At 44.2% G+C, this 72089-nt stretch overlaps 1 protein-coding gene across 1 annotated transcript; it reads left to right on the forward strand.

Annotated features, from left to right (window-relative positions):
* The first annotated feature begins 4139 nt into the window (after window positions 1-4139).
* Window positions 4140-35723, forward strand: LOC119943864 (fatty acid desaturase 2-like protein FADS2B). The gene is made up of 12 exons (XM_038765049.1): window positions 4140-4562; window positions 20778-20888; window positions 21919-22116; window positions 22707-22808; window positions 23219-23344; window positions 24540-24600; window positions 25518-25594; window positions 26229-26326; window positions 29357-29453; window positions 32539-32618; window positions 35019-35144; window positions 35672-35723. Exons 1-12 carry the CDS (start codon window positions 4140-4142, stop codon window positions 35721-35723), a joined length of 1551 nt encoding a protein of 516 aa, XP_038620977.1.
* The last annotated feature ends 36366 nt before the right edge of the window (window positions 35724-72089 follow it).

Genomic DNA, 72089 nt, shown 5'->3' on the forward strand with positions numbered 1-72089 from the left:
ATATGTACAAGTAAAATAAATAGAGTAATAAATCTGTACAAACATATATACATATATACAGGTGCTGTGGGGAGGGGAAGGAGGTAAGGTGGGGGGGGGATGGAGAGGGGGAGGAGGGGGAGAGGAAAGAGGGGGCTCAGTGTGGGAAGGCCTCCTGGAGGAGGTGAGCTCTCAATGGGACTTTGAAGGGAGGAAGAGAGCTAGCTTGGCAGATGTGCGGAGGGAGGGCATTCCGGCCAGGGGGAGGACGAGGGCCGGGGGTCAATGGCGGGACAGGCGAGAACGAGGCACGGTGAGGAGATTAGCAGCAGAGGAGCGGAGGGTGCAGGCTGGGCTGGAGAAGGAGAGAAAGGGGGTGAGGTGGGAGGGGGCAAGGTGATGGACAGCCTTGAAGCTGAGGGTGAGGAGTTTTTGCCTGATGCGTAGGTTGATTGGTAGCCACTGGAATTTTTGAGGAGGGGAGTAACATGCCCAGAGCATTTCTGTACAAAGACGATCTGGGCAGCAGCGTGAAGTATGGATTGAAATGGGGAGAGACAGGAGGATGGGAGATAGGAGAGGAGGCTGATGCAGTAATCCAGTCGGGGTAGGATGAGAGATTGAACAAGTAGGGTAGTGGTTTGGATGGAGAGGAAAGGGCAGACCTTGTCCATGTTGCGGAGGTGAGACTGGCAGGATTTGGTGATGGATTGGATGTGAGACGTGAACGAGAGAGCGGAGTGGAGGATGACACCAAGGTTGCAGGCTTGTGAGACAGGAAGGATGGTAGTGCCGTCAACAGTGATGGGAAAGTCAGGGAGAGGGCAGGGTTTGGGAGGGAAGATAAAGAGTTCAGTCTTGGAGTTGTTGAGTTTTAGATGCCGGGTAGACATCCAGATGGAGATGTCCTGAAGGCAGGAGGAGATGCGAGCCTGGAGGGAGGGAGAGAGAGCAGGGGCAGAGATGTAGATTTGGGTGTCATCAGTGTAGAGATGATAGTTGAAGCCGTGGGAGCAAATGAGGTCACCAAGGGAGTGAGTGTAAATAGAGAACAAAAGGGGACCGAGAATGACCCTTGAGGAACCCCTACAGTAAGGGGATGGGAGGGGTTGGAGGAGCCCGCGAAAGAGACTGAGAATGAACGGCAGAGTTTGAATTGTATGTGTATTTGAATGGTATTATCAAATACCATTATCAGTGTTTAGAACAGTGCTTGGCACATGGCTCAGTGGAAAGAGCCCAGGCTTTGGAGTCAGAGGTCTTTGGTTCAAATTCCTGCTCTGCCACTTGTCAGCTGTGTGACTCTGGGCAAGTCACTTCACTTCTCTGGGCCTCAGTTACCTCATCTGTAAAATGGGGATTAAGACTGTGAGCCCCTTGTGGGACAACCTGATCACCTTGTAACCTCCCCAGTGCTTAGAACAGTGCTTTGCACATAAGAAGTGCTTAATAAATGCCATTATAATTATTATCATTATAGTAAGCACTTATCAATACCATTATTATCATTATTATTATTAAGTGCTTACTACGTGCCAAGCAGTGTTCTAAGCACTGGGGTAGATACAAGGTAATCAGGTTGTCCCACACAGGGCTAACCATCTTAATCCCCATTTTACAGGTGAGGTAACTGAGGCACAGAGAAGTTAAGCAACTTGCCCAAGATCACACAGCTGACAAGTGACGGAGTTGGGATTAGAATTTACAACCTCTGACTCCCAAGACCGTGCCCTTTCCACTAAGCCATGCTGCTTTTCACTAAGCCACACTGCTTCTCACTAAACCAAGTTCATATGATTCAAAGGTGGAATCATTTAGACATGGCAAAGGAGAGGACTCTTCCTTAAGGAAGAAAAAGTGATCTCTTTCCGTGGCCTTCCTCCTGTCAAGCATAAGTCACCTTAGGGTTCCCCAATACTGCAAAAACGGTCAGTTCCCCTACTCTTGTGTTCTCCTTTCACTAACCTTTATGAGCGGGCCTATCTTCAGAGGTGGAGGACAGAGCAAGGTCTTAAACAGAAAAATGACTAGCAGTATATTTCTCCTTCCTCTTCCTCTTTTTTTCCACAGAAAGAAGACCCTGGAGTCATTGGTGGTGGGTTTCAGAGCATTGCCCCAATCAATCCATCAATCACTCAGTGGTATTTACTGAGCACTTACCATGTGCAGAGCACTCTACTAAGTGCTTGGGAATTTACAATTCAACAGAGTTGTTCTACAGGATCCCTGCCCACAAGGAGCATACGGCCCACAAGGAGAGGCAGATATGAAAATAAACTTGGGATAGAGGAAATTGTAGAGTAGAAGAATACTTACGTAAGTGTGGTGGGGCTGAGGGGAGTATCAAAATGCTTAATAATAATAATAATAATAATAATAATAATAATAATGATGGTATTTTTTAAGTGCTTACTATGTGCAAAGCACTGTTCTAAGCTCCTAAGGGGTACACAGCCAGTTGCAGAGTCATTGTAGAGGACAGGGAGGCTAGCATTGGCCTAGGGAAGGTCCTACCTTTGAGGTTGCCCAAAAGATTTAGGGAGAAGGTGGGGTAACCCTACATTGCTCACAACATTTGAGAAACAAAGAATTGGATCTCCTGAAGCCCCAGGGCATCTATGGGCTACAAGGGATAGGACAATGACCCTCTCGGGTTCTGTGTACTTAGAACTGTAGGAAATTTTCTTCACCCCCACATTTTGGATGTAGCAGATTGCCTGCTTCACAATATCATCGCCTCCCCACTAAAACATAGCTTTCATCTTCTTTTTGAGTATAATTTAATAACCGGCCATTTAACGACAACCCAAACAAACCCAACTTCCCCAAGTTCTACTCCATCTCTCTCCCAAGTTCAAGGATACAGAAGCCACCTTCCTGCAATTAACTTTCTAGGAGGAACAGAAAGTCAAGTACAGAAATAAAAATGTACGGGCCTCATCATACTCTGGTGGAAACACACAAACCAAGAAAGCTCACGGTGTTGTGAAAAGGGGATTATGGTTTGATTTTCAAATAAGATGGAATTCTAGAATTTTTGTCTGAGAAGACACTTTTATTCAAGGTGGAAATAAAAGAAGGGGTAATGGGAGAACAACAAAAATTGGCTGAGGGGGTTGATACACTAAGAAGCTGCAAGCCTGGGTCCTGAGCCCTACATCCTCCCCCTCGTCCCCCTCTCCATCCCCCCATCTTACCTCCTTCCCTTCCCCACAGCACCTGTATATATGTATATATGTTTGTACATAGTTATTACTCCATTTATTTATTTATTTATCTTACTTGTACATATCTATTCTATTTATTTTATTTTGTCAGTATGTTTGGTTTTGTTCTCTGTCTCGCCCTTCTAGACTGTGAGCCCGCTGTTGGGTAGGGACTGTCTCTATGTGTTGCCGACTTGTACTTCCCAAGCGCTTAGTACAGTGCTCTGCACACAGTAAGCGCTCAATAAATACGATTGATTGATTGATTGATCCTACAGTTAAAACTAAAGTCCTCCTTCCATATTTATTTATATTAATGTCCGTCTCCTCTCACTCTAGACTGTAAGCTCATTGTGGGCAGGGAGTGTGTCTGTTTATTGCTGCATTGTACTCTCCCAAGCGCTCAGTACAGTGCTCTGCGCAGAGTAAGTGCTTGATAAAAACGACTGAATGAATGAATGAATATGCACCTTGGAAAGTCCAGATTGTCCAGCCTGCTGAGAACTAGGCCAGAAAAATCTGCGGGCTTTAGCAGAAACAAATCCCTAAATTACATCCATAATTCAGCCCCACCCATCAGGGGCAGGGAGCCCTGCAGCCGTGACCTGCTATTGGTTGCTAGGTTTGCTCCTTACGATGGACAATCGGTGAGGAAAGAGGAGGAGGTTACTAAGGCACAGTGAGAGACAGAAACACCTTGAGACAGGTGATCTTTAGACTGGGAAAGTACAGTGGTCAGGAAAGGGGCTTTAGATCGCTTGAGAGGAGGAAGGAGAGAGGAGGACAGGACGGACAGGAAGAGAAATAAGGGGAAAGAGTCTCAATGCAGACTAGGATAGAGGACTTTCCCTTGGAATGAACTAAAGATAGAGAGCAAAGATTATTTTCTTTCCAAGGAGAGCGGTGAAGGCAAAGACTTGAACCAGACAATCCAGTTTATGTGCTTAGCTGAGAATGAAGAAAGGGGAAGAAGTAGTCAAGGCAAATGGAAGATGGGAACTAAATGGGAAATGGGAGCTTAATGGGAAGTGGGAGCTAAAAGAGACACAGAGAATAAATGGTCAATATCAAGGAACTAGAAAACAGGAATGTGGCAGCCCGCGTGAAGTAAATGGCAGACCACCGTTCAACGGCACTCCCCTGGAAAATGGCAAGCCCGTGGCTAATGGGACAGAGACGCTACAAGCGGCAAATGGGAGGCAAGAAGCAAACGGTAAGCCGCTCTCAACGTTCAGCTGGCAGGAGGTCCAGAAACACAACACGTCGTCGGACCGGTGGCTAGTGATAAACCGGAAGGTCTACGACATCACCAGCTGGGCAGAGAGACATCCAGGCGGCACCCGTGTTATCAGCCACTACGCTGGGGAAGACGCCACGGTAAGGAGATCAAAAATGAGCGGCTTAGACTACCCGGGACGTAGATTGGCTGGCAGATAGTTTCTCCCCCTAAAATAATGGAGAGGCAGAGCTGAAGGTCTGAGCTGTCCAATGCACACCCATACTGATGTTTCAGGATTCCTCTGTGGCAGAAAACTGCAAATTACAGGTGGGCCCAGAGAGAAATTTAGTTGGGTTGGAGTGGAGATTGGCAATGCGCTCAAGTATCCCGCGTGGTCTTTTCTCCTTTATTTTCTCCTGGAAAGGTGACCCAGAGAAATCCTGAGAAAGGTGAGGGTAATGTGTGTACCAGCTGCTGCAATATTCAGGGTAAAAATAACAAAATGAAAGAATTTGTTTTATTCATTCATTCATTCAATTGTATTTATTGAGTGCTTACTGTGCTGTTTCTGTACTAAGCGGTTGGAAAGTGCAATTCGGCAACAGATAGAGATAATCCCTACCCAACAATGAACTCGCAGTCTAGAAGGGGGAGACAGACAACAAAACAAGTAGACAGCCCTCCCCCTCTCCCAACTCAATTGAAATTCACCTGGATTTTTCTACAGTAGGTTCTTAAAAAAACTTGGCCTAGCGGAAAGAGCATTGGCCTAGGAGTCAAAGGACCTGGGTTCTAATCTCGGCTCTGCATTTGTCTCTTGTGTGACCTTGGGCAAGTCACTTAACTTCTCTGTGACTCAGTTACCTCATGTATAAAATGGGGATTAGGACTGTGAGTCCCATGTAGGACATGGACTGTGTCCAATCTGACTAGCTTGTATCTAACCCAGCACTTAGTAATAATAATAATTATTATTACTATGGCATTTATTAAGCATTTACTATGTGCAAAGCACTGTTCTAAGCGCTGGGGAGGTTAAAAGGTGATCAGGTTTTCCCACAGGGAGCTCACAGTCTTCATCCCCATTTTACAGATGAGGTAACTGAGGCCCAGAGAAGTGAAGTGACAAGCCCAAAGTCACACAGCTGATTATTGGTGGAGCCGGGATTTGAACCCATGACCTCTGACTCCAAAGACCGTGCTCTTTTCCACTGAGCCACGCTGCTTCTCTGTGTACAGTGCCTGACACGAAGGAAGCAGTAGATGGGCTTGGAAGTCAGAGGACCTGGGTTCTAATTCCAGGTCCTCCACTTGTCTGCTGTGTGACTTTGGGCAAGTTACTAAACTTCTCTGTGCCTCAGTTCCCTCATCGGCAAAATGGAGATTAAGACTATGAGTCCTATGTGGGACAGGGACTGTGTCCAACCCGATTATCTTATATCTACCACAGCAATTAGAACAGTGCCTGGCACATAGTAAGCGCTTAACAAATACCATTTAAAAAATGGAAAGACCCTATCCCTTCTAGACTCTCCATCCTGCTCAACTAGGAGCAGTGGGAATGCCTAGAAGTAGAAGGCAATACGGTTGTACTTCTTACAATCTGGCTGAACCGTGATCAATCAATCAGTCAATCAATCAGTTAATCAGTGGTAGTTATTCATCATTTCCTGCATGCAAAGAACTGTACTAAGTGCTTGGGAGAGTACAATAAGAGTTAGTTCACGGTGATCCTTGCCCACAAGGAGCTCCCAGTCTAGTGAGGGAGACAGACGTGAAAATAAATTTTAGCTAGGAGAAGCAACAGAGTATAAGCATACACCCATAAATGCTGTAGGGTGGGGTGAATACCAATGGTTAAGGGGGGCAGACCCAAAGACATAAGTGAAACAGATGGGAAGGAGAGTATGGTAGGAAGATGAGAGATTAATCAGGGAAGACTTCCTGGAGGAGATGTGATTTTAGTGGGGCTTTGAAGTAGGGGAGAGATCAATCAATCAATCAATCAATCGTATTTATTGAGCGCTTACTGTGTGCAGAGCACTGTACTAAGTGCTTGGGAAGTACAAGTTGGCAACATATAGAGACAGTCCCTACTCAGCAGTGGGCTCATAGTCTAAAAGGGAGTGACAGAGAACAAAACCAAACATACTAACAAAATAAAATAAATAGAATAGATATGTACAAGTAAAGTAAATAAATAAATAGAGTAATAAATATATGCAAACGTATATACATATATCTGTCAGATTTGAAAGGGGAGGGACGTGGGCCAGGGCTTGATGACAAGAGAGATGAGACAGAGAAATAATGAGCAAGTTGGTGTTAGAGGATCAATTAATTGATCAATCCATGGTATTTATTGAGCACTCAGTGTGTGCAGAGCACTGTGTGTACTAAGCACCTGGGAGAGTACACTATAACAGAATTGGTAGATGCATTCCCTGTCCACAGTGAGCTTTGAGTCTAGAGGGGATCTTTCTGAAGAACTATCTCAGAGCCCTTCCCAGTCACTAGCTACTCCCTGCTCAGGTGACTGGCGTGTGAGTAGAGCATGTGAGAAGCATCGTGGCTCAGTGGAAAGAGCCCGGGCTTTGGAGTCAGAGATCATGGGTTCAAATCCCGGCTCTGCCAATTGTCAACTGTGTGACTTTGGACAAGTGACTTAACTTCTCTGTGCCTCAGTTACCTCATCTGTAAATTGGAGATTAAGACTGTGAGCCCCCTGTGGTACAACCTGATCATCTTGTAACCTCCCCAGCACTTAGAACAGTCCTTTGCACATAGTAAGCACTTAATAAATGCCATCATTATTATTATTATTATTACTGCAGAATCCCCTTGCACGCTCGCTGTTGTTCCAGCATTAGAACAACCCTTTCATGACATAGGCTGAGCAATCATCTCCTTAGAGAAGCAGTGTGGCTCAATGGAAAGAGCCCAGGCTTTGGAGTCAGACGTCATGGGTTCAAATCCCCGCTCTGCCAACTGTCAGCTGTGTGACTTTGGGTAAGTCACTTCACTTCTCTGTGCCTCAGTTCCCTCATCTGCAAAATGGGGATTAAGACTGTAAGCCCCCCGTGGGACAACCTGATCACCTTGTATCCTCCCCAGCTCTTAGAACAGTGCTTTGCACATAGTAAGTGCTTAAAAAATGCTATTATCATTATTATTATTATCTGACCCCCACCCCCCTGCATAGTGACCAATGGATATTTTCAAGAAACGTCTTAGTTTAGCCCGCACCTTGGTCTGATTTCAGGAAACTCTCATTTTCATTTAGATGTATAGATCTCTGTTAGTAACAGTATTAGTAATTGTAATAATAATAATAATAATAATGGTATTTGTTAAGCACTTGCTGTTCTAAGTGCTGGGGAGGCTACAGGACGATCAGGTTGTCCCGGGGTGGGCTCACAGTTTTAATCCCCATTTTACAGATGAGGTAACTGAGGCACAGAGAAGTTAAGTGACTAATTGTACTAGCAATGACATTTATTAAGTGCTTACTATGTGCACAGCACTGCATTAAGTGCTGGGAAAGAACTTGCCCCTCAAGGATCCCTCCAAGGAGCTCACAATCTAAGAATAAAGAGGGGTCGAAGTTGGAGAAAATACATAAAGAAAGGTGAAGAAAAATACAAACATACGACAACAGACATGAAATGAGCACTTTCCTCATCTGTAAAATGGGGATTCAATACCCTGCTTAAATGGTGAGCCTCATGTGTGAAACTTTGTCTGACCGTATTGTAAATACCCCAGCACTTAGTACATTGCTTGGCACATGTGAAGCATTTAACCAGTGCCACAATTATTATTATTACTAGCTCAGACCAACAGTCACAGACATCCTACCTGCAGTGACAGCATTTTTATTTTATTTTGTTTAATGGTATTAAGCACTTACTAGGGCCAGGCCTCTCCTACGAAGCAACGCCTTGTTTTGGCAAGAGTTTGCAGAAGCCAATCAAGCTAAGAGCTATGCCACTGAGGGATATTCTCTCGGCAGGGTTACCCATAATGGAAAGGTCTAAGTCACAGCATCAGACAAAGTTGATTCACCTGTTCTACGCAGCAGCGGCATGGAAAAGAGTCAAATGACAGCTTGTACTGCCCAAGTGCTTAGTACAGTGCTCTGCACACAGTAAGCGCTCAATAAATATGATTGATTGATTGATTGATTGATGTCGACCAAAGACAACAGCAGAGATTTAAGTTTTTACTGTGCAGAGGACAATGGTGAACCACTGTGGTATTTTTTTTAAACAAGAAAACTCTACAGATAAAGACGCCTATAAAGTCTCTGTGAGTTATGACTCGATGACATTTGATCATCATCATGTGCCGGGCACTGGGGTAATAATAATAATGATGGCATTTATTAAGTGCTTACCATGTGCAAAGGACTGTTCTAAGTACTGGGCACTGTTCTAAGCAGTGGCCACTGTTCTAAGCACTGGAGTAGATACACAGTAATCAGATTGGACACAATCCCATCCCACGTAGGACTCAAAGTCTTAATCCCCATGCAACAGATGAGGGAACTGAGGCACAGAGCAGTTAAGTGACTTGTCTAAGGTCACACAACAAGCACTTGGAGCTGGTATTAGAACCCAGGTCCTCTGACTCTTGCTCTTCTCTTTACTTCTGAACTGTCCTTTCCACGTGCTTAGTACAGTGCTCTGCACACAGTAAGTGCTCAATAAATGCCACTGAAGGACTGAAGGAATGACTGAATGAATGCTCTTTCAATTAGGCCACGATGCTCTTCAAATTGTTGACTGTAACCCATCTTTTCTGTCTATGGTGTGAAGCCAGGCTCAGGAAAACACCACACCCTCTCAGTAAGCACTAAGTATTGTTTGGAGGATAATCTTTCCAACCTAGAAAAAAAGCTCATCTTTGTATTCAGACTTTGCTCTGAGTCACTACGTGATGACCAGAGACTGAATTTTCTATCTATGTGGATTGCAGGTCTTGTTCACTAACTGACTGTTAAAGAACCTAACCATTACTTTTGTCAAAGTAGATAAGGTCCAATAGATGGTGGGGGCAATGATAATTTATAATAATTGTGGGATTTGTTAAGCACTTATGATGTACCAAGCAATTCACTAGATCCTGGGGCAGATACAAAAAAATCAGCTCCAACTCAGTCCCTGTCCCATGTGGGGCTCACAGTCTCCAGGTGAAGGAGAGCAGCTATTTAATCCGCACTTTACAGACCAGGAAACTGATGCACGGGGAAGTTAATTGACTTGTCTAAGGTTACACAACAGGAATTGGTATTACCATTATTAGAACCCAGGCTTCCTGACTTCCAGGCTTGTCATTTAAGAAAAACAATAGGTGAAAAGACCTTTCAATAGGCCAGTGGGGTGGGGAGGTAGAGACAGGCTCTATGTTGTTGAAAGGAACCACAACAATCTACAAGAGTGTTAACAACTGCAGCTTTTAGATTCATTAAATGAGCATGGAATTCCCTCCTTTATGTATTCATTCATTCATTCAATCGTATTTATTGAGCGCTTACTGTGTGGAGAGCACTGGACTAAGCGCTTGGGAAGTACAAGTTATGTGTACCTGTGCCACAGCTATCACGAGGTGGGCCCCAGGTGGCCCTCACAAAACGCAGAAGGAGTCATATGTTGCCAACTTGTACTTCCCAAGCGCTTAGTACAGTGCTCTGCACACAGTAAGCGCTCAATAAATACGATTGATTGATTGATTGATATGTGACATCACATGTGTCATGCCAGGCACACAGGGTAATGTGATATCAAACATGTCATTTTGCATACCCAAGTCGATCTGCACCCAAAGCATTTCGCCAAGGGAACCTTGAATAATAATATTTGTTAAGCACTTACTATGTGCAAAGCACTGTTCTAAGCGCTGGGGGGATAAAAGGTGATCAAGTTGTCCCACGTGGGGCTCACAGTCTTAATCCCCATTCTACAGATGAGGGAACTGAGGCACAGAGAAGTTAAGTGACTAGCCCAAAGTCACACAGCTGACAAATGGCAGAGGCAGGATTTGAACCCCTGACCTCTGACTCCAAAGCCCGGGCTCTTTCCATTGAGCCAGGCTGCTTCTCGAATCCCTCATGCCTCCTTTTTTATGGAATTTGTTAAGTGCTTACTGTATGCCAGGCACTGTACAAAATGCTGAGATAAATACAAGATAAACTGAGATTTTTTTGTTTTGTTTTTTGTTGTTGTTGTTTGTTTTTGGTATTTGTTAAGCACTTACTATGTGCCAAGCACTGTTCTAAGCTCTGGGGTAGATACAAGGTAATCCGGTTGTCCCACCTGGGGCTCACAGTCTTATTCCCCATTTTCCAGATGAGGTAACTGAGGCACAGAGAAGTGAAGTGACTTGCCCAAAGTCACACAGCTGATAAGTGGCGGAGTGGGGCTTAGAACCCATGACCTCTGACTCCCAAGCCACGCTGCTTTGAGTCCGTGTCCCACATGGGGCTCACAATATTAAACCCCGTTTTACAGATGAGGTAACTGAAGCACAGAGAAGTTAAGTGATTGCCCTAGGTCACACAGCAGACAAGTGGCAGGGCCAGGATTAGAACCCAGGTCCTTCCGACTCTGAGGCTCGGGCTTAATCCATTAGGCCTTGCTGCTTCTCCTCTAACTCCACTTGTTCCCAAGCCACTTCATTCCTTTCCCAGGTTCCAGATTCGGCCTCTGAGTTGCCGAACTAGCAATTGGAGCCAAGATGGAGGCGCTCAATAAATACGATTGATTGATTGATTGATTAAAATTAAAAAAATGAAACGTTTAGGGCTCTGGTTTCCTGGCCGTACCAAACAAGAGAAGCCAGGCAAAGAGACTGCCTGGTATAAAACCAGATGACTGGCCACCCTATTTGCCATACTAGCCAGAGATTACAGCCTTTTCCAGGCTAGGAGACTTGAGAAAGTGAGTTGGGAGGCCACTCTATACAGATCAATGTCAACAAAGTATCTGGCTCACCTCTGCAGAGCTCTCCTGGGAAGAAATTGATCAAGGATGCTTGTATCCAAAATAATAATAATAATAATTATGGTACTTGTTAAGCATTTACTATGTGCCAAGCACTGTTCTGAGTACTGGGATAAATACAAGTTAATCAGATTGAACACAGTCCTTGTCCCACATGGGGCTCACACTCTTAACCCCACTTTACAGATGAGATAACTAAGCCCCAGAAAAGTGAAGTGACTTACCCAAGGTCACACAGCAGACATATGGTGGAGTCAGGATTAGAACCCAGGTCCTTCTGACTCCCAGGCAATACACGCAGTGTGTTCTGTGGCTCATATTGCTAAAACCGTGACAGAGAAAAGCGCAGTAGGGTTGCCTTAAAGAATAACATTGTCTGCTAAAATTGCTACTGGCCCTAAATAACCAACTATTCTACAGTTGGCCCTAAATGATCCCCAACTTCACTGAGAATGGAAGCTGATCAAAATGCCTAAGAAGAGTTGCTGATCAGGAAAAAAAAGAGGCAGAGGCAGTCTTGTTTCAGGCAGTCAAAAAGGGAAAGCCATTTCTTCCTCATTAACCAATCAAATTAACTGGTGTAAAATGCCAGAAACAGTTTCAGAAAAGAGTTTCATGTTTTTCTTTTGGCTAATGGACATATTTCAACCTTGAAACATGATTTTCTCTACCACCATCTTTTCCAGTAGTAACAAATAAAGAGCTGGAAAAGAATGTACCAATAATACAAACAATTTTTCCAACTATACCTCTTTTAAAAATGATGCTGTGTTCAAAATAAATTAATCTAGATTGTAAGCCCATTGTGGGCAGGGATTGTGCCTTCCTATTCCAATACATATTCTATGTATATATGTTTGTACTTATTTATTACTCTGTTTATTTATTTATTTATTTATTTATTTATTTATTTTACCTGCACCTATCTATTCTATTTATTTTATTTTGTTAGTATGTTTGGTTTTGTTCTCTGTCTCCCCCTTTTAGACTGTGAGCCCACTGTTGGGTAGGGACTGTCTCTATATGTTGCCAACTTGTACTTCCCAAGAGCTTAGTACAGTGCTCTGCACACAGTAAGCGCTCAATAAATATGATTGATTGATTGATTGATTCCAATTGTATTGTTCTCCCCCACTTAGTTCAGTGCTCTGGACTCATTAAATGCTTATTTAATACAATACATCTTATAAGTGAGAGAGACTGATGAAGACAAACCATTACTTGTCCATTGTCCATCCATGGAACTGAAAAGCGTAGGCATGATTTCATGTTAAGGTTAACTTATTCCTTCATTTGGCTCTGACTGAGGTTACCATGAGTCCTGGGCCTTAGGTTACTTGGGTCATTTGCTTTCGACCTAATTCTAATGTCAAAGACAGAACAATGGGTTTGTCCTCCCTGCCCACTGAATGAGTTACAGGCTTCATCGCCACCCAGATACCATTATGCAACCATGGAAGACCGACAGAGAACACAAATTCGTAAAATCAAAAGATGGGAAAGGGTATTTACAGGTCATCTAGGCCATCCCCCTGCCCAATGCACCCCCACTCTCCTTTTTCATTCTCTCCCTCCCCTCTCACTCTGTTTTTTTCTTTTTACTCTTTCCCTTCCTCTTCCTTTCCCAATATCCTTTTTCATCTACCTCCTTTTCTCTCCCTCTCCTCCCTTATCCTTCCCTCTATCTGACCCCTTTTGGCAATGATTTTCTTTGGCCACGTCTTCACCCCAACTTGTCGGCCATCTTGCAATTTATTTCTCAGAAAACTCTCCTCCTTGTCCTTACATCCTTTCTTTTTGGTTGAGGTGCTTCATTCGGCATTCTGTCCAAGTTTCTAGGCATTCTTTCTCTACGATGTGGAATGTAATGGCACTCAGAGCATTTTAATGAGACACAACCTTTGGGTAGCACAACCCAAAATTTTAAGTCTCTAGATGGTACATGCTGGGGGAGGAGAAGGGTGTGTGTGTGTATGTATCAAGTATATTATATAAGTGAGTTCAGAGGAGGGGTGGGTCAACAATTGTAGGAACAAGTTGAGGACAAGGATTGTGTCTCTCGGGTCTATTTGTATTGTACTCTCCCAAATGCTTACTACAGCGCTCTGCATACAGTAAGTGCTCGAGAAATATTCCTGATTAATAGTTGAAAAGGGGGCAGGGATAGTATGAGAAAGCTTCCTGAAAGAGAGAATCTTCAAGCTGTGATTTAAAGGATGGAAAAGAAGCAGGAGCCGGAAGGCTGATCCACATAGAAACAGTTTGGACAGGTAGGAGAGCTGGGAGCTCTCTCCTAGACACCTAGGAGAAGAAATCTGGGGGCAGAGGGATGCAAGAATGCTAGCTTGAGTCAGAAAAAGCCATCAGTATCTAGTTTTTATTCTAGCACTTGGATCTCTACTCTCTATTCACCCCACCCTCATTCATTCATTCGATCGCATTTATTGAGCACTTACTGTGTGCAGAACACTGTACTAAGTGCTTGGGAAGTACAAGTTGGCTACATATAGAGATGGTCCCTACCCAACAGTGGGCTCACAGTCTAGAAGTGCAGCCCCACTGCACTTACGTCCACATTCAAAATTTATTTTAATATCTGTCTCCACCTCAAGACTGAAAGCTCCTTGTGGACAGGAAACAAATCTACCAAATCTGTTGTAAATAATAATAATGCTGGTATTTGTTAAGTGCTTTCTCTGTGCCAAGCACTGTTCCAAGCGCTGGGGGTGGGGGGATACAAGGTAATCAGGTTGTCCCATGTGGGGCTCACAGTCTTAATTCCCATTTTACAGATGAGGTAACTGAGGCACAGAGAAGTGAAGTGACTTGCCCAAAGTCGCACAGCTGGCAAGTGGTGGAGCCAGGATTAGAACCCATGACTTCTGACTCCCAAGCCCGGGTTCTTTCCACTGAGCTATGCTGCTCCTCTAATTTAAGAAAAACTCCTAAGTGCTTAAGAGAGTGCTCTGCATGCAGTTAGCACTCAATAAATACGATTGATTGATTGATATTGACCCAGGGTTTCCATTCTTAATGAACCTTATTAAGGAAAAATCCATATTTCAATATGCAGACAAAGAACTGTTTACTCCAACATGGCATTGCGCTGAATCCAGATACATATGTGTTGTCAAGGGAATGTTCCCTAAATTCCCAACAGTGCTTCACCCAAAATGCACAATAAAAACACTTATTATGGGAGACTGCAGTAGCCCAGATTGAGATATAGTGAAAGAATAAATTTCAGGGTGGAACTTCCCCCGGAGAATTTGGTGTATTTTGCCAGTGGTTTGGGGAATAATCTGATATATTGAACATTTTTAGGGGGTGGTGGGGGCAGAGGACTAGCAACACCTCTGGCCAGCTCCTAACCCCACCTCCTAAAGGCCTCATCAATCAATAATTCATTGTATTTATTGAGCACTTGCTGTATGCAGAACATCGTTCTAAGCAGTGCTCTGCACACAGTAAGCGCTCAATAAATACAATTGAATGAATGAGAGTACAGAGTTGGTAAATATGTTCCCTACCCTTATTGAGCTTACAGTCTCATGGCATGTCACAGTCCCTGGAAGCCTCAACCATGGGACTACCTACGTGGCCTGGCATGCCCAACCCTTACCCTGGCTTCTGAGTGAAGATAGTCTTACCCTGGTTGAGTTTTTTTATTTCAGGAGGACAATGAGGAGAGACCGAAAGACTGAAATAAGCAAAATACTGAACAGGTTCCTGAGAAATTATCAGTCTTCCCTGAAAGGAAGTTCTTTCTTGCTTCTAACCGGCTGGCAGCCGCTTTAGTTGATCTTGAATCCAGAAAGATACAAATTCTGTTAATCACTGTCCTGAATTGACATCGCACAAGCAACAGATCAATAGCCCTGAGTATCAATCAGTATTCCAGCTCAAGGAAATACTGAGCTTTCAAAAAGCAGTGTGGCTTAATTGAAAGAGCCTGGACCAAGAGTCAGAGGACCTGAGTTTTAATCCCAGCTCCATTACATGTCTATTGTGTGATCTTGGGCGAGTCACTTAGGTTCTCTGTGCCTCAGTTCCCCCATCTGTAAAATGAGGATTAAGACTGTGAGCCTTATGTGGGACATGGACTGCGTCCAACCTGGTTAGCTTGTATCATTCATTCAATCATATTTATTGAGCGCTTACTGTGTGTAGAGCACTGTACTAAGCGCTTGGGAACTACAAGTTGGCAACATATAGAGATGGTCCCTACCCCACAACGGGCTCACAGTCTAGTGGGGGAAGAATAATGTTGGTTTTTGTTAAGCACTTACTATGCGCCAAGCACTGTATTAAGGGTTGGGGTAGATACAGGGTAATCAGGTTGTCCCACATGGGGCTCACACTTTTAATCCCCATTTTACAGATGAGGGAACTGAGGCACAGAGAAGTGTAGTGACTTGCCCAAGGTCACACAGCAGACAAGTGGTGGAGATGGGATTAGAACGAACCCATGTTTTCTGACTCCCAAGCCCCCACTCTTTCCGCTAAGCCACGCTGCTTCTCCTACTCCATCTTAAGAGAAGCAGCATGGCTCAGTGGAAAGAGCGCGGGCTTGGGAGTCACAAGTCATGGGTTCGAATGCCGCCTCCCCCACATGTCTGCTGTGTGACCTTGGGCAAGTCACTTCACTTCTCTGGGCCTCAGTTCCCTCATCTGTAAAATGGGGATTAAGACTTTGAGCCCCACATGGGACAACCTCATCTCCTTGTATTCCCCCCAGTGCTTAGAACAGTGCTTTGCACATAGTAAGCACTTAACAAATACCAACATTAATATTATTATTATTATTATCGACTCCAGTACATAGTAAACACGAAACAAATACCATAAAAAATGGGATAATGGAGCCTCAGTATTAGAGGCGAAGCACTATATTTTTAGCTTTCTTTCTGTGATACCATGGAGGTAAGGGGAAATTTTACCTGACAATGATATGATTTAATGTCTAATTGTTTCAGGATTCCATTTTGAAAATCTGACCAGAGTCAGATTTCTTCGGTGCCTGTTCTTGGTAAATTGCATTATAATGTCAAAAATTTGCCATCATTTCTCCTGATTCATGGATGAAGATGCACTTTGCAGTGTTTCCATGACATCCAGATATCATTTCATCACATTACTCTGATATTGTCTAGGTCAGCTGAAGTCCTCACTGGCTCCTGTTAGTAGCAGTGGTAGTAATAGTAATTACCTGCAAAGCACTCTATAAGTTCTGGGAAAAGAAATCTATGGATTAGGTAGAGACACGGTTTCTGACTCCTGAGGAGCTCACAGACTAAGAATAATGTGGGGAGGGGCGCTTTGGCAATAGACCTGAAAGAAAAGGCAAACAGGAATACGTGCCTCGTTCTCGCCTGTCCTGTCGTCGATCCCCGGCCCACGTCATCCCCCTGGCCTGGAATGCCCTCCCTCCTCACATCTGCCAAGCTCTCTTCCTCCCTTCAAGGCCCTACTGAGAGCTCACCTCCTCCAGGAGGCCTTCCCAGACTGAGCCCCCTCCTTCCTCTCCCCCTCCTCTCCCTCTCCATCCCCCCTGCCTTACCTCCTTCCCCTCCCCACAGCACCTGTATCTATGTATATATGTTTGTATGTATTTATTACTCTATTTATTTTATTTGTACATATCTATTCTATTTATTTCATTTTGTTAATATGTTTTGTTTTGTCGTCTGTCTCCCCCTTCTAGACTGTGAGCCCGCTGTTGGGTAGGGACCGTCTCTCTATGTTGCCAACGTGTACTTCCCAAGTGCTTAGTACAGTGCTCTGCACACAGTAAGCACTCAATAAATACGATTGAATGAATGAATGAATGAATGAATGAATATGAAAGACAAAGTCAACGACAAACATGAAAGGAGAAGGAGGATTTCAGGCTCCTCACAGCTCAGAAAAACAGTTCTAGAAGTCCCTGTTGTGGTTTACAGTAGTGATCTCTTTGACAGTCTAAAAGTTGAGGTCACATTCTGCCACTGCTCAAGTCCTGCCCCTGCTGGAGCAAGGATGGACGGGAGTTCTGGTATCACTGGATAATAATAATAATAATAATAATAATAATAATGGCATTTATTAAGTGCTTACTATGTGCAAAGCACTGTTCTAAGCGCTTGGGGGATACAAGGTGATCAGGTTGTCCCACGTGGGGCTCACAGTCTTAATCCCCATTTTACAGATGAGGTAACTGAGGCCCCGAGAAGTGAAGTGACTTGCCCAAGGTCACACAGCTGACAGGTGGCAGAGCCGGAATTTGAACCCATGACCTCTGACTCCAAAGCCCAGGCTCTTTCCACTGAGCCACGCTGCTTCTCTACTGGATCAGAGCTGCGACCCTCCAGTGGGTTGTGTCCACCTATCTGTTCATTCAATCATATTTATTGAGCTCTTACTGTGTGCAAAGCACTGTACTAAGCACTTGGGCGAGTACAATATGTCAACAGACACATTCCCTGCCCACAAGGAGCTCACAGTCTACAGACAAGAAGTACACATTTCTTTACGGCATATATTCATTCATTCAATCGTATTTACTGAGCGCTTACTGTGTGAAGAGCACTGTACCAAGTGCTTGGGAAGAAGCAGCGTGGCTCAGTGGAAAGAGCCCGGGCTTTGGAGTCAGAGGTCATGGGTTCAAATCCCGGCTCCGTCACTTCAATCAATCAATCAATCAATCAATCATATTTATTGAGCACTTACTGTGTGCAGAGCACTGTACGAAGTGCTTGGGAAGTACAAGTTGGCAACATATAGAGACTTGTCAGCTGTGTGACTTTGGGCAAATCACTTCACTTCTCTGGGCCTCAGTTACCTCATCTGGAAAATGGGGATTAAGTCTGTGAGCCCCACGTGGTACAACTTGATTACCTTGTATCTACCCCAGCGCTTAGAACAGTGCTTTGCACATAGTAAGCGCTTAATAAATGCCATCATTATGATTATTATTATTACAAGTTGGCAACATATAGAGACAGTCCCTACCCAACAGTGGGCTCACAGTCTAGAAGGGGGAGACAGAGAACAAAACAAAACGTATTAACAAAATAAAATAAATAGAATAAATATGTACAAATAAAATAAATAAATAAATAGAGTGATAAATACATACAAAACACATATACATTTATACAGGTGCTGTGGGGAGGGGAAGGAGGTAAAGCGGGGGGATGGAGAGGGGGAGGAGGGGGAGAGGAAGGAGCCGTTACAGGCTATACAGCATTGTCCATTAGACAGAGAATGCCGGTTGGATTTGATTCCCCCTCTAGACTGTAAGCTCCTGGTGGGCAGGGATCATATCTACAAGCTCTAATGTATCATACTCTCCCAAAATCTGATAGACGATTACTCTCTCCTCCTTCAAAGCCTTATCGAAGTCACATCTTCTCCAGGAGGCCTTCCCTGACTAGGATCCCACTTTCCTCTTCTCCCATTCCCTTCTGTGTCACCCTGATTTGCTCCCTTGATTCTGCCCCCTTTCTAGCCCCACAACATTTAGGTATGTATCTGTAATTTATTTATATTAATGTCTGTCTCCCCCTCTAGATTGCAAGCTCATTAAGGGCAGGGAATGCGTCTGTTTATTATTATATTGTACTCTCCCAAGTGCTTAGTACAGTTCTCTGCACACAGTAAGTGCTCAATAAATATGATTGAATGAATGAATGAATGAATGAATGATGCTCTATACACAGTCAGAACTCAATAAATATTCATTCATTCATTCAATCAATCGCATTTATTGAGCACTTACTGTGTGCAGAGCACTGTACTAAGCACTTGAAAAGTACAGTACAGCAACAAATAGAGACAATCCCTGCCCACACCGGGCTCCTTGGCTAACTGACCGCAGCCTGAGTTTGTCACCACATTTTAGCACAATAGGGCTCTAAAGCTTTAAGATTGAGTTGATGGAGATTTTTTTTTCTGTGAGATTCCATCTTCATTGACTGGGATTTCCAAATCAATCAATCATTCAATCAATGGTATTTATTGAGCACTTACTATGTGCAGAGCATTGTACTAGACGCTTGGGAGTTCAAGACAACAGAATTAGCAATCACGATGCCTGTCCATAAGGAGCTTACGGTCTACATAATAATTATGGTATTTGTTAAGTGCTTACTATGTGCCAGGCACTTTACTAAGCACTGGGGTAGATACAAGAAAATCGGTTTGGACACAATCCCTGTCCTGCACGGGGCTCACATTCTTAATGCCCATTTTACAGATGAGGTAGATGAGGTAGCTGAGGCATAGAGAAGTGAAGTGACTTGCCCAAGGCCACAGAGCAGATGAGCGGTAGATCCAGGTTTAGAACCCAAGACCCATGCTCTATCCACTATGGCCCATGCTCTATCCACTATGCCATACTTCCTCCCCTAATGATTGAAAGCTGCTACCTGGAGGTTGTAGCAGTTCTCCTTATGTTCTCTCACCCTTGACACCAATCTATCACTGTCCTGAGCCACCCTCTCCTTCCTCCACAACGGGAATGGAAAAGTCGATAGTACAGTTTGGCAATAAGATGGCCATGTTGGTGTTTGACTTTCCAAAGTCGATGAGGAAACAGGATAAATGCTACATAGCTCTAAAGCATTTATCCTGTTTACACGGTGAGATTCCTACACTGCGGCGTATGTTGAACATGAGCAGTTTGGGGCACAAATCTGAATTTTCCACAGGAAAATTCTTTTAAAAATTCTAGACCCCTCCACCCCCCATTCAGACCCAGCTTGTGTTTCCCCAGGGAACTGGCAATATGGAATACTGGAATGGCTGAACTACACTAGGATTTACATATGGAATTATGTTCTCAAGGCAGGAACATTCTCTCCAGTGGTCTTTGGAGAAACAGAAAAATCAGACACGGTGTGCAGAGCATTGTACTCAGCACTTTGGAGAGTACAATATAAGAGAGTTGGTAGATACATTCCCTGACCTCGAGGGGTTTACAGTCTAGAGGATGTGCATCTTTTCTGTTTGCACTGTGTTATCCATTCTGAGCACTAGCAGACAATCCCTAGCCTTGAAAGAGGTGTGGTGATAATCAGGGGACTGTATGGCCTAGTGGATAGAGCATGTGCCTAGCAGAAGAACCTGGGTTCTAATCCCGGCTCTAACACTTTGCTTCATGACCGTGGGCAAGTCACTCAATTTCTCTGTGCTTCAGTTACCTCATCTGCAAAATGCGGATTAAGACTATGAGCCCCATGTCAGACACGGACTGCGTCCAACCTGATAAACTTGTATCTACCCCTGTGCTTGACAAGCACTTAACAGATGCCATCATTATTAGTAGTAGTAGGAGAGATTCTGTTTAATTCATCTCTGTCTAATTTGTGTCCAAATTTCCCCCGACACTAGGATGTTTTCTGGGCCATGCACATTGACCAAAATCTTGTGCAGAAGTACCTTAAGCCGCTGCTGATTGGACAGCTCTCCCCAGAAGAACCCAGCTTTGAAAAACACAAGAACGTGAGTCTGGCCAAAGCCCAAATGTTGGCATCGCTTGATGTTTCAGGTTTCGCACTATGAAGCCGCAGCTGAGCTCCTTATGACCGATCATAAACAACTTCAAGGAGGAGCCCAAAACTGGCAAGGAAAGCACTTTCACTTCCATGTTTCTCTGGCCCTGACAGTGTGTTCAGCATTGGTGGGCATAAAGGGAAGCTCTAATACAAGAAGAATCTGGCAAAATTGCCAAGGTCCAGCCAAAGTGTGGGAAATAGTTTAGACTCACTGGGGTGTTATCTGGAAGGGTCTGGGTGTATTGGGGTGAATGGGAACCCAAGAGCCATGGATAAAGAGACTTATGAGGGATGGCAAGTGCTAGCAATTGGGCCATGTTGGGAAAATTGGAATTCTGCGGCTCTGTGGTGGGAGTGGGGATTAAAGGAGTGAAACTCCTGCAGTACATACCCATGGACTCACGACAGGATAGTGACAGAGCTAAGTCTAGAACCTAAGTGTCCTGTCTCCCACTTCCCAGTTTTTTCCACCAGGCCCCACTGTCTCTAAATCCTGGCTCACTAGGAGCTCTTAATCTAAAAGGGGTGGAGAGGGAAGAGGGAACTGGTGCCAGATAAGCAAGGAGAGAAATCACGGAGTAGATGAGATAAAAACAGCAATAACAACAGCAGGCTGTGGTACTGTTAAAGGAAGCTGTTTCGGGCTCCTCACCACTCCTGAATCGGCGCGTGAGACTGTGGACAGCTCTGATGAACCATCTAAAGGTTATGGGCAGGCTGCCGTTCTGCCTTCTAGCACATCCGACTCCTGTGGAGAGCAGGAGGTGTTAGATGGCAGAGATGGAGGAGGAACCCAGGGCCACAGGGATATGGATCCGCTCTTTGCAACTCGGCAGGCACTGCAGAGTGGCCGTGTGGCTTTGGTGTGGAAGCCCAAGATTGATGAGCGTGTTCATAAAAGTTGGCTTATGAAATGTAAAGACGAACATACCCAACCAAGAAGGGCCTCTTTCCACCATTATGCTTTGATTTTGCAGGCCCAGTTGGTAGAAGACTTTCGTGCCCTGAGAAAAACAGCAGAGGACATGAAATTATTTGATGCCAATCCCTTATTCTTCTCTCTTCACCTGAGCCAGATCCTGCTTTTGGAAGCTTTGGCTTGGTTAATAGTGTTCATCTATGGCAGTGGTTGGATTCACACTTTGCTCATTTCATTTATTCTCACCATCTCCCAGGTACGAAAAAACCCCATGTGAAAGAAGCAGTCCAATACAGGGCCTGCATAAAGTAAGCACACAACAAGTACCACTGATTGATTGGTAGACAGAATATAGATCATTTTACTCCTTGAGCCTCCCACTCCACCAGAGTTTCTGCATCAATTTACATTTATCTACATTCATTTTGGCAGACTATCCGTGGACGTTTTGCATTTTCATCTTGTTTCCCCCTCTCTGTTGTTTGTAACAGCTATTAAGGTAAACGAGAAAAGTCTTACCTGCTCGAAAGAGATCTAATAGGAGAATGAGTGCCTTGTTTATCAGTGCCAAGTTGACAGCGCCACTTGTCAGCTGTGTGACTTCAGGCAAGTCACTTCACTTCTCTGTGCCTCATTTACCTCATCTGTAAAATGGGGATTAAGATTGAGAGCCCCATGTGGGACAACCGGATTACCTTGTGTCTCCCCCAGCATTTAGAACAGTGCTTGGCACATAGTAAGCACTTAACAAATACTACCATTATTACTATTGTTTGTGATGAAATGTTTATTATTCATCCACTTCTACTTGTCTTCAAACCTAAAGTCTTGATTTGTCTTTCCCAGGCTCAGAGTTCATTCTTGCAGCATGATACTGGACATCTCTCTACATTTAAGAAATCCAGGTGGAATCACCTCTTCCATAAATTTGTGATGGGCCATCTGAAAGTAAGTGTTGTTCAAAAGATACGTAGACATTTTTCAGGCCCATAGTCTATTCATGGGACATTGAAAGTTTGGGACGGCAGAGAATTTTGCCCAAAGCAACTTTATTGGAGGCCTTCTGCTTCATAGAGAAGCAGCATGTCTTAGTGGAAAGAGCCCGGGCTTGGGAGCCCGGTCATAGTTTCTAATCCCGGCTCTGCCACTTTTCAGCTGTGTGACTTTGGGCAAGTCACTTCACTTCTCTGTGCCTCAGTTACCTCATCTGTAAAATGGGGATGAAGATTGTGAGCCCCACGCGGGACAACCTGATTACCTTGCATCTACCCCAGTGCTTAGAACAGTGCTTAGCACATAGTAAGCGCTTAACAAATGCCATCATCATCACCTGCTGAACACTTTCCCCCTGTCTTCAGGGTATGTCACCAAACTGGTGGAATCATCGCCATTTCCAACATCATGTAAAGCCAAACATCTACCCCAAAGATCCAGATATCGATATGGGACCCCTTTTTTTGCTTGGAGAAACCCAACCAATCAAGGTAGGATTTAGAGGTCATAAGTACAAGTGAGACTCAAGGACATATTCAAGGGTGAGTCGAGTTTGGAGCTCAGGGTGGAGGGTTCAACAAAACTCCAGGCTTTGGACTCCAGTACACTTGTAAGAGAAAAATCTTCCTAACCGCAAGCCACAAGAGCCTGTCTATAATTACGCCAGTTGATCCATTGTCTAGGTGGGTTTTAGGAATTTTAAACAGTTTGATCAACACTCTGTGAATCTATTTTAAGAGGTTCTGCTATCCCAGTGCTTAGTACCACTGATTTGAACACAGTACGTGCTCAATAAATATGATTGATTACTCCAGTGTGATTATTGCATACATGGATTCAGTTTACTCACTGATTTTCACTCAGCTCAAATCACGGCCTGAAGAGTTGTTTGGCTCCTCCAAGTTTTTCCAGCAGTTACTTTTCAATAAGCAAGGGCACTTGGAGATGCCAGGAGAGATAACATCTTAGGCTAACTCTCTGCCTTAGGTGGAGTGATGCAGTCTTCCAGATGTAAGTACTTAGGAAGCTTCGGTCTCCACCTGGAGGAAAATGTGAAAGCCTTAATCAAATGAAACACCTGTTTTCTCAGATGTTTCCAGGTCATGAAAGACCAGAGGCAAAGACCGGCTCCCATTGACAACAGGTTTTTCCAGCTTAGTGGGCCCAATTTCCCTTTTCTCCTGCCAAAACTATGAAGCACTGCATCTTGTCTGGATAAATTGTTTCCGTTGGTGTTGATGCTAATTCAGCCACACCAAAAAGATTAACTCACCACGTTCTGAAGGTGGTGTACTGTCAGGAAGTTCTTCCCATATAGAAAAACCTTGAAAAATAAAGGGAATCCAGCAGGAAAAGTCATTTTCCATTCTCTTTCACCTTGGCAGTGCAGAAAATGACTGTCTTACCATACTTCCATAATGATTCCATAAGAAAACCACTTGCAATCCCACTAGTAACTTAGAAGTAAGGGTCCACCTGGTATTATCTAGAAATTTGGGTGAGGCTGTAGAAAAGGGGTTGCTGCACTGAAATGGCTCCAATTGTTCAATATTATGGGTGAAAAATGTCTAATTGACTCATTTCTAGGCCTGTATCACCAAGTAAAGATAATATGGCAAGAGAATTTTACACATTGAAGTAGTAAGATGAATGTTGTCTCGTTTCTATTTTCTTCTCCCACTTTAGTATGGCAAGAAAAAAATCAAGTATATAGACTATGAGAAACAGCACCTCTATTTTTATCTGGGTGAGTCTCTCTGCACATTCTCGCCTTCTGCCCGCTCATCTGGTCACTTCATTCTCCTTCAGCAAGGTTGTGACTAAAACTCTTTGAAAAGCATGGTGTTCCCAAATGCAGGGCAACTCTGTTCCTCCTTCAACTGGGGATAAGATTTCAAGGAGGAAAAATCTAGGGAAAAAATATTCAGAAGAGGGAGGAAGAAAGGGGAGGATGGGGGGAAAAGTCCCGTATTGTAAGTGTTCCCTGGTGAGGATGAGGGTGTGGGGAGGCAGCTGGGATGGAAAGATTGAGGCAGGGTTCACTCCTACCAATTTTTTTGTCCTCTCCCAAGTGCTTAGTACAGTGCTCTGCACACAGGAAGTGCTTATTATATACCATTGATTGATTGATTGATTATTGAAAGGTAATTCAGGAAGAAAATTGGAGTGGTGGAGGGGTGGGGGTGGAAAAGATCGAATATGGGAAAAAACAAAACACATGTCCTAGGTGTAGTCTGGTTATTTTCCACACAGTTGTTAACAATTTCAGGATATGAACCAGCTATCCCCAAAGAGGGCTGCTTTGAGTCAGCTCAATATTTCATCTCCAGGTCCACTAGCATTCCTTGCCTCAGGTCCTGCAGGCATCACCTGCTTAAATAAAAACTGTGGGAATTTGAAAAACAGTTATCATATGACAAGCACTGTACTAAGCAGTGGAGTGGATTTAATAGAAGCAGATGAGACAGAGCCCCTGTTTCACACTGGGCTCATGCTCTTAGAGAGAAGAACAGGTATTTAATCCCCATTTTACAGAGATGTCTCACCCACCTCTGACTCTTGGGCCCGTATTGTTTCCTCTAGCCCACGCTGCTTCTCACTGATTCCACTGTCTTCCTGGTTTTCCCCATCCTTGTTCTCACTGGTGCTGATCTTCCTTTCCAGTTGGGCTACCGTTACTTATGCCTGGATATTTCAACTTACAATCCATGCAAGTCATGTACCTGCGCAAGGACTGGGTGGTAAGTGACAGATTAAAACACAAGAGCACAAGAAACTTTCCACTCGATCAGACCCATGGCCCATGCAGGGAGGAAGCATGATGGTAGCCCTTCTTAACACCATACTCCTTGTGGTTCTGGGTTGACTTTCAAATAACCCCAACTTGCCATTTAATATTCATTCATTTCAATCAATCGTATTTAGTGAGCGCTTACTGTGTGCAGAGCACTGTACTAAGTGCTTGGGAAGTACAAGTTGGCAACATATAGAGATGGTCCCTACCCAACAACGGGCTCACAGTCTGGAAGGGGGAGATAGGCAACAAAACATGTGGACAGGTGTCATGTCATCAGAATAAATAGAAATAAAGCTAGAAGCACATCGTTAACAAAATAAATAGAATAGTAAATATGTACAGGTAAAATAGATAGAGTAATAAATCTGTACAAATCTGTGCAACCTGTAATAGCTCATCCTGGGCCTGTTATCTGAAAGTAGTCCAACAAATCCAATCCAGATGAAAGGGGAGAAAAGAAAGGTCTTGTCCCATTCCCAGAGGAGTTTCTCTAGTGATGATGAGAAATAGGTGATGGAGAAGTGGGGAACAGTGAACTGTTTCAAATACATTCTCCTTCAAGTGTTTTCTTTCCCTAGGATATCGCCTGGGCCTTCAGTTTTTACATCCGTTATTTCATCACTTTCAGCCCATACTACGGAATTATCGGCACCATCCTTCTCATCTTTTTTGTCAAGTAAGAGAGCAAAAGGAGTCTCTTATTCCTTTAGTCCAAGCTGTGGGTACCCTATAGTTCAGCAGATTTTATAGAGCAGCCTGGTTGTAACATGGTCTCAAGGCAGGTACTGCTTTTGTCTGTCCTGAGAAGCAAATAATAATAATAATAATAATAATAATAACATTCATTAAGTAGGCACTTACTATGTGTAAAGCACTGTTCTAAGAGCTGGAAAGGTTACAAAGTGATCAGGTTGTCTCACGGGGGGCTCACAGTCTTAATCCTCATTTTACAGATGAGGTAACTGAGGCACAGAGAAATTAAGTGACTTGCCCAAAGTCACACAGCTGGCAATTGGCAGAGATGGGATTTGAACTCATGACCTCTGACTCCAAAGCCCGGGCTCTTTCCACTGAGCAATGCTGCTTCCAAATCATCATATATTTCTACACTTGAAAGGATAAATTATTTGTCAATGAGTTGCCAAGTTTAGCTGTCACTTCTGGCCCATGCTCTGTTCTATGTTGCAGTACTTCCTGTTTTCTTCAAAAAGGTAGAATTTCCTAATAGGGACAAGGCCCCGTAATGATTGAATTCTATTGACAGGAAGGGTAAATTGGGGCAAATTATTTAATTTCTTTGACTTTCTGTTTCCCCATATATAAAATGGGGAGAATAGCATCCCAGTTGCCCAACTATCTTTATGAAGTAAAGATTCGAGAAGGATTCACATCTTTTATTTATAGCTTCACAAGCCAATTCTAAGGCCTTCATTTCTGGACATTTCTCCAAATATCAATATGGGAGCAAAGAATGGAGTAGGATAATATTGCTCAGCAGAAAACTGGGACTTGACACCTTAAGAGTAAAGCATATTTGGGTGTTCTCCAGTCCTCAGGGGACAACAGGAATGTGGGGCTTATATTGCCATGGTAATTGCTGAATGCCCATGGCTCTAATAATAATCTTAATAATTGATATTTATTTTGTGCTTATTATTTGCCAAGCTTTGCACCAAGCAATGGGATAGCATGGCCTAGTGGAAAGAGCACAAGCCTGGGTGTCAGAGGACCTGGGTTCTAATTCCACCTCTGCCATGTGCCTGCGGTGGGACTTGGCCAAGTCACTTCTCTGTGCCTCAGTTCCCTCATCTGCAAAATGGGGATTCAATACTTGCTTTGCCTCTTTCTTAGACTGAAAGCCCCATGTGAGACCGGATTATCCTGATTATTGGCAGTAGTGTGGCTTAGTGGAAAGAGCCCAGGCTTGGAAGTCAGAGGTCATGGGTTCTAATTCCGACTCCACCACTCGTCAACTGTGTGACTTTGGGCAAGTCACTTAACTTCTCCGTGCCTCAGTTCCCTCATCTGTAAAATGGGGACGAAGACTGTGAGCCCCCCGTGGGACAACCTGATTATCTTGTATCTATCCCAGTGCTTAAAACAGTGCTTGGCACATAGTAAGCACTTAAAAAATACCATCATCATTATCGTCCTGCATCTATCCCAGAGCTTAGTACAGTGCTTTGTAAGCGCTTAACAAATACAATTATTATCATTATTATTATTATTATTATTCAAGATACTCAGGTTAGTCTCCGTCCCATGTTGGGCTCACAGTCTTAAGGCAGAGAGAGAAGAGGCATTTTATAGATGAGGTAACGGTGGCAGAGAGAAGTGAAGAGACTCATCCAAGGTCACACGGCAAGTGGCAAAGCCAGGATTAGCAGGTTCTCTGACACTGTGCCACCTCTTACTGATCACCACAAGCATTTGAGGAAATTCCTATTATCCCCACCCTCCCTCTGAGAAGACGGTTCTGTTTGAAGGTGGAGATTGATAGAGGGGAGAAGGAGGGATGGGGGGATAGGGAAGCCAATCTCCAGGTACCTCAAATGGTGATGGAGAGAGAAGTCCCCAGCACTATATAATAAAGCATGGGCCTGGAAATCAGAAGGTTGTGGGTTCTAATACTGGCTCCACCACTTGTCTGCTGTGTGATTTTGGACAAGTCACTTCACTTCTCTGTGCCTCAGTTACCTCATCTTTAAAACAGTGTTTGAGACTTTGAGCCCCCCATGGTTCAGGGACTGTGTCCAACCCAAGTTGCTTGTATCCAGCCCAGTGCTTACCATAGTGTCTGAAACAGAATAAACACTTAACATTAATATTATCATTATTATTATTAATAAGCATTGTGAAACATCACGTTTCCCAGGCTTGCAGGCTCCTGCTTAAAATATCCACCATTCCAGAAATCCCTGGGGGCCCCTCAATTTCAAGCCCTGGATTTCAAAATAGAAGTTAGGATACCCTGATGGACTCAGCATTTTGTAGCTTCTACCCATTTCCGTTTGAAATGCATTGACTCGGTCACTCTCTGGAGATACGTTTTAAACTCAGATGAGAACGAATACAGCTAATGATGGAGAGGACAAAAAACAAATGAAAATCAGCAAAAGGAGCAATCAATGAAATTTTAATGTCCCTAAAATCTAGTCATGGGAAACTCCCCCTGATAAGAAGGAAATCTGACAATCCCCTCCTCAGGGTGGATGGTCCCAGGGAACCCGACAACATCTGAGGTGGATTCACGGCCTGTCTCCTCCCTGGGAATCTTGGCCCATTCCTGGTCTAAAAGACCACAGAGGGGAGTCAACCTGAGCCCAGGGTGATCAGCAGTACGGGATCGGGAACGGCAAACACCTTTAGCCTGGGTTGCAATGAGTGAGTTTGACTCCATTTTCACAACACAGAGGATTCTCTCTTCCCAAAGGGAACATTCTTGCTGGTGTCTCCGCCACTTTTTCTCCCCTGCCAGAGCAAAGGAATGGGTAGAATAATCCTCAGAACTCACTTTCTACCAACGAAAACAGAAGAGTCAACAGTGATTTCACGAGGACCAGGTGCCTCTGAGTTAGACCACACCCAAGGTGTCAAATATTGTTATGGTTTTTATCCTTTACGTAATTTCCTCAGGCGTTCTGACACGTGCTGGACCTGAAAGTGGTTGAGTTAATCAACGTCTTTTCTCGTACTTCCCCCGCAGGCTGTTGGAGAGTCCGTGGATTGCATATGTCACTCAGATGAGCCACATCCCAATGAAAATGAGTTACGAGACCAACCAAGACTGGCTTAGCACTCAGGTAGTAAATCCATCAGGGGGATTTATTGGGCTCTTACTGTATGCCGAGCACCATACTAAGTGCTTATGATGTTTGGTGTCTGTTTCTCCTCTCAAGTCGGTGAGTCAGGAACGGGCTAAACCTGTGGAGTACTGTTCTATCTCCCATGACAATCTAAAGTGAGTCAGAGGCAGGCTCAGGAATGAGGTTCTTAGGGATCAAATTCAGCTGGTGCCTCCCCATGTATGTTCTTGGAAGCTCTAGAAACTTTCCAGTGCATAGGGTAAAGTGCCCAGGAATGGTCATAACAATCACAACAATAATAAAAATAAAAGAATATGCAGAAGCATAATCATAACCAATGGTATTTATTGAGGGACTATGCAGAGCATTGTTCTAAGCACTTGGTGAAGTACAATATGACAGAATTAGCACACGTGTTCCCTGCCCATAATAAGCTTACAGTCTAGAGGGGTAAGAAGAAGATTTGTTAAATGCTTACTGGGTGCCAAGCACTGTATTAAGAGCTGGGGTAGATACAGTATAATCAGGTTGGATGCGGTCCTTGTCCCATATAGAATTCACAGTCTAAATAGGAGGGAGAACAGGAATTGAATCCCCATTTTATAGATAAGGAAACTGAGGCCCAGAGAATTTGCAACTTGCCCAAATCACATAACAAGCAGGTGATGAAGCCAGGATTAGCAAGCAGGTTCTCTGATTCCCAGACCTTTGCTCCTTTCGCTTACATTGCTTCCGTGCTCAGAAAGAGTTTGGGAATTGTTCTGAGCTCCCCTACACAGGCCCTCCTCTTAGATCAGTGTTCTAGAAAGAATCTCATCCTCTGAGTCATGAGCCATTCCCTGTCCATGAGGTGTCTGGCTCAAGGGAGTATGGACTAGTGAAAGAGCGTGGGTCTGGGAATCAGAGGAGCTGGGTTCTAATCCCAGCTCCTCCACTTTTCTCCCGTATGACCTTGGACAAGTCACTTCTCTTCTCTGTGCCTAATTTCCTCATTTGTAAAATGGAAATTAAATCCTGCTTCCTCCAACTTAGACTGTGATCCCCCATGGGACAGAAACTGCATCCAAGCTGACTAACGTGTATATACCCCAGTGCTTAGTACAGTGCTTGGCACATAATAAGCATTTAACAAATGCCACCAAAGGAAAAAAAGTCACCTTCTGTGGCTGCCAAATATTCAGCACAGTCTGGGCCTGTTATTGTCCACAGTGGCAAGGAGCTTTAACACTGTGGTGGTCAGATAACTAAACAGACCTCCCTCTGCCTCATAAAGAGGAGTCCTGGGCCCAGAATGCACTTTAGACAATGCCAGGAGAACAGCCATGCAGAAGGAAACAGCCCCAAAGTGGGATGTGTTGTCCAAGGGTTCTTTGGCACAGGGGAGATCATACCTCACTCCAGCGTTTCCCATTTCAGGGAGGACATCAAATCTGATGTCATAATAATAACTATAATCATGGCATTTGTTTAGTGCTTACTACGCGTCAAGCCCTATTCTGAGCACTTAATTAGGTCAGACAGAGTCCTTGTTCCATGTGGTGCTCAAAGTCTAAGAGGGAGGGAGAACATGTTTTGAACCCCCATTTTATAGCTGAGGAAACGGAGGTGTAAAGAAGTTAAGTGACTGACCAAAAGTCACATAACAAGCAAGTGTCAGAGCTGAGGTTAAAACTTTGGTCCTCTGAGTTCCAGGCCTGTGCTTTTTCCACTAAGCCATTCTGCTCCCCATCTTGGTTTCTTTGTTTCCCATTCTGCTCCCCATCTTGGTTTCTTTGTTTCAGAACAATTCCTCTTCTTCCAGCTGAGTGACCTTGGGAAAGTCACTTGACTCCTCTGTGCCTCAGTTTTCTTATCTACAGAATGGAATAAAATCATTTTTAGCCCCATTTGAGAGTCAGAGTCCCTAGCAGGGCAGGGTCTGAGTCTGATGTGATTATCTAGTACTTACCCCCAGTGCTCAGCACATAACGGGCACTTAATAAATACCATCATTATTATTATCACCGTCCACAATAATTCACCCCAGAATTAGACCTGGAGGGTGAGCTCAAACAGTAGACTGAAACGATGGCTTCACAATAAAATCCTCCCTCCTTTCACAGACAAAGCCCTTTATTTCCCCTACCGACCCTCCCCACTCCTCAACCTCTCAGCTGCCTTTGACACTGTGGACCACCCCCTTCTCCTGGAAATATTATCCAACCTTGGCTTCACTGACTCTGTCCTCTCCTGGTTCTCCTCTATCCCTATGGCCGTTCATTGTCGGTCTCCTCTGAGGGCTCCTCCTCTGCCTCCCACCCCCTAAACGTGGGGGTCCCTCAAGGTTCAGTTCTGGGTCCCCGTCTATTCTCCATCTACATCCACACCCCTGGAAAACTCATTCGCTCCCATGGCTTCAACAACCATCTCTATGTGGCTGATCCCCAAATCTACATCTCCGGCCCTGATCTCCCTTCCTCTCTCCAGGCTCGCATCTCCTCCTGCCTTCAAGACAACCCTTCTTGGTTGCCGATTTGTACTTCCCAAGCGCTTAGTACAGTGCTCTGCACACAGTAGCACTCAGTTAATACAATTGAATGAATGAATGTCCTCCTGTCACCTCAAACTTAATGTAATCTGAAACAGAGCTCCTTATCTTCCTACCCAAAACCTGTCCTCTCCCTGACTTTCCCACCACCAGCATCTAATAATAATAATAATTATTATAATAGCATTTGTTAAGTGCTTACTATAATAATGATGGCATTTATTAAGCGCTTACTATGTGCCAAGCACTGTTCTAAACACTGGGGTAGATACAAGGTAATCAGGTTGTCCCGCATGGGCTCACAGTCTTCATCTCCATTTCACAGCTGAGGTAACTGAGGCACAGAGAAGTCAAGTGACTGGCCCAAAGTCACACAGCTGATCAGTGGCGAAGCCGCGATTAGAGCCCATGACCTCTGACTCAACAAGCCCGGGCTCTTTCCACTATACCATGCTGCTTCTCTACCTCCAGCATTTAATACAGTGCCTGACAACATAGTATGCACTTAGCCAATCCTATTTTTAAAAATTCATTGTGGAATCCTTTTCTTTGCAGGTAATTGCCACCTGTAATATTCAGCAGTCTTTCTTCAACGACTGGTTCACTGGACACCTGAACTTCCAAATCGAGCACCAGTGAGTACAAACGCAAGATGACGACGATGATGATGATGGCGTCTCTTGTCAGTTAAGACGGCCGAGGCTCCGTCCAGTCCTGGAGACTTTGGGAACAAGAATCTGGCCCAAAGGAACTGATGATTAGGCTAAAGGCTCCCACTCTTTTTCCTGACAGTCGTGTCCCTCAGGAGCAATGGATATGCAACAAGAAAGTAGACAGGCAGGGGTGCATCATTAGGGAGAGAGGCCACATGAATTTTACATTCAAAACCTAATTACAGCCTGAACAATTGTAGCTGAATACGCGCAGTGGCCCATAATGCCTTCGCCCAGCAGTCAGTTATCATGATGGCTTACTAGACAGAGCACAGACCCGGGCGTCAGAAGGCCATGTGTTCTAATCCTGCTCTGCCACATGTCTGCTGTATGACCTTGGGCAAGCCACTGAACTTCTCTGGGCCTCAGTTACCTCACCTGTGAAGTAGGGATTAAGAGTGTGAGCCTCATGTGGGACAGGGACTATGTCCAACCTAAATAATTTGAATCTATCCCTGTGCTCAGAACAGTGCTTGGCACATAATAAGCACTTGACAAATGCCATACTATTAATAATAATAATAATAATAATAATAATAATGATGGCATTTGTTAAGCGTTTAGCACTGTTCTAAGCACTGGGGGAGATACAATATGATCAAGTTGTCCTACGTGGGGCTCACAGTCTTAATCCCCATTTTTACAGATGAGGTAACTGAGGCTCAGAGAAGTTAAGTGACTTGCCCAAGGTCACACAGCAGACTTGTGATGGAACCGGAATTCGAACCCATGACCTCTGACTCCAAAGCCCGTGCTCTTTCCACTGAGCCACGCTGCTTCTCTAATTATTATTATTATTATGGCAGCTTTCCCTTGACAACCCTAAGACCTTAATGATCTAAACCCTCAATGGAAAGGACATGGACAGTCTCTTACATCCTCCATTTAGTGGCCCCTTTATAGTGGACAGGAAAAAAAAATCCACAAATTTCTCCAAACAACTGCCGTATTTCCAGAGGATGAAAACAGGAGGAAGGTAGAGAGAAGGGTTGGCCAAAACCTAAGAAAATCCTACCTGTTTGGTAACAGGTATATGTTGAAGTTTAGTGGCATGTATTCATTTCGGGATTTACCTCTGAAGTTGAAACTGCAAGAACAAAATTCACCATAGTTTCCAAACGGTGTTGGAAGCTTCTGCTATAGAGATCAAAAATTGTAGAGGCTTACTGGATTGTTTGCAAATCTAAAATTTGAAAAGAAAAATAGAATCATGTTTACTACCTCTTCCAACTCAGTTTGGCTTCCTCCCTCTGTTCAATCAATCGATCGTATTTATTGAGTGTTTACTGCAGGCATAGCACTTGGAAGAGTACAACATAACAGCGGTGATACGCACGTTCCCTGTCCAAAACAAGCTCACGGTCTAGAGGGGGAATTTTATGTAAAACAGAGTGGTACAGTGGATAGAGCTTGCGTCTGGGAGCCAGAAGGTCATGGATTCTAATCCCGGCTCCACAACCTGCCTGCTGTGTGACCTTGGGCAAGTCACATCACTTCTCTGGGCCTCAGTTACCTCATCTGTAAAATTGGGATTGAGACTGTGAGCCCCATGTGGGGCAGAGACTGTGTCAACCTGAATTGCTTGTAGCCACTCCAGCACTTAGTACAATGCCGGACACGTAGTAAGCACTTAATAAATACCATAATTATCATTATTCATTATTATTATTCTCTTCTCCATGTTATTGAGAGAAAGGATAAGTCCATTCTTGGTACTTATCACGCTGAGTATCCTAGAATCTGGGCTGAAATCAAGAATAGGACAGGAGAGGAAGTATCAGGTTGCAATATGAAACCCACCCATCTACTGGTATAGGCTATTCCAACAATGCGCTTACACATATTCCACTCTTCCCTCTTCCATGACCACTGTTCTATGGCAAAGACAGCCTCAGACATCTGGAGGTGGAGAAACCCACCAGGCCTGCTCTTTGCCACAGAAGGGGAAGGGATTTTTGCATGCAGTTCAAAGAGGCTGACAATGGCGGAATCTTTGACCTGCGGATCTACTGTAGACTGTTAGTTTATGGCCTGAATACAGTCCCATCTAATAGATAGTTAAACCCCAACCTGGTTCTTGGGAAGATCTTTTATTCTTTCAGATGGTCACATGGAAGCAATACATTCTCCTTGTCCAATTAGAAGCACTAAACAACCCCTGGCCTGTCTAAAAGAGCTTTCAAAGCACCTTACTTCCAGGGAGCAAGTTTGAGGTCTGGGAAAATGGGGATCATAAATATTCTACCGATTAATCCCAAGAAGATAAACAGATTCCTCCTGTGGTTTCCAATCTCACATGCTCTCTTCTCCCGGTTTCCCTAGCCTGTTTCCCACAATGCCCCGTCACAATTACTACAAGATTGCACCTCTGGTGAAGTCACTATGCAGCAAGTATGGACTCTCCTATGTGAATAAGCCATTATTAACGGCATTCGCAGACATTGCCAGGTAAGAGAATTTTGTACAAAGTTTCCCCAGTAACCCTTCACTATTGCTTTCCAAAATTCCAGCTGGCGTCTTCATTGTTATCTGGCTCCCTACTCTGTCTTTCCTCTCAACACTAGGAATGAAGAAGATGGGGGGGGGTGATTTAGAATGAAGGAATAGAGATGTTCTTCAGGTGAAGTTTTTTTGAAGTCATATACAGCATCAGGCACAACCAAAATGAAGAACCCATCCATCTTCCAACCTCTGATGGAAGATTTAGATTTAACTGGATCTTAATCAATCGTAGTTATTGAGTGCTTACTGTGTGCAGGGCACTGTACTAAGCACTGAGGAGAGTACAGAATAATATAACAATATAAGGGGCACATTAGAATGGGATCGCCGGAAACTGTCGTGCCCCACGTGGAAAAAACGGGGATAGATCCAGGATAAAGTAAGAACGTAATAAGCGCCTAATAAATTTGATTGAAAGAATGAATGAATGAATGAGCGTCCTCTCTACCTGACTTCTCTCTCATATTCTTCAGGTCCTTCAAGAAATCTGGAAATCTCTGGGCACAGACTTACTATCAAACATGAAATCGGCGACTGGAAATTCCAAATATGCGTCCAGATTGAAGAAATGGGATGGGTGATGGGGAAAGGGTTTTAATTACTGTATTGTCATTTAACTTGGTGCGGTTAAAACAGCACAGATCAAGGAAGAGACCTAGATCCAGCCTCTAGATGAAGCCAGCAGAGGAATGATGAATGACTTGGGCCAGTTCTCACCATTTTCTCCTGGACTGCCAGACTCACTGTTCTGAGCTTCTTCCCCAGATCGGACCCCAATTCCCCATGCTAAGGAAGCTTCTAGAAACAAAAGCCTGATGAAAGGGCTTCATGGAAAATGTGAACTCCGAAGAGGAAGAGCGTATGGACATAGAGAGTTACTGTTGTGTCCTCATGATGTGCCTGGATAAAGTATGGAAAATTTTCATCTTCTTCCATAGGCTAAGCTCCCATTTCCCATGGCCCTTAGGGCAACTGATCACACGGTTTAAAGCTTTGTTGTGGTTTGTCAGGAGAAACAGCACTTAAGCAGAGGAGATGTTTTTCTCCTACTCTTTTGATTTCAAAAATAGTCTACATTGTCCCCGCCCCATAATGTACTTCTTCTCAAGGACCCAATGACTTTGTCTAGCTCTTGGGCAGTAAGTGAAGTGAGGGTACTGCTTCACATACATCCCCAGAGTTAGCCAAAAGACACTTCAGCTTTGCCTCAGTGGAAACTATCTGAACAGATCCCGAGGAAGAATTTCTCTTGCCAGTCTTCTGGGACCCTATCAGAATAGATTTCAGGACAAAAGGGAAGAATTTCTATGCCATGAGCATGAAGAAAAGCCCCGAAATAAGCTACTGAGGTTACTAAAAGATGCCATAGGACTTCCATCCCTAGGATCTTTAGAAAAACCTCCTACATTTCCAACCTGGAGGCAGGGTATTGGACCAAATGACCTTCCAAGGCCCGTTCTGACTCTCTGGCCTCTTGATGCCATAAAGATCGTGGGACACATTGAAAGCTCTGGCTGGGAGAATACAACAGAGTTGGTAGACACACTCCCTGCTCACAGTGAGCTCACAGTTCAGAGGGGGAGACAAAATGTTAATAGAAATAAATAAATTGTGGCTATGTAAATAAGCGCTTTGAGGCTGAGGGACGAACGGATAAAGGGAGCAAATCAGAGCAATGTGGAGGAATTGGGAAAAGAGGAAATGAGGGCTTAGTCAGGGAAGCCCTCTTGGAGGAGTTGTGCCTTCAGTAATAATAATGATGATATTTGTTAAGTGCTTAGTATGTGCCAAGCACAGTTGTAAACGCTAAAGTAGATACAAAGTAATCAGATTGTCCCACGTGGGGCTCACAGTCTTAATCCCCATTTTACAGATGAGGTAACTGAGTCACAGAGAAGTTAAGTGACTTACCCAAAGTCACACAGCTGATAAGTAGCGGAGCCAGGATTAGAACCCACGACCTCTGACTCCCAAGCCCGTGCTCATTCCACTAAGTCACACTGCTTCTCTTTGAAGGTGGGGAAAGTAAGGCCTTTTGAGAAGCAGTGTTATTTAGTGCTTCCCAACATGTACTTCCCAAGCGCTTAGTACAGTGCCCTGCACACAGTACAGCACTCAATAAATACGATTGAATGAATGAATGAATGAATTTAGTGGGTAATGCAAGGGCCTGGATTCTAATCCTGGCTCCACCACTTGTCTGCTGTGTGACCTTGAGCAAGTCACTTAACATCCCTGTGCCTCAGTTATCTCATCTGTGAGCTGGAGATTAAGACTGTGAGCCCCACGTGGGGCACGGACTAGGCCCAACTTCATTAGCTTGTCTCTACCCCGCACTTAGTATAGTGCCTGGCACATAGTAAGCACTTAACAAATACCATTTTTTTAAAAAGCTCCCCATCAAAGACTTAAGAAACTGAATAGCCATGGGATTGGAGGGGATATCTAGAGTCCCTCGTTATGGACAGGGAACATGTCTAACAACTCTGTGGGCCTGAACTGTGGAATCACAATGGTCTGGGCCTTTCATTAGCCCCCTTCCTTCAGACTGTCCCCTCTGAGCTGTTTGTATTCCGATGTATTATCTACCATCTATGGCCATTTCAGTAACACCCAGCGTCCCGTCTGGCTGGTCTTCTCTCTAATTGTTTAACTTGATTTATTTCTATTCATGTCTCTCTCCCTCTCTAGACTGGAAGCTCATTGTGGGCAGGGAATGTGTCTATCATATTGTTGGATTGTACTCTCCCAAGCACTTAGTACAGTGCTCTGCATGTAGTAGACACTCAATAAATGAATAATGAATGAATTTCCTTACTATAGTAGAACTGGAAATCATCATGGGTGGAGGCTAGGAACCCATTCTGTTTGTAGCAAGGTAAATGATTTTTTCCAACTTAGGGAAAGTCACACTCCCACCTGAGTTGGGCTAATGGCTCTTGTTTGAGCTGGGAAGGAAGGAGAGCATCATATGGAGGGAGAGGAAGAAGAGGAGGGTGGGGGGTTTGCAGTAGGAGTCAGACAGAAAGTCAGAGAGAGAGCACTGACCTGACAGGGGTCCAAGGAAGAGACCAAAAATAGGAGCAGGAGAAGAAGGTAATGAAGAAGGAAATTCACTAGGAGAATTAGGGGAGCAAAGAATGAAATGAGAGAAGAAAACAGGAATGAGAGAGAAGGCAGGGAAAAATTATGAAGATGGGGAAAATAGGAAGCAGGTACTAGAGGTAAAGAGGAGAACAGGAGTGGTTGAATAGTTGGAGAAATTGAGAACTGGTGGAAAGTGATTGGTGACTGGTGGAAATTAATCATTCCCCATCCGTAAAAGACAGTCCACCACTCCCAACCTTCCAAACACTCCTTAAATCACATCTCTTCCAAGAGTCCTTCTTGACTAAGGTGATTGGTTATTGGTGGAAATCAATCATTAACCTTCCATAAAAAACAGTCCACCACTCTCCCAACCTTTCAAACACTTCTTAAACCACATCTCTTCCAAGAGTCCTTCTTGACTAAGCCCTCATTTCTTCCATCCACTCTGCATTATTTATGCACTTGACTGGGTACCGATTAAGCACTTTTATACTCACTCCAGCCCCTCTGCACTTATGAACAGCTCCATAATTTTAATGTCTCCCCCTCTAGATTGTAAGCTCCTTAAGGGCAAGGATCCTATCTACCAACTATGGTATTGTTCTTTCCCAAGTGCTTAGTACACTGCTCTGCATACAGTAGGCACTCAATAAAGGATGGACTGATTGATGGGGCAACTATGTGCAGATCACTATACTAAGCACTTAGGAGAGTAGAATCGAGTTAGTAGACATGGTCCCTGCCCTCGAGGAGCTTACATTCAAGCGAGGGAGACAGGAACTAAAATAATTTACAGATAGGAGGAAGTAGTAGGATAAGGAGATATGTAACAAAATTTTAAGGAAACAGCGTGAAGCAGCGTGGCTTAACGGAAAGAGCCTGTTCTTGGGAGTCAGAGGTCATGGGTTCTAATCCCGTCTCCGCCACATGTCAGCTGTGTGACTTTGGGCAAGTCACTTCACTTCTTTATGCCTCAGTTACCTCATCTGTAAAATGGAGATTAAGATTGTGAGCCCAACATGGGACAACCTGATGACCTTGTATCTACCCCAGAGCTTAGAACAGTGTTTGGCACATAGTAAGCGCTTAACAGCTACCAACATTATTACTACTATTAATAGGGAGAAGGTGTGAGAGAGAATGAGATGGATGAAAAAAGAATGCTTACGATAAATTTTTAAAGTAGCAGTGTGGCTTAATGGAAAGAGCTTGGGCCTGAGAGTCAGAGGACCTGAGTTCTAATTCATACAGTCCTATTTTTTGAGCACTTACTGTGCGCAGAGCACTATACTAAGCATGTGGAAAGTACAATTCAACAACAAATACCACTCCACCACATACCTGCTGTGTGACCTTGAGCAAAATGACTCTACTTAATAATAATAATAATAATAATAATAATAATAATAATAATGGCATCTAAAAGTGCTTACTATAATAATAATAATAATGGCATTTATTAAGCACTTACAATGTGCAAAGCACTGTTCTAAGCACTGTGGAGGTTACAAGGTGATGAGGTTGTCCCACAGGGGGCTCACAGTCTTCATCCCCATTTTACAGATGAGGTAACTGAGGCACAGAGAATAATAATGTTGGCATTTGTTAAGCGCTTGCTATGTGCAAAGCACTGTTCTAAGCACTGAGCACTGTTCTAAGCGCTGAAGTGAAGTGACTTGCCCAAAGTCACACAGCTGACAGTTGGTGGAGCTGGGATTTGAACACATGACCTCTAACTCCAAAGCCCGGGCTCTTTTCCACTGAGCCACGCTGCTTCTCTTATTATGTGCAAAGCACTGTTCTAAACGCTTGGGGGGATACAAGGTGATCAGGTTGTCCCACATGGGGCTCACAGTCTTAGTCCCCATTTTACAGATGAGGTAACTGAGGCACAGAGAAGTTAAGTGACTTACCCAAAGTCACACAGCTGACAAGTGGAAGAGCTGGGATTAGAACCTATGACCTCTGGCTTCCAAGCCCGGGCTCTTTCCACTGAGCCACGCTGTTTCTCTGTGCCTTAGCTCCCTCCTACGCAAAATGGGGATTCAGTACCTGTTCTCCCTCCGATTTTTACTGTGAGCCCCATGTGGGACCCAATTATCTCGTGTCTACCGCACTGCTTAGTAATAATATAACATTTAAAGATATGCCCACGAGCTCTGTGGGGTTGGGGATGGAGTGAATATCAAATATCCAAAGGGATGTGATAATTTTATTTTCAGTGTCAGACAACTCAACTCATCCTGAAATCTGATGGAGTTTTGAGAAAGTCTCACAACCGCTAAAGAAATCACCTTTGCCACCTGGATGCGGCATGGCGTAGTGGATATAGCATGGGCCTGGGAATCAGAAAGTCATGGGTTCTAATCCCAGCTCCACCACTTGTCTGCTGTGTGACCTTGGGCAAGTCACTTCTCTGCTCCTCAGCTTCCTCATCTGTAAAATGGGGACCGAAACTGTGAGCCCCACATGGGACAGAGACTGTGTCCAACCTGATTTGTTTCTATCCATCCCAGCACTTATTACAGTGCCTGGCACATAGTAAGTGCTTAACAAAAACCATCATTATTATAATTATAATTATTACATTGCATGGCACATAAGTGCTTAACAAATACACAATTATTATTATTATTATAACCCAAGTTTCCTAAGAAGAAGAATAATAGTGGTATTTGTTCGGCATTTACTATGTACAAAGCACTGTTCTAAGGCTGGGGAGATTACAAGGTGATCAGGTTGTCCCACGGGGGGCCTCACAGTTTTAATCCCCATTTTACAGATGAGGTAACTGAGGCCCAGAGAAGTTAAGTGGCTTCCCCAAAGTCACACAGCTGACAGTTGGCGGAGCCGAGATTTGAACCCATGACCTCTGACTCCAAAGCCATGGAGTCTTTCCACTGAGCCACTCTACTTCTCAGGAATAAATTCCTAGAATTTATTACCTGTGAATCTATTCCAAGTAAATCAATCAATCAATCATATTTATTGAGTACAGTGTGTGCAGAACACTGTACTAAGCGCTTGGGAAGTACAAGTTGGCAACATATCTCCCCCTCGTCCCCCTCTCCATCCCCCTCATCTTACCTCCTTCCCTTCCCCACAGCACCTGTATATATGTATATATGGTTGTACATATTTATTACTCTATTTATTTATTTATTTATTTTACTTGTACGTATCTATCCTATTTATTTTATTTTGTTAGTATGCTTGGTTTTGTTCTCTGTCTCCCCCTTTTAGACTGTGAGCCCACTGTTGGGTAGGGACTGTCTCTATACGTTGCCAATTTGTACTTCCCAAGCGCTTAGTACAGTGCTCTGCACATAGTAAGCGCTCAATAAATACGATTGATGATGATGATGATATAGAGACGGTCCCTACCCAACAGTGGGCTCACAGTCTAGAAGTAAAAGCAAAATGATGTGAGCCGTCCTTCAGGACACACAGCTTCCTTAACGTTTGCCAAGGAGGGTTGAATTTCAGTGAATTCAGTGCTAAAAATTGTAGAAAGAACTTGTATTTCCGTGGAGTTAATTCCCACCATACTGGCATTGAAGAGGCGCCTAAGTTGTTCAGTCATCTTTAATTACAGGCATGTTTTCCACCCCTTCACAAACCCCAGCCAGGTTCCGCCCAAAACAAACAAGTCCTAAGTAGGCTGGTGATGACAGGCTTGCAGTAACTACATACCCAAAACTCCCTGCCCAACCTAGCCACTCCAGTCTTGAGAAGAATGATGCAAGTAGATTTGTCAAAATGCATTCCTAAGAATCCCCCTGCCAATTAATTAATCAACTGTATTGATTGAGCGCTTACTATGTGCACAGCGCTGTACTAAGCCACTCAGGAAGTCGTATTTATTTAGCATTGATTGTGTAACAGTGCTTGGGAGAGTTCAATATAACAAGCTGCCCACAACACGCTTACAGTCTAGGGGGGGGGAGAAAAACATTAATATAAATATTTAGAAGCTGAATGGCATAGTGGATAGAGCTGGAGCCTGGGAGACGGAAGGTGAGCCCGTTGTCGGGTAGGAACCGTCTCTACATGTTGCCAACTTGTACTTCCCAAGCGCTCAGTACAGTGCTCTGCGCACAATAAATATGATTGAATGAATAAAAGGTCATGGGTTCTAATCCCCGTTCCACCACCTGTCTGCTGCATGGCCCTGGGCAAGTCACTTAACTTCTCTGTGCCTCAGTTACCTCATCTGTAAAATGAGGATTAAGACCGTGAGCCCCATATGGGACAGGGGCTGTGTCCAACCCGATTTGCTTGTTTCCGCCCCAGTGTTTAGTTCAGTGCCTGACACATAGTAAGCGCTTAACAAATGCCATCATCATTATTACTATTATGTAATTTATAATATGTAATTTAGAGATCCATCAATCAGTGGTATTTATGGAGCACTTACTACGTGACAGCACTGTACTAAGCACTTGGGAGAGTACAGTAATACAAGAGAGTGAGCAGACACATTGTCTGCCCACAAGGAGCTTCCAATCTAGACGGAGAGACAGACATTAATATAAATAAGTCATTTATAATATAGAATTTAAAGTAAGGGGTTGAGGGTGGGGCAAATATCAAATGCCTAAAGGTCACAGATCCTGTCCTTACAGTCTCTCACTTACGATGGACAAAAACAACCGCCACAGCAACTGCTTCTCTCTGGTCCACACTGTGACCGGCTCCTCACTGTTGCCCAAGAGAAGAGCTGCATCTAAGAAGATTTGTTAACCCCACTGTTGTTGTTGTCTTACGCTGTCAAGTGGTGTCCGACCAAACAGAGACGCCACGGACACATCTCTCTCAGAGTGCCCCACTTCCATCCGCAGGGACTAACTTCTTGGGGGAGATATGATTTTAGTAGGGCTTTGAAGATGGGAAGAGCCGTGGTGACATGAAGAGGGAGGACCCAAACAAGTGAGAGAGATGATCTGGGGAAGGGCAAAGGAAATGCTCATTCCCTCCCATCCCAACTCTGCCCAACTGGATTTTGGCGGTGGAGCGGAAGCAAAAAGGGTGGAACCTTATCATATCCAGTCAGGTGAGGTTAGGGGAAGGGATGAGTCGTCATGCTGAATGCCCGCGGGGCCTTTCCACACCCAGGAACCTTCTACTCACCAGAGAAGAACATTTCCACAGAAATGGAGGCTCTCAAAACATACCAGTTGCTGCCTAGCCATCTTTTCAAGACCCGGGGGTGGTGGGGGGAAGCCACTCATCCCCTCTAGACTGTGAGCCCGTCGTTGGGTAGGGACCGTCTCTATATGTTGCCAACTTGTACTTCCCAAGCGCTTAGTACGGTGCTCTGTGCACAGTAAGCGCTCAGTAAATACGATTGAATGAATGAATGAATCCAAGGAAGTTGGCAATCCTAACCCTTCTCTCTTTGTAGGGATATTTTCCCTAGCACACTGCACCCACTTAGTGTAATAGCTGTTAGTTTGAGTTTTTATGGTATTTGTTAAGTGTTTTCTATGTGCCAGGCACTGTTCTAAGCAATGGGGTGGATGCAAGCTAATCAGGTTGGACAAAGTCCCTGTCCCACATGGGGCTCAAAGTCTTAATCCGCATTTTTTCCGATGAGGTAACTGAGGCCCAGAGAAGTGAAGTGGCTTGCCCACAGTCACACAGCAGACAAGCAGCGGAGCCAAATTAGAACACAGGTCCTTCTGACTCCCAGGCTTGTGCTCCATTCACTAGATCATCATAATAATAACAATGGCATTTATTAAGCACTTTGTGCAAAGCACTGTTCTAAGCGCTGGGGAGGTTAAAAGCTGATCAGGCTGTCCCATGGTGGGCTCACAGTCTTAATCCCCATTTTACAGATGAGGGAATTGAGGTCCAGAGAAGTGAAGTGACTTGCCCAAAGTCACACAGCTGACAATTGGCGGAGCTGGGATGCGAACCCATGACCTCTGACTCCGAAGCCCGGGCTCTTTTCACTGAACCATGCTGCTTCTCTCATGCTTCATATTGCTCATATTGCTCATTGCTTCCATATTGTACTGCCAATGTACAGTTACCTCCAGAGCAAATGAGGGGCTCCTGAGAAGAGACTCAATTAACAGTGCAGTAATAAGCTTTAGTGAATCCCCACATTAAGGAAAACTCACATGGTGCCACTCGCTGGGTTCCACCCACACATGTGTGCAAAATTGTTTCTTCCCACACCATATTGCACTGTAACCAAATGGACTCTGCGGTCCAGCAAGCGTTCTCTAATTATTTAATAACATTCTAGCCAAAATACAGAGTGAAAACACCCATTGTAGCTGAGTGTAGCATCCCCTAGCACTAATCAAAGGCCAGCAGGTAGCCAAAAGCCGGCGGAAGTGGCACAGAAGGGATCGTTCTTAGTGAATGCTTGCCTCACCCCAGAGCTCCTCCCCCTCAGTTCTGCACCAAAGGAGATCCTGGTGATTTCTATAGAGAGCACCACAGGCAAATGTCAGCAAGGAGCTGAAACCCCAGGACCCGGCCAATGACAAAAGCTGTGAAATATCAAGTCGCTAAGGTCAGAGATAAGTAAAGTTTTCAAATGAGGCCCAAAGAATTGATAAACTCGCTTGCTGCTAAAATCAACCTGGAAAATCCTAGCAGATGCCCTGCAGTGCTGCCCTGCCCTAGATGAAACACTTTAGAAAGAATTTCATTTAATAATAACAATAATGATGGCATTTATTAAGTACTTACTATGTGCAAATCACTGTTCTAAGCGCTGGGGAAGTTACAAGATGATCAGGTTGTCCCACGGGGGGCTCACGGTCTTAGTCCCCATTTTACAGATGAGGGAACTGAGGCACAGAGAAGTTTTTTTTTTTAGTGGCATTTATTAAGCACTTACTATGTGCAAAGCACTGTTCTAAGCGCTGGGGGAGGATACAAGGTGATCAGTTTGTTCCACGGGGGGCTCACAGTCTTCATCCCCATTTTACAGATGAGGGAACTGAGGCCCAGAGAAGTGAAGTGACTTGCCCAAAGTCACACAGCTGACAATTGGCGGAGCCGGAATTCAAACTTATGACCTCTGATTCCAAAGCCCGGGCTCTTTCCATTGAGCCACGCTGCTTCTCTTATTATGCGCAAAGCACTGTTCTAAGCACTGGGGAAGTTACAAGGTGATCATGTTGTCTCATGGGGGACTCACAGTCTTCATTCCCATTTTACAGATGAGGGAACTGAGGCACAGAGAAGTTAAGTGACTTGCCCAAAGTCACACAGCTAAGTGGCGGAGCCAGGGTTTGAACCCATGACCTCTGACTCCAAACCCCGGGCTCTTTCCACTGAGCCACGCTGCTTCTCTTTCTGCTTCTTGTCTGCTCCCTTTCAAAGGAATGAGCTGAATGTTGCAACAACTAATTTTGTATAATAATAATAATAATAATAAATTGTGGTATTTGTTAAACCCTTACTTGGTGCCAGGAACTGTACTAAGCGCTGGGGAGGATATAAGTAAATTGGGTTGGACACAATTTCTGCCCCACACGGGGCTCACAATCTTAATCCCCATTTTACAGATGAGGTAACTGAGGTACAGAGAAGTGAAATGACTTGCCCAAGGTCACACGGCAGCTATGTGGTGGAGCCAGGCTTAGAACCCAGGTCCTTTTGACTCGTAGGCCGATGCTCTGTCCACTACATCCCGCTAATTCTCATGTCGTATCATCTATTAAGCCAACGAGACTGAAGAGAAGCAGTGTGGCCCAGAGGCTAGAACGCAGGGCTGGGAGTCAGAGGACCTGGGTTCTAATCCCAGCTTTGCCACCTGACTGTGGTGTGACCTCGGGGAAGTCACTTCACTTCTCTGGGCCTCAGTTACCTCATCTGCGAAATGGGAATTAAGACTGGGAGCCCCATGGGGGACAGGGACTGTGTCCAACCCGATTTGCTTGTATCCAGCCCAGCCTGGCACATAGTAAGCGCCTAACAAATAGCAAAATTTTGTACTATTCTTGTACTTAATGTATTCTGCTTTCTCGGCATTTAGTAGAATTCTGTGCAAATGCTAAGTGTTCAAGAAATACCATTGATTGAGTGATTGACTGATGAGAAGACTGACGTGAGTTAGATGGCTTTCAGAGTGAGCAACTAGAAAGGATATGAACCCTGGGAAGCTCTCAGTTATTAATCAAAAGTGAGATCTGAGTCACTGTTGACTTTTCTTTCAGATGATTGGTCCAGAGTGTAGTGGCAGCAAAGAAAAAGTCAATTAAAGTGCTTACTATGGGCAAAGCACTGTTCTAAGCTCTGGGGAGGTTACAAGGTGATCAGGTTGTCCCACGGGAGGCTCACAATTTAATCCCCATTTTACAGATGAGGCAACTGAGGCACAAAGAAGTTAAGTAACTTGCCCAAAGTCACACAGCTGACAGTTGGCAGAGCCAGGATTTGAACCCATGGCCTCTGACTCCAAAGCCCGTGCTTTTTCTACTGAGCCACGCTGCATCTTGTCATCTGTGTGATCTTGGGCAAGTCACTTCACTTCTCTGTGCCTCAGTTACCTCATCTGTAAAATGGGGATTAAGACTGTGAGTCCCGCGTGGGACAATATGATTACCTTGCGCTTAGAACAGTTCCCAGTGCTTAGAACAGGGCTTGGCATATAGTAAGTGCTTAACAAATGCCATCATTATTATTATTTTTATAGTGCTGCAGTGGGGAATTAGGGAGATGAGAACCTAAGTGCTTAGGGGGAACTTTAAAAAGGTAGTCACCAGAAAAAAACCCAAACATTATGCTGCTAGTGACTACTCTTCTATGAAGTATAACATATGTACATGTCTTTAAATTGTATATTATAGATTATTTATTAACACTAATGTCTGCCTCCCCTCTAAACCGTAAACTCGTTATGGGTAGAGAACGTATCTGCCAAATCTACTATATTGTACTTTCCCGCAAATCTACTCTGCACATAGTAAGTGCTCAGTAAATATTACTGATTGATTGATTGTAACAGGTGTATAGTAGATTTTTTAAAAAAATGGTACTATGTGACCAACCCTGTAATAACTGCTGGGAAGGATATAAGATAATCAGATTGAACACAGTCCCTTCTCCATATGGGACTCACAGTCTAGGTAGGAGGAAGAAAGGGCACTGAATGCCCATATTGCTGATGAGGAAATTCAGGCCCAGAGAAGTTAAGTGACTTGCCCAAGGTCACACAACAGACAAGTGACAGAAGCAGGATTAGAACCCAGGTCCTCTGACCCTCAGGGCTGTGCCCATTCCACTAGGCCCCACTGCTTTCCCTCCCTCTTTTTGCCATTTCTGCCCCTTCACAGTACAATAGGGGTTAGGGAAGAGGACCAAACCCCGTGGTTCCATCCAAATTTTCCAGGAAGCTGGGAATGGGATTTTTAAGTACAACATGGCAATATTAGAAAGTCGCCTTAAGATCTTCACACCAACCTTTCCCTCTTTGGAAAGATTGCGGGGAATGGCATTCCAAACCCACAGTCTTTCCTATCCTGATGCGAAGAGGAGGAGTGGGAGGGGTCTTCTTTTAGAACTCGGATCCCAAAATACAATTCCCAGCAGCCTTTCAGCATTTCAAAAGCCAGAAAGGGAAAGGGAGGAGGAAATCGTTCAAATTTGTCCGGTTCCCTTTTCATTCAAACCAAACAAAAAGCTCTGCAGTATTTTGGAAATGACTCCAAGTCACTTATTTGAGCCCACTCAGACTGGGCTTTTGGCTGTGAGGGTGGCTTCCTGATTCTTTCAGGAGTTCCTTAGTGCAACTTAAAGCCGCCAACTGGGATGCCGAGAAGCTGAGTGTGTGTGTGTGTGTGTGTGTGTACGTGTTGTTACTCTCACCCTGCGGACAGGTTGCGGCTGACTCTGGGGAGGAGTTATGTCCTGGCAGCAGCACTATTACCTCCTTCGCAAGGTGTTCTCCTGACAAATGTTTGGCCGGCACCGAGGAGTACGCAAAGAAATCCTTTCTCAAGGATCGAGCAGCTAGGTTGAGGATTTGCCTTGGGAAAAAGAGATCAACGCATAAGAAAATGGGGATGATAAGAACAAGTTGAATGTCCCGAAAAGATGAAAGAACTGAAGGAAACCCAGCTCTGGATCCACAAAAAAAAAAAGAATGTGTGCTTTTAATTCACCCAAGACATCTTATTTCAGAATCTCTTTCCATCGCCACTTGTGCTATAAAACTCTCTCTCCGCACTTCACAACGAACTATAAAACAGCGTGCCAACTTGTTCATAAAGGAACCAGTGTGACCTAGTGGAAAGAGCGTAATAATAATAATGGCATTTATTAAGCGCTTACTATGTGCAAAGCACTGTTCTAAGTGCTGGGGAGGTTACAAGGAGATCAGGTTGTCCCACGGGGGGTGTGCTCATGGTCTTAATCCCTATTTTACAGATGAGGGAACTGAGGCCCAGAGAAGTTAAGTGACTTGCCGAAAGTCACACAGCTGACAGTTGGCAGAGCCGGGATTCGAACCCATGACCCCCGACTCCAAAGCCCGTGTTCTTTCCACTGAGCCACGCTGAGAGAAGTAGTGTGCCCTAGTGGCTAGAGCACAGGCCTGGGAGTCGAAAGGCCCTGGGTTCCAATTGCAGCAATGTCACTTGCCTGCGGTGTGACCTTGGGCAAATCACTTAACTTCTCTGTGCCTCACTTACCTCGTCTGTAAAATAGGAATTAAGACTGTGAGCCCCATGTGGAACATGGACTGTGTTCTATATTATTATCTTGAATCTACTGCAGTTTTTAGTACAGTGCCTGGCACATATTAAACTCTTAAGAAATACCATAATTATTATTATGATGATGATGTCCTTAATCCTTAAAAAGGACTAAGGCTCCACCCCTTCTATTTCTCCTGAATTTTCCCTTGATCTTCCTCATATCTGAGAAAGAGATAACTATAGAAACTGTGATATCTGCCAAGGGCTTACTTTGTGACACTGCTAAGCGTGGGGGGAGATGTAAGAGCCCACTGTTGGGTAAGGACCGTCTCTATATGTTGCCAACTTGTACTTCCCAAGCGCTTAGTACAGTGCTCTGCATACAGTAAGCACTCAATAAATACGATTGAATGAATGAATGAATGTAAGATCATCAGGTTAGACAGAGTCTCTGCCCCTCTTGGGTATCGCAGTCTAGGATTGGGAGGTGAACAAGTAGTGAATACCCAGTTTAAAGTTGGAGAAACTGAGACTCAGAGAAGTTAAATGACTTACCCAAGGTCACACAGCAGACAAGAGGCAGAGCCAGGATTAGAACCCAGTTCCTTCGACTCCCAGGCCCTTGCTCTATCTAATAAGTCATGCTGCTTCTCTAAGAGAATGGTGACAAAATTCAGCCCACTTCAAATTCCCCCCCACCAATCTATTTGGTTTTTCACTCCTTGGGAGCAGGAACCATGTCATTCATTCATTCATTCATTCAATCGTATTTCTTGAGCGCTTACTGTGTGTAGAGCACTGTACTAAGCACTTGGGAAGTACAAGTTGGCAACATATAGAGACGGTCCCTACCCAACAACGGGCTCACAGTCTAGAAGGGGCTGACAGACAACAAAACAAAACATGTGGACAGGTGTCAAGTCATCCTTCAGCTCTACCTTCCCAATCACCTAATACAGTGTTTGGCGCTCAGTGGATGTTCAGTAAATGCTGAAAATGATTTTTCTGGACTGATGAAAATGAGGGGACGGGTATGTAGGATACTGCATTAATATATTTTCTACATATCACCCAGCAGAAAATGGACTTCAGTGAAGAATAAATTATTTTAATGTGTGGGATGGATCTTGTAAATGTCATTACGCACTGAAGTACATTTACTATTTTTGACCTATTCCAGTTAGCTGCAATAAAGTTTGGGAATTATAAACTATGTGTGACCCACAGCTATAAATACACCATGTCCAATCAATCAATTGTACTTATTGAGCAATTACAGCGTGCCAAGCCCTGTACTAAGTGCTTAGGAGAGTATAACAATAAACACATTCCCCACCCACAATGAGTTTACAGTCCAGAGGAGAGAGTTTAGCTCCAGTTGGCCCTGAGCTGAAAATGTGTCTTTTTATCATTATATTGCCCTCCTTGGGTCACACTTGGAGAGTTTCCAGTATCTACCAGTCTCGGCTATGGGAAGGAAAGTCAAGCAGAGGCCTACCCATTCCATTCCTATTTTGGCCAGTGGCTAGCGAGTGGAAGGGGATCTGCTACGAGTCAAAACTCACCCAAGCTGGCATGGGAGAAAGTCGATCAGTGGAAAGAGCCCGGGCTTTGGAGTCTGATGTCATGGGTTCAAATCCCGCTCCACCACATGTCTGCTGTGTGACCTTGGGCAAATCACTTAGCTTCTCTGAGCCTCAGTTATCTCATCTGTAAAATGGGGATTAAGACTGTGAGCCCCACGTGGGACAACTTGATCACCTTGTATCCCCCCCAGTGCTTAGAACAGTGCTCTGCACATAGTAAGTGCTTAACAGATGACATCATTATTATTATTATTATTATTAGAAGGAGGCAATAGTAAACTGCTTCCATATTTTTACCAAAAAGACTCTATGGATCCACTACCAGAATGATTGCAGATGGAGAGCAGGGGGTTCTGTGAGAGATGTGTCCATGGTGTTGCTATGGTTTGGAAATGATTCAATGGCATAAGACAAGACAATCATTATATTGTATTCTCCCAAGAGCTTAGTACAGTGCTCTGCACACAGTAAGTGCTCAATAAATATGTATGACTGACTGACAGCTCTCATTCATTCATGCATTCAATTGCATTTATTGAGCGCTTACTGTGTGAAGAGGACTGTACTAAGCGCTTGGGAAGTACAAGTCGGCAACATATAGAGACAGTCCCTACCCAACAATGGGCTCACAGTCTAGAAGGGGGTGACAGACAACAAGACAAATGAATTTCTTAATGCACAGAAGTGTGTCCTTTAGACTCCCCTTCTGTAATGACATGAAAAATCCTAGGATTGCCTCCTATGCTGATATCAACATAGAACAGTATTGACAGGGTTAGTAACTTTCATATTTGTCCTTGTTGCTGTTCTCTAGGTGCTTAGTTGCTCTTGTCTGAGGGTTGTGCTATCAATCAATCAATCAATCGTATTTATTGAGCGCTTACTATGTGCAGAGCACTGTACTAAGCACTTGGGAAGCACAAATTGGCAACATATAGAGACAGTCCCTACCCAACAGTGGGCTATGTGATATTTACTTCTGCCACTGCTTGTGACTTTTCGAGTCACTTTTAAGGGTGGCCCCCAGTGGGTATCCATAGGATCATAGAGCCCTCAGGCTATTTAGGATAGAGGTAGGGACTTCCTTGTGAACCCAGAGATCACCCCAAGAGTTGACTGCCACAGTCCCAAGGATCTTGGATTTCTAGAAGAAACCAGAAATCTCCAATGTTCAATTCAGGGGTCCTGCTCCCTGAGAGTTGGATGCTGAGGCTTAGGGGTCTCTACCCAACACTCCCCTCCCCATCATGTGATAGCGGGTTTGTGAATTTTTTGGTTCCATATTGAGATTACACAGACACATTCATTTGAAAACAGATAACATTGACTTCATTAGAGATTTCAATGCCAACAGTCGTAGAACAGTCAATTAGCCAAGATCCACAAATAGCCTTTTCCTGATCTGGTATGTATTCATAGCTTAATCTTAGGGTAACTGCACCCAAAATCCACCTCCATGCCATTCTGTGAGTACGTCATTCCCAGAATTTTCCTTTGTAAGTCTTTCAGCTGATCCCAGACTTGTGGACAAACACCAACAAACACCATTTGCTCAAGCTCATTTCCAGCTGAATGTTTACACAGCTCCCATTAAAGTGTGTGCAGAACTCTATTAGTACAAATAAGCAGAGCAAAAAATAAAGTGATCCAGCGGTGATGGCTTTAAATAGGCTAAAACATATAATGATTATTACTAACAACATTAATAATAATTGTGCAATTTGCTAAGCACTTATTATGTGCCAAGCACGGTATTAAGCACTGGGGTAGATACCAGAAGTATGTCTGTCAGGTCAGAAACAATCCCTATTCCACATGGAGCTCGCTATATACGGAGAATGGACAGCAGGCATGTAATACTAACCTGATTATCACCTTGTAACCTGATCATCACCTTGGCCAACGCTCAGAACAGTACTTTGCACATAGGAAGCACTTAATAAATGCCATTATTATTAGGGAAGCAGCATGGCTCAGTGGAAAGAGCAAGGGCTTGGGAGCCAGAGGTCATGGGTTCAAATCCCGGCTCCACCGCTTGTCAGCTGTGTGACTTTGGGCAAGTCACTTAACTTCTCTGGGCCTCAGTTACCTCACCTGTAAAATGGGGATTAAGACTGTGAGCCCCACGTGGGGCAACCTGATCACCTTGTATCCTCCCCAGTGCTTAGAACAGTGCTTTGTACATAGTAAGCACTTAACAAATGTCATTATTATTATTATTATTATTTTATAGGGGAGAAAACTGAGGCTTAAAGAAGTTAAATGACCGGCCCAAGGACACACAGCAAGCAAGTGGCAGAGGTGAGATTTGAATCCAAGTCCTCTAGCTCCCAGGCCTGTGGTCTTGCAACTAGACTGCTCCGCATTACATGGGGGTGCTGTGAACACCCATGCACAAACTCCTAGCATATAATTAAGTCTTCTTCATGGATTCTTGGTCCTGAAGTCTGAGGAAGGAAGGTCACCTATTATTCCTGTTAGGAGACTCTAGTGTTCTGCGCATTTGACCTCCAGTTGATGAATTCAGCTCACAATGTCACTTGTTTTTGTTCATTAAAATTAGATCAAGGCCCTCTGACTACAGCTCACAGTTGAGGTTGATGATGAATTTAGCTTGCCACGTCACTTATTTTTGTTCATTAAACAATAGCAGAGTTTTTAAAACAAAAAAACCCTTTGAGGGCAATTAATGCTTTTGTGGATGGAAGGAAGAAGCCAAAGATAATGATCACTTCTGAGTTCAACTGATCCCCCATAAATCTGATACATGCCCGAAGTGGCTCCAGGCTGCCCATCTCAAATGTAGGTTCTAATCCTGACTCTGTCATGTTTGTGCTGGGTGACCCCAGGCAGCCCACTTCACTTATTGGTGCCTCAGTTACCTCATCTGTAAAATGGGGATAAGACTTGCGAGTCCCATGTGGGCTATGGACTGTGTCTATCCTGATTAGCTTGTGCTAAGTGCTAAGTACAGTGCCCGGCACATAGAAAGTGTGAACTCTTTTGGGGCAGCAAGTCTGGAGCCAGGGATTCTGTAGGAGTACCTCCAAGGAGGTAACATAACATAATGACATTATACCCATAATAATAATAATAATAATAATAATAATGGTATTGGTTAAGCACTTAATATGTGCAAAGCACCGTTCTAAGCACTGGTGCAATTACAAGATGATCAGGTTGTTCCATGGGGGGCTCACAGTTTAAATCCCCATTTTACAGATGAGGTAACTGAGGCACAGAGAAGTTAAGTGACTTGCCCAAAGTCACACAGCTGACAGTTGGCAGAGCCAGGATTTGAACCCATGACCTCTAACTCCAAAGTCCATGCTCTTTCCACTGAGCCATGCTACTCATAATCCCTTGCCCTCTTTGCTTCAGAGCCATTGTCTTCTTCCAAGGTCCTTCAAATAATAATAATAATATTAATGGCACTTATTAAGTGCTTACTATGTGCAAAGCACTGTTCTAAGCGCTGGAACGTCTGCTTCTGAACCACAAAACTCAACAGCAGGAGCCATGGCAGGGGGAGATTAAAGGCTCAAAATAAAAATACTGGCAGGCGTAACACATCTGACCCCATATCTGTACTGAATAGGGGACGGACCACCTGAAGAACGCACAAATGACCACCCTTCTGAGAATCTCAGACCACAGGACATCTCCACGTTCTCCTACTCAGTATTCTTTTAATATCTGGGAGAATCAACAGATTTATGAGGCTTTATGCCAAAGGTTTCCTTCGAACTGGGACCCAGACATCTCAGAACCTGTTCGTAGATCTCAATCTGCATGCGGGGTTAAGGTGAAGAAAGAGTAGCAAAGCCACGAGTGGGAGACGTATAATTTGACTTTATATTATAGGAGAAAACTGGAGAGAGAGGAAAGCCTAGCTTTAGAGGTCAAAAACATTCGGCTTCCTTAAAATAATCACTATAGGGAACCCAACAAAATCAATTACGTGTTTCCACTTGCTGCTCCACAGATACCGTCCTTTCCTCTGTCTCCTCTCACCATCTCTATCTTCAAAGGCTCTGGGTTAAGCAGGAAAGAGCTCGATTGGAAATGCTTAAAATGGGTCCAAGTCCCCTTTTCTCCGTCTCTCCTTTCACCATCTCTACCCTTGAAGGCTCAGCGTTAAGGAGGAAAGAGCTCAATTGAAAATACTTAAAACCGGCCCAAGTCTGAATGGAACAAGAATGCCAGCTCTCTGTCAGGGGTGTGCACAATTCCACCGGTACAGATAAAAGCAGAAAGTAAATTGATCCAGTGGCCGGGATTTTAAATAAGCTGAGTGAAAAGGACTTTCAGCCTGGCCTGCCTGCTGTTCAAACAGCCTTGCGGCTAATTAAAAAGAACCCGGAAAAGCCTGCTGGGGGGCCGGAATTACAGTCCAATTAAGCGGCAAATGTGCAGACAGTGACTCACTGGCTGGGAGACTTTGAGGCCCGAGGACAGGCAGGGAGTTCAGAGAATATTGGACATTGGGTCAAAGCTAAGGAAACAGCTGGTGCAAGCTGAGTCTGAGGGCAAGCAGGGGAGTGTGAGCCCGTTGTTGGGTAGGGACCGTCTCTGTATGTTGCCGACTTGTACTTCGAATAGTACAGTGCTCTGCACACAGTAAGCGCTCAATAAATACGAATGAATGAATGAATCTTTTGAACAGTTTGAAGCTTTTGATTGTGATTATCTCAAAAGAGCCTGTTGAATTATACATAGAGCAATATGGGTTTCAGCTATTGCTTTTTAGCCCTTCTGAACGACTGATGGACCATGGGCAGGAATGTGTCTGTTTGTTGTAATAGTGTACTCTCCCAAGCTCTTAGTACAGTGCTGTGCACACTTTACGCCCTCAATAAATACGATTGAGTGAATGAATGAATGAGCTGGACCAAAGGATCAGTCTTGAGTAAGGCAGAAACCAAGGGTGCAGTTCCTGGCGTGAATGCCAATAAAGGGCATGTAACCCAGAGACGGACATGGAAAGCCGCCTTGCCTATTTGGTCACCGTGTTGCAACCCCCACCAGAATCTGAGAAGAAGGGTGACCTAGTAGAAAGAGCACTGGCTTGGGAGTGAGAGGACCTGGGTTCTAATATGGCCTTTGCCACTCATCTGCTGCGTGACTTGGGGAAAGTCACTTTGCTTTTCTCTGCCTCAGTTTACTCATCTGTAAAGTGGGGGTTGTATATCTGTTATCCCCTCATCTTAGACTGGAGAGAAGCTGAAGCAGGACTCTTCATCCTCAGAGGTTAAATAATAATAATGATGATGGCATTTGTTAAGCACTTACTATGTGCCAAGCACTGTTCTAAGTGCTAGGGGGATACAAGGTGATCAGGTTGTCCCACGAGGGGCTCACAGTCTCAATCCCCATTTTACAGATGAGGTAACTGAGGCCCAGAGAAGTGGAGTGATCTGCCCCAACAGAGCAGACAAGTGGTGGAGCCGGAATTAGAACCCAAGACCTTCCAACTCCCAGGTCCGTGCTCTAGCCACTACATGATGCTGCTTCTCACACACCATGCTGCTTCTCAATGGTCTTGGGTGGGTCATATTTCATATGTAGTTCATATTGACTACTGTCACTATAATGTGTATGTTTTATAGGATAATATATACTATACATACATCTGTGGAACCAGGTTATTAGATTTTTTATAATAATAATAATAATGATGGTATTTATTAAGCGCTTACTATGTGCAAAACACTGCTCTAAGCGCTGGGGAGGTTACAAGGTGATCAGGTTGCCCCATGGGGAGCTCACAGGTTTCATCCCCATTTTACAGATGAGGGAACTGAGGCCCAGAGAAGTTAAGTGACTTGCCCAAAGTCACACAGCTGACAGTTGGCGGACCTGGGATTTGAACCCATGACCTCTGACTCCAAAGCCTGTGCTCTTTGATCTAAGCCACATTGCTTCTCAATCCTAGGACAATCCTTGGTCCACGTTAAGAGCTCCAGGAACCTTAAATTCATGACATGTCCTCAATATGAACATGTCTTCTCTTGAATATGTTTGGTCCACAAAAATTGAATCAGAATTGTACGTATACCAATCTGATCATAGTATTGCTCTACCTCATTATGTTAATTTTCCACTGGACCACGCTGCTTTATATGTGTACACATGGCGTGGTGAAGCAGCATGGCACAATGGGTAGAGCACGGGCCTGGGAATCAGAGGGTCATGGGCTCTAATCCCGGCTTGGCCACATATCTGCTGGGTGACCTTGGGCAAGTCACTTCACTGCGGCTCTTAGTACAGTGTCTTGCAAATAGTAGTTGCTTAACAAATTCCATTATTATTATTATTATTCTCTATGCCTCAGTTACCCAATCTGTAAAATGAAGATGGAGATTTGAGCCACAAGTGGGACAGGGACTGTGTCCAACCCAATTTACTTGTATCCACCCCAGAGCTTACTTAGTACAGTGCTTGGCACATAGTAAGGGCTTAACAAATACCATAATAATAATAATAATAATACACATATTCAAATAAGACATCACTGGCAGTAAAATTCATCTGTATGTGTGTGACTGAAAGGATCACTGTAGGAACACAGTACTGGCCAAATTCTGTGTCTAAAAAAGCTATCTCTTGGGTTATGTGATATCTAGCCTGTGAGCCCATTGTTGGGTAGGGACCGTCTCTAGATGTTGCCGATTTGTAGTTCCCAAGCACTTAATACAGTGCTTTGCACATGGTAAGCGCTCAATAAATACGACTGAATGAATGGATGAATGCATTTGCAGCCCTTAGCATTGTTTTTTCTTTCACTTCATTGGCACTCATTCCTTTCTTAATGTCAGTGCACCATGCTGTTTATCCTCAACATCTGTCACCCACTTTTCAGCTGGAATGCTGCATATCATCTGAGACTTTGTCTGATCGTGCCCTTAAAACATTTCTTCGGCCCTTCTTGTTTTCAGTTTCCCAATTCCAGCTCTTCATTCAGCAGCCATTTGGGTATTCTGTTATTGCTCCTTCTCCTCACGGGCCCCCCCGCCCCCAGTATAGCTGTATTTGTGGAAGCATAGCTTTAAACATCAGGTTCCCAACAACCAATTCTCATTCATTCATTCATTCAATCGTATTTATTGAACGCTTATTGGATGCAGAGCTCTGTACTAACTGCTTGGGAAGTACAAGTTGGTAACATATAGAGACGGATCCCTACCCAACAACAGGCTCACAGTCTAGAAGGGGGACACAGACAACAAAACAAAATATGTGGACAGGTGTCAAGTCGTCAGAATAAATAGAATTAAAGCTAGATGCACATCATTTACAAAATAAACAGAATAGTAAATATGTACAAGGAAAATAAATAGAGTAATAAATCTGTACAAACATATATACAGGTGCTATGGGGAGGGGAAGGAGGTAGGGCAGGGGGAATGGGGAGGAGGAGAGGAAAAAGGGGGCTCAGTCTGGGAAGGCCTCCTGGAGGAGGTGAGCTCTCAGTAGGACTTTGAAGGGAGGAAGAGAGCTAGCTTGGCAGATGTGTGGAGAGAGACTGAGCCCACTGTTGGGAAGGGACTGTCTCTATATGTTGCCAACTTGTACTTCCCAAGCGCTTAGTACAGTGCTCTGCACACAGTAAGCACTCAATAAATACGATTGATTGATTGATTGATTGATCCCAGGCCGGGGGAGGACGTGGGCCAGGGGTCGACGGCGGTACAGGCGAGAACGAGGTACAGTGAGGAGGTTAGCAGCAGAGGAGCGGAGGGTGCGGGCTGGGCTGGAGAAGGAGAGAAGTGAGGTGATGTAGGAAGGGGCGAGGGGATGGAGAGCGTTGAGGCCGAGAGAGAGGAGTTTCTGCTTGATGTGTAGGTTGACAGGTAGCCACTGGAGATTTTTGAGGAGGGGAGTAGCATACCCAGAGCGTTTCTGCACAAGGATGATCCAGGCAGCAGCGTGAGATGATGCATGAAATAATAACAATAGTAGCAATAACAATTAAGTGCTTACTATGTGCTAAGCACTGTACTAAGCACTGGAGTGTAAAAAACATAATCTAGTCTGAGACGCAGTCCCTGTCTCACATGAGGTTCACAATCTGTGTGCTCTGCACCCAGTAAATGCTCAACAAATATAATTGAATCTAAGTAGGAGGGAGAGAAGGTATTGAATCCCCATTTTACAGATGATGAAACTGAGTAAAGTGAAGTGACTTTCCCAAGTCACCCAGCAGGCAAGAGGCAGAGTTAGAATTAAACCCAAGTCCTCTAACTACCAGGCCTGTGATCTTTCCATTAGGCTACGCCGCTTCTTCACTATGCCTTCCTGTAGCCATCTTACTTACTTGAACTGATTGGCGTTCCTCATCTTCAGCCTCTCTTAGAAACACATGATACAAAGCATCCAATAGTTCCCTGATTGAGTCATATGTAGGTGGCCAAGGTGGAGAGAAGCTTAGAAAACAGATCAATCTCCTCACTTTTCAGATCGTACGCTGTGGAAAGATAGGCGATGGTCCCAGGCCAGCTAAATCCATTTTCTTGGGACGGGCAAGCAACGAGAGTTCCCGGATTTCCTCTCTGTGGTGCTTCTAGCCATTGTCAGCCTGGTAGGAAATAACAAGTGGAACATTAATTACAATCAGCTCCCAATTTCACACTTGCATGTATGATTTCCTCAGCCATATGGCTTTTCCTGATCTGTTCCCTCTCTGTCATCACTCCCGAGACATTGCCGCATTTCTTGGTGCGTCCCAAATCCATTTCATGCTCAAGGAGCCTGCTGCAGATGTTGGCCTCGGGCACATTTGCTCCAGTTGAGTGTTTTCTGCCAGCTGTAGTGACATATGATCACTCTGGGGCCAACTGTGACCACTCCTCTAGCCACTCATGTGTGAGATTGTCTGAACCGAGCTGATATTTGGTTCATGTTTCTCTGGCCCTCTGAGAGAGCATTATGCTTTCAGATAAAGTCTCTCATACACTATTTCTGTAGCTCCATTGCTATCAAATTTTCGGGGCTTTCCCACTCATTCTTTCTCTCTTGCACACCCATTCATAAACACACACATGCCCCAAGCCTGGACCGATCCATCTATCATTGGTATTTATTGAGCATTTACTATGCGCAGAGCACTCTACTAAGCACTTGGGAGAGTCTGTGGACACTATCGCCGTCCATATAGAGCTTACAATCTAAAAGACCAGTTTCCCTCAATGCCACAGGGCCGGAACCACATTCCTGCCCATCTGGGGGTAAGCAAGGATGAGCCACATATGGCTTTGTCAGGTCTGTTATATTTGTATCCACCCCAGGGTTCATCAGAGTGCTTGCTTAATAAGTACCATCACTCACTTAAAAATCATTGCCCAAATCAAAGGTGCTGAACTGCAGCAGGGAGAACAAGGGAAGAGAAACAGCTTCCCCAAATTGCCACAGATGATTCAGTCGTTTATTGAGCTCTGACTGTGTGCAGAGCACTGTACTACGCTCTTGGGGGAGTATAACGGAGTTGATAAACATGTCCCTTGCTCAAAAAGAGCTTACCGTGGAGATGCTGCCAATTCTCCAGAGGTTTTGCTTTCAGGGTTCTGGAGTCAATTCTTGCAGGGGTTCCACTGAAGTGCAAACTTTGAGGAGCCAGTAGCGGCAACAACAATCTGCTCTGCCCAGCTTTGCTTCCTGTAGTGCTCCCTGTTGTTTTGGCCTTTTCATGGAGCCCAGTAAACTGCAGTTCAATAGCAGCAAGAACTGCCGTTGCAGCTGCCACGGCTGACAAAATCATCATCATCAGAATAATAATAGTAATACTAATGAGTGTGGTATTTGTCAAGCAATACTATGTGCCAGACACTGTTCTAAGCACCGGAGTAGGTACAAGACAATCAAGTCCCACCTGAGGCTCACAGTCTAAGTAGGAGAGAGGGCACGTAGTGAATCTTCATTTTACACAGGAGGAAACTGAAGCACAGAGAAGTGAAGTGACTTGCTCAAGGTCACCCAGCGGGTAAGTGGAGGAGTCAGGATTAGAATACAGGTCCTCTGATTCCCAAGCCTGTGCTCTTCCCACTGGGCAGCACCGCTTCTTTAAAATAACCCAACAAAATTACTAAATGATTCTATATCTTGGGTAGTGTGACAGTATCTTGAAAACCTGACCCTCAATATACATTGGATTTCAAAACCAGCACTAGAGATGAAATGAATGACTGATGGGAGATACATCCTTAATCGTGAGGGCAGATTTCCAAGGAAACCATTTCAGGAACGCTCCATCCATCCAACCAATGGCAGAGAGAATTCAGTGCTGGCTAAACCACTCATCTGAACTATACTGACCTGTTTTCTTTCTTTTGAACAATTCCAGCTGGGACTTCTTAGGCACGGAATAATGTTTATTTTTCAAAAGAGAATCTTGCACAGACATGATGTAATACTACTACTAATAATAATAGTGGTGATTGTTAGGCATTTACTATATGCCAAGCATTGCACTAAATGCTAGGATAATTACAGGAGATGCACACTGGACATCACAAAGTTCACATTTAATCCCCATTTTACAGATGAGGAAACAGACGTATTCATTCATTCATTCAATCATATTTATTGAGCGCTTACTGTGTGCAGAGCTCTGTACTAAGCACTTGGGAAGTTCAAGTTGGCAACATATAGAGACGGTCCCTACTCAACAATGGGCTCACAGTCTACAAGGGGGAGACAGACAACAAAACAAAACATATTAACAAAATAAAATAAATAGAATTGTCAATATAATAAAATAAAATAAGTTGGCAACATATAGAGACGGTCCCTACTCAACAACGGGCTCACAGTCTATCCATCTAGCTGCCTGTCTGCCTCTTCTACATTTTCCCTGGACTTTTCCTAGCATTACTGTCTTCTCCAGATAGTCTTCCTGATTATGTGTCCAAAATATGCTAATCTAAGATGATTCATTTGGCCTTTCAAAGACCACTTGGGTTTAATTTACTCTAAAATCCAGAGGTACAGAGTGATTTGACCAGTAACCACAAAGCAGACCTGGGATTACAATCCCGGTCTCCTGAATTACCCCATTTCCTTGGAAAGTTTCACTACACTTAGTTTAGAGTTTAGAAGCAGCGTGGCTCAGTGGAAAGAGCACGGGCTTGGGAGTCAGAGGTCATGGGTTCAAATCCCAGCTCTTCCGCTTGTCAAGTCAGTTAACTTCTCTGGGCCTCAGTTACCTCATCTGTAAAATGGGGATTAAGATTGTGAGCCCCACATAGGACAACCTGATCACCTTGTATCCTCCCCAGTGCTTAGAACAGTGCTTTGCACATAGTAAGCACTTAACAAATACCAAAAGTTTTATTATCATTACACCATATGTATTGACTGGGATGTATTGCCAAATAAATATCAAATATTGAATATCATATGTATTGCCAAATAAATATCCCATATGCTACACAGTAGAGGCAATGGGTAAATTTTAAAGACAAAGGGTAACAACCACAGCTTTCCAAAGTCAGAAAATCTCTCTGTTTTGGTGTTTCGAGACCATATCTGTTCCTAGGGAGCTCTTACCACACTTCAGTCCTTCATCAAGATTGTTGTAAAGTAGAAAAGAGACAGTTTGATTTCTGCACATCCTCCCCAACTCCTAGGATCGGGGACTGAAGCTAGGCCAAAAGAGAATGTGGTCAAGCTCTAATAAAGCAATGACAACGTCCCTGGATGGGATAGGAGGTATACGAGGAGCAGCTGTGTGCTGGAATCGGTAAACTGAGAAGGAAGAAATTAAGGAAATGCGTGGGGAGATGAGTAGAAAGAGTGAAAAGCAACAACCTTTGAATAGACCAGGCCTTCTGACCCTATCAGCCAGAGAAAGAGTCAGATGATTAATTTATTAGGAAAATATTTTTATCATCCTTTTCAACTGTCTACTGACAAGTTGAAGCTCTCAGTCAGAGGCAGACAGACCAGCTACTGGGTGAGCAGATGTTTAAATGGCAAAGGACTGTGAGCACAGTGGTAGCAAAATGAATCTGCAACCTCACTGAATGAACAGAAACCTTAAATAGCCCCCTCATTTCGACTCCCCTTTCCACTGGTTCCATTTTTGTAATTCAGTTCTCTGGGAAACAACCCAACCGGATGACAGCATCATCGGAAGATCCTTAAATAACTGGTGCAGGAGCTCCTGCATGCTGTTTGTCGGCTGTCTTCCGGGTTTCCAACTTCCCACCCCCGTGTTCTTTTTTTCCCCCCCAAGTCTCTCCAAAAATGATTTAGCGAAGCATACATTTTTCTCTTCTTTCTCATAAATGGGTTTCAGGGTTGTTGGTGGATTTTCCATGACTGTTCTTTCCTGTTACCTGAAACAACAGATGATTTAGGTCTGTAATCAGGGATTTTGTCCATTCATCCGGCTTCAGGTAGATAGTCTGTATCCAACTGAGCTCAATATAAGAAAATACCAGCACTGGATGAGACCAGTGAACCACCCAGTTCAGAATGCCTGCAGGAACCATGGGATGGTTGTTTTCTATTTTCTTCAGCAGAAATCAATCAGTCGTATGTATTGAGCACCTACTATGGGCAGAGCACTGTACTAAGTGCTTGGGAGAGTACAATATAACAGGGTTGGCAGTCACGTTCCCTGCCTACAATGTGCTTACAGTCTAGAGGGGGAGATAGTAGAAAGGGCCAGATCTATAACCCTAGGCACACTTAGCACAGTCCCTGGACCAAACAAATGGAACACTGGCCCTGTGAGTTCTCAGCAGACATGTCCACTCACAAATATGAGATTAGGATGGCTTATTGTGTCTTAAAACCATTCAGATGCCCACACATAACCAAACAACACAAGGGCTCCTGCAAATCTCTGCCCTGGGGTCACAACTACTCTGGGGGAGCTTATGGATCATGGTTTAATAATGGGTTGAATTCCCGGCTTCGCCAATTGCCAGCTGTGTGACTTTGGGCAAGTCACTTCACTTCTCTGTGCCTCAGTTACCTCAGCTGTAAAATGGGGATTAAGACTGTGAGCCCCCCGTGGGACAACCCGATCACCATGTAACCTCCCCAGCACTTAGAACAGTGCTTTGCACATAGTAAGTGCTTAATGAATGCTATCAAAAAAAAATAGCAGCAATGGTATTTATCAAGTGTTGACAGTGTGAAAAGCGCTGCAGTAAGCACAGGGATAGATACAAGATAAGTATGTCAGACACAATTTCTATCCCACATGGGGCTCAGAGCCTCAGATGGAGGGAGACCAGGTATTTCGTCCCCATCTTACAGTTGAGGAACTAAGGCACAGGGAATTTAAGTGAGTTACCTAGGATCACACAGCAGATAAATGGTGGATCAGGGACTAGATCCCAGGTGTTCTGATTCAGTCTCAGCAGGGCCAGCTGGTCTCCCTCGTGGGGTTCCAGTTGAAGAGTCACAGAAGCAAGAACTCCCCGCCTGGTGGTGAGTGTCCCAGATATCCTAGCTAATCAGTCATTCATTCATTCAATTGTATTTATTGAGCACTTACTGTGTGCAGAGCACTGTATTAAGCGCTTGGGAAGTACAAGTTGGCAACATACACAGACGGTCCCTACCCAACAATGGGCTCACAGTCTAGAAGGGGGAGACAGACAACAAAAAAAAAAGGTAGACAGGTGTCAAAGTCGTCAGAACAAATAGAATTAAAGCTATGTGCACAGCATTAACAAAATAAATAGAATAGTAAATATGTAAGAATAAAATAAATAGAGTAATAAATCTGTACAAATATATGTACAACTGCTGTGGGGAGGGGAAGGAGGTAGGGCCGGGGGGATGGGGAGGAGGAGAGGAAAAAGGGGGCTCAGGCTGGGAAGGGCTCCTGGAGGAGGTGAGCTCTCAGTAGGACTTTGAAGGGAGGAAGAGAACTAGCTTGGCGGATGGGCAGAGGGAGGGCATTCCTGGCCTGGGGGATGACGTGGGCTGGGGGTCGATGGCGGGACAGGCGAGAACGAGGCACAGTGAGGAGATTAGCAGCAGAGGAGTGGATGGTGCGGGCTGGGCTGGAGAAGGAGAGAAGGGAGGTGAGGTAGGAGGGGGCGAGGTGATGGACAGCCTTGAAGCCCAGGGTGAGGAGTTTTTGCTTGATTCGTAGGTTGACAGGCAGCCACTGGAGATTTTTGAGGAAGGAAGTGACATGCCCATAGTGTTTCTGCACAGAGATGATCTGGGCAGCAGAGTGAAGTTTAGACTGAAGTGGGGAAAGACAGGAGGATGGGAGATCAGAGAGGAGGCCGATGCAGTAATCCAGTCGGGATAAGGTGAGAGACTGAGCCAGCAAGGTAGCGGTTTGATTGGAGAGGAAAGGGTGGATCTTGGCGATGTTGTGGAGGTGAGACCAGCAGGTTTTGGTGACAAATTGGATGTGAGGGGTGAATGAGAGAGTGGAGTCGAGAATGACACCAAGGTTGCGGGCTTGTGAGATGGTAAGGATGGTAGCGCTGTCTACAGTGATGGGAAAGTCAGGGAGAGGGCAGGGTTGGGGATGGAAGATAAGGAGTTCAGTCTTGGACATATTGAGTTTTAGATGACGGGCAGACATCCAGATGGAGATGTCCTGAAAGCAGGAAGAGACATGAGCCTGAAGGAAGGGAGAGAGAGCAGGGACAGAGATTTAGATTTGGGTGTCATCAGCGTAGAGATGATAGCTGAAGCCGTGGGATTGAATGAGTTCACCAAGGGAGTGAGTGCAGATAGAGAACAGAAGGGGACCAAGAACTGACCCTTGAGGAACCCCTACAGTAAGGGGATGGGAGGGAGAGGAGGAGCCTGCAAAGGAGACTGAGAATGAATGGCTGGAGAGATGAGAGGAGAACCAGGAGAGGACGGTGTCAGTGAAGCCAAGGTTGGATAGCGTGTTGAGGAGAAGGGGGTGGTCCACAGTGTCGAAGGCAGCTGAGAGGTCGAGGAGGATTAGGATAGAGTAGGAACCATTGGATTTGGCGAGAAGGAGGTCATTGATGACCTTTGAGAGGGCAGTTTATTTGGAGTGTAGGGGATGGAAGCCAGATGGGAGGGGGTCAAGGAGAGAGTTGGCGTTGAGGAATTTGAGGCAGCGGATGTAGATGACTCATTCTAGGAGTTTGGAAAGGAATGGTAGGAGGGAGATAGGGTGATAACTAGAAGGGGAGGTGGGGTCAAGAGAGGTTTTTTTTTAGGATGGGGGATACGTGGGCACGTCTGAAGGCAGAGGAGAAGGAACCAGTGGAGAGTGAGTGGTTGAAGATGGAAATTAAGGAGGGGAGGGGGAAGGGGCAAGGGATTTCATAAGATGAGAGGGAATGGGGTCTAAAGCACAGGTGGATGGAGTAGCACTTGAGAGGAGGGAGGAAAGCTCATCTGAAGATACTGCTGGGAAGGATGGGAGAGTAGCAGAGTGCTTGGGAAATACAAGTGCAAGGGTAACAATTCCTTCCCACAACAAGCTCACAGTCTAGAGCTCAATCAATCAATCAAATGTATTTATTGAGAGCTTATGTGTGCAGAGCACTATAATAAGTGTTTGGGAGAGTACAATACAGCAGACTTGGTAGACGTGTTCCCCGTCCACAAGGAGTTTATAGTCAGGATGAGGAGACAGATATTAAAATATGTCAAGCACTGGGTTGGATTCAAGTTAATCAGGTTGGACACAGTCCCTGTCCTACATGGGGATCACAGTCTAGTAGGAGGGAGGAGAATTGAATCCCCATTTTACAGATGAGGTAACTGAGTCACATCGAAGTGAAGCAACTTGCCCAAGGTCACATAGAGAAGCAGCATGGCTCAGTGGAAAGAGCACGGGCTTTGGAGTCAGAGGTTACAGGTTCAAATCCCGGCTCTGCCAATTAGCTGTGTAACTTTGGGCAAGTCACTTAACTTCTCTGTGCCTCAGTTCCCTCATCTGTAAAATGGGGATTAAGACTGTGAGCCCCCTGTGGGACAACCTGGTCACCTTGTAACCTCCCCAGCACTTAGAACAGTGCTTTGCACATAGTAAGTGCTTAATAAATGCCATTATTATTATTATTATTATTATTATTATTATTATTATTATATCAGATGGGTGGCAGAGCCGGGATAGGAACCCAAATTCACTGAATTCCAGGCCTTGAAGACACGATGCTTCTCCACATTGCACAAAAGGGGAAGATATGTACATAAGTGCTGCGGGGCCCAAGGGGGGGTGAATAACGGGTAAAAATACAAGTGCAAGGGCGATGCAGAAGGCGGAGGGAGTAAAGGGAAGGCCTCTTGGAGGAGGTGTGATTTTAATAAGCCTTTGAAGGTGGGGAGAGTGGTGGTTTGTCAGATAGGAAGCGGGTGGGTGAGGAGTTGATGGTGAGATAGAGGAGATCAAGGTACAGTGAGTAGGTTGGTGTTAGATGAGTGATGTGAGCATGCTGGATTGTAATAGAAGATCAGTGAGGTAAGATGCGGGGTGGACGGAAAAGTGATTTAGTGCCTAGCCTCTCCTCCCTCTCCCCCACAGCATTCCTCGGGGCAGTTATCAGCCGCTGAAGTCTCCCCTGGAGCCTGTCTGGATCACTGGGGGCCTCCTGGCAAGTCCCAAGTCATTCATGCTGCCTTCCCTTTCCTCCCTCTCTTATTTCTCCTCCCCACCCCCTCAAAAAAAGTTTTCTGACCTCACTTTGGTTATTCAGGGCCTCTAGAAAGACATTGGCATACAATCAGCATATGTGATGCTGATACAGTCAGCTCCCAGACTGAGCCCCCTTTTTCCTCTCCCCCTCCTCATCCCCTCCGCCCTACCTGCTTCCCCTTCCCACAGCACTTGTATATTTGCACAATATATATATATACTTTAATAAATATATATACTTTATATATATATATATATTTATATATATCCCCTTTAAATCGCCCTTTAAATATATACTTTATATTTGCACGGATTTATTACTCTATTACTTTTACTTGTATATATTTACTACCCTACTTATTTTGTTAATCATGTTCATATAGCGCTTAGAACAGTGCTTTGCACATAGTAAGCACTTAATAAATGCCATCATTATTATTATATAGCTTTAATTCTATTTGTTCTATTTTGACAACTATCTACATGTTTTGTTTTGTTGTCTGTCTCCCCCTTCTAGACTGTGAGTGCGTTGTTGGGTAGGGACCGTCTCTATAAGTTGGGACAGTCTCCTCCTACCCCCCCCCACCAGCTCTACCTCCCTCCCCTCCCCACAGCACCTGTATATATGATTGTACAGATTTATTACTCTATTTCACTTGTACATATCTATTGTATTTATTTTATTTTGTTAATATGTTTGGTTTTGTTCTCTGTCTACCCCTTCTAGACTGTGAGCCCACTGTTGGGTAGGGACTGTCTCTATATGTTGCCAACTTGTACTTCCCAAGCGCTTAGTACAGTGCTCCGCACACAGTAAGCGCTCAATAAATACGATTGATTGATTATTTTACTTGTACATATTTACTATTTATTTTGTTAATGATGTGTATTTAGCTTTGTTCTGATGACTTGACACCTGTCCACATGTTTTGTTTTGTTGTCTGTCTTCCCCTTCTAGACTGTGAGTGTGTTGTTGGGTAGGGACTGTCCCTATAGGTTACCGACTTGTACTTCCCAAGCGCTTAGTACAGTGCTCTGCACACAGTAAGCGCTCAATAAATACGATTGAATGAATGAATGAATGTGATGCAGTTACAGCTAGCTCCCAGACTGAGCCCCCCTTTTCCTCTCCTCCTCCCCAACCCCTCTGCCCTCCCACCTTCCCCTTCCCACAGCACTTGTATATATATTTGTATGGATTTATTACTCTATTTATTTTACTTGTACATATTTACAATTCTATTTATTTTGTTAATCATGTGCATCTAGCTTTAATTCCATTTGTTCTATTTTGACACCTATCTACATGTTTTGTTTTGTTGTCTGTCTCCCCCTTCTAGACTGCAAGTGCGTTGTTGGGTAGGGACCATCTCTATATGTTACCGACTTGTACTTCCCAAGCGCTTAGTACAGTGCTCTGCACACAGTAAGCGCTCAATAAATACGATTGAATGAATGAATGAATGTGATGCTGTTACAGTCAGCTCCCAGACTGAGCCCCCCTTTTCCTCTCCTCCTCCCCAACCCCTCTGCCCTCCCTCCTTCCCCTCCCCACAGCACTTGTATATATATTTATACGGATTTATTACTCTATTTGTTTTACTTGTACATATTTACTATTCTATTTATTTTGTTAATCATGTGCATCTAGCTTTAATTCTATTTGTTCTATTTTGACACCTATCTACATGTTTTGTTTTGTTGTCTGCCTCCCCCTTCTAGACTGTGAGCCCGTTGTTGGGTAGGGACCGTCGCTATATGTTACTGACTTGTATTCCCTAAGCGCTTAGTACAGTGTTCTGCACACAGTAAGCGCTCAATAAATACGATTGAACGAATGAATGTGATTGAAAGTCAGGTCAAGGACTCAATTCAGACGTTAGGTGGCAGCAAACTCCTTGTAACACAAGTTTAGGGTTAATCTAACATTCTTCCTTTTCCTCTTCATATTATAATAATAATAATAATAATAATAATAATAATAATAATAATAATAATAATGGCATTTATTAAGCGCTTTCTATGTGCAAAGCACTGTTCTAAGCGCTGGGGAGGTTACAAGGTGATCAGGTGGTCCCACGGGAGGCTTACAGTCTTCATCCCCATTTTGCAGATGAGGTAACTGAGGCACGGAGAAGTGAAGTGACTTGCCCAAAGTCACACAGCTGACAATTGGCGGAGTCGGGATTTGAACCCATGACACTCTGACTCCATAGCCCGTGCTCTTTCCACAGAGCCACGCTGCTTCTCTAACCTGTTTTTAAGTCGCCATCCATGGATTCTTCCAAGCTCACCTTGAAGTTGCTGATATTGTTGGCCTGCACAGCTTTGCCACCCACTTTAGTTTGTTTGGAAGGGTATTTGAATGGCAAGATTGTTTCCCTGAGCAGCACAGACTCTGTTCTCCTAGCACAGAAGGGTGTTTTAGTTACGTTGGGCCCAACGGGGAGGCAAGATGGACTTGTGTAACCAGCTCAGATACTCTCCTCCCAAGCCAGTACAAGTCGGTTCAAGGGGAAAATTCAGAAGAAACACTGACAGCCCGACATTTTTCCATACAGAATACTGAGCTGGAAGAAGACTCTCCTTGGGTCTTCCCCAGGGGAGCAGCAACAGCCAAGTTGCCAGGTGGGAGACAACACGACAATTCTTTCTTCCTCTGTCACTTTTGTGCAATCTGGAGAAGCAGCGTGGCCTAGTGAAAAGACCACAGTGCTTGGAAGTCAGAGAATCTGGGTTCTTATCCCAGCTCTGCCACCCATCTGATATGAGACCTTGGGCAAGTTGCTTCACTTGTGTGTCTCAGTTACCTCATCTGTAAAATGGGGAATAAATTATCCTCCCTCCTACTAGACTGTGAGCCCCGTGTGGGACAGAGACTGTTTCCAACCTATTTAACTTGAATCTGTCCCAGCCTTTAGAGCAGTGCTTGGCACATAGAAAGCTTAACAATTATCATTATTATTATTATTATCACAAGGCATAGTAATAGGAAATCTTTGCCTACAATGGGAGATAATAATAATAATAATATTAATAATGGCATTTATTAAGCACTAGACTGTGAGCCCGTTGTGGGGTAGGGGCCGTCTCTATATGTTGCCAGCTTGTACTTCCCAAGTGCTTTGTACAGTAAGTGCTCAATAAATATGATTGAATTAATGAATGAATAAATGTGCAGAGCACTGTTCTAAGCACAGTGGAGAATACAAGGTGATCAGGTTGTCCCGCGTGGGGTTCACAGTCTTAATCCCCATTTTACAGATGAGGGAACTGAGGCCCAGAGAAGTGACTTGTCCAAAGTCACACAGCTGACAATTGGCAAAGCTGGGATTTGAACCCATGACCTCCGACTCCCAAGCCTGGGCTATATCCACTGAGCCACACTGCTTCTCAGTAATAATGGATTTATTAAGTGCTTACTATGTGAAAAGCACTGTTCTAAGCACTGGGGTGGTACAAGGTGATGATCAAATTGTCCTATGGGAGGCTCACAGTCTTAATCCCCATTTTACAGATGAGGTAACTGATCTCCTGCTCCTCATAAAAGCAAATCACCAGGTCTCTTGTTCATACAATATCTGGCTTCCAAACTGTGGTATCTCCCCCTCTAGACTGTAAGCTCATTATGAGCAGGGAATATGTCTGTTTATTGTTGTATTGTCCTCTCCCAAGAGTTTAGCACAGTGCTCTGCACACAGTAAGTGCTCAACAAATACGATTGACTGACTGATGGGCAGAGGAAGGTCTGCCGTGTTGATGAACTAAGTTTCTGCCTTTGGTTGATGCTTTCTTAGTAATAATTAGTATTATTGTTCTCGATATCCTCTAGCTTGACCGTCTAAATTTATCCTAATTCATCCCCCCTGCCTTACCTCCTTCCCCTCCCCACAACACCTGTATATATGTTTGTACATATTTATTACTCTATTTATTTATTTATTTTATTTGTACATATTTATTCTATTTATTTTATTTTGTTAATACGTTTTGTCTTGTTGTCTGTCTCCCCCTCTAGACTGTGAGCCCACTGTTGGGTAGGGACCGTCTCTATATGTTGCCAACTTGTACTACCCAAGCGCTTAGTACAGTGCTCTGCCCACAGTAAGCACTCAATAAATACGATTGAATGAATGAATCCTGTTTTGACCATTGTTAGAGTTAAGGTATTGAAATAACATCATAACAAAAAACATTTCAGCCACTTTCCTCACCAATCAATAATATTTGTTGAGTACCTAGTGTGTACAAAGCACTGCTCCAGCCCACAAAAATAAGTGACAGTTCACCAACGGAGCGTATCACACATCAGGGATAACAATTTCAAAGGCACCTTAGCCCAGGGAAAACTATTCTGGGAGTGTTGCCAATGTTTTAAAACTACCCTAATTTATTTCAATATATTAACTCTAACAATGGCCAAAACAGGATAAATTTAGACTGTCAAGCCAGAGCACCTAGAGAGAAAGAATACTAATTATTACTAATGAAGCAGCAAACACTATTTAATTCATTCTATTTTGAGGGAGAAAAAAGATCATTAAAGGAATTTGCAACCGTCCTCATTTTGAAAGGAAACCTAAAAGCTGGTTCCTGCACAATTTGCAAAAGGGATAGGAAAGTTGATAAACTGCTGGTTTCTTGTAGGGCATAGTAGAAAAAAGCAGACATTTCTGAACTGAAATTTGATGGTTTTATAGAAGTTAACATTTCTCATGCATTTATGTGCATCTGTCAACCTCTGTAAATCCATAATATTTATGCATTTATGCATAATATTTATGCATATCTCATACATTGATGTGCATCTATTATTTGCTTCACCTAATGGGTGACTTTAGGGCCTTAACTTCTATGGACCTTGGTTTCCTCATCTGTAAAATGGAGATTCAATTGTTCTCTCTCCTACTTGGAGTGTGAGATTCAAGTGGGATAGGGACTCCTGATGATC

Source organism: Tachyglossus aculeatus, chromosome 22 (genome assembly GCF_015852505.1).
Source record: "Tachyglossus aculeatus isolate mTacAcu1 chromosome 22, mTacAcu1.pri, whole genome shotgun sequence".
NCBI lineage: Eukaryota > Metazoa > Chordata > Mammalia > Monotremata > Tachyglossidae > Tachyglossus > Tachyglossus aculeatus.

Bases quoted from the DNA above. Each gene is read 5' to 3' on its own strand.
- LOC119943864 (XM_038765049.1), top strand. From the start codon at position 4,140: ATGAAGAAAGGGGAAGAAGTAGTCAAGGCAAATGGAAGATGGGAACTA. The intron at 24,601-25,517 runs GTGAGTCTCTCT...CTTCCTTTCCAG, and splicing joins GCACCTCTATTTTTATCTGG to TTGGGCTACCGTTACTTATG. The intron at 32,619-35,018 runs GTGAGTACAAAC...CGGTTTCCCTAG, and splicing joins AACTTCCAAATCGAGCACCA to CCTGTTTCCCACAATGCCCC.